We start from the raw sequence: 72,089 nt of genomic DNA on the forward strand, positions 1-72,089 counted from the left end.
AGAAAATAATGACACAATGTGAAACATTTATAGATCACTTGTTTTGCTATTCCACTGGCACCAATCAGCACACATTGAATTAACACTACTTTACTTGGTTTCTTTTTCCTGTTCCAGGAAGTGCAGCTAATGTGTTCCCTTGTCCCATCTGTGTGGTGCCAAAGATACATTGCGTTATGCAGTGAAGTTGTACAATTTTCTACTCACAGATTGTGTGAGGCATGTGGAACATGTTTCAGGGTGCTGATGGTGGGACACTATTGTACTCCTGTGTGTTCAGCTCAAATGCTTGTTCATTTGAGTTATACACTGAGGCTCAGACCTACATACTGGATCTAATGTATTCTGGAGGTAGTGCTTTTTTTAAGGGGGAGAGGAGCTAAAGGTATGTGCTTAAATATTTATGTGTTATATTCACCCCCAAACAACAACTGTTAAAGACTTACTGAATTAACAGCATTGAGTCAAGTACGTTTACTCGCTGTCAGAATTCAAAATGAATTGAAGAGCAGTTATCCTTGCAGTTGAGTTTTTACTTTAAATCGATTCTAATGCTGTTTTTGTGTCTCATCCGGTTTTTCACATTCTGTCTTATACTGTGGCTTGCCAATTTGGCAAAAAAGTACTGTGTATCTCCTTCTATGTGTGAGATGGTGTGGAATTTGGATATCCATGTCTTTTAAATGTGTGTATAAGAAACCTTGCCAACTGAAATATGTTGATACATTTGTTTACAAAAATAAAGTTAGCATTTATTGCCAAAGGGAATTGTTTTGTTTGCCTATGTGATGATTTATATTTTCAGGATATAATCATACATACATTAATTATATTAGATAAAGATGCTGAATTAGCTAAACGTTTTGTTTTTGTGGCAAGTAGTGTAATTTACTGCTTGACAAACCACATCCTCGTCTGTAACCACGTTGAAAACTACACTTATATTGTCCCACGCTCACATTTCCTCACGCACCTTTCCTGTTACCTACCAGTAGACTAACCGACAACCTTGTTGGACCATGAAGCACTGCATGATTTATGGATTCAAAATACCCTTGTCAGCATAGACGCAGACCTCCAGTTCTGCTCTGAACTGAGTTTTCTTAGTCCCCCAGTTTGAGGCAGATTAACGGAAAGAACAATGCTGAACAATGATGGATTTTTCATGGTGCTGCGGAGGGCGGGTTGCTTTGGGTCGCAACATCCCTCTTATCTGGCACCCAGAGACTCAACCACGTGCACTGCTGATAACGCAGGTTAAGCGTAAAAACAGTGGGTTGCGCTCGCCTGATAAAAGACCGTTTACTCCGCGTGCACCCGCTCAAATTCTTCGTGGAAGTTGTCTTTATGGATTGCGCGCGATCTAAAAGGGCCTGTTTGATACACCTACAGTTTCTCAGTCAATTATTAAACTCGTTTTATTTATTGTGTCTTGACTCTTTAGTGTCTCCAGACCTAGACAAAACCAGTTTACAGTCCATATGTTATTCAAGATATATGTTGGCCATATAGGTTATAACTAAATGACGTTGGTGAACAGAAAGAAAACTGTAAACATCAATGAAAAAGTTACTCACAGCGGCTCCTCCTACACAACTGGTCTGAAACGACTTTGTAACTTTTTAAGGCTCCGCCCATGAAGTAATAAAAAATGGTAAACAGCTTGGAAGTTCTTTGCTTATCTCCTATGATGCAGGCGTGTGACAGTGCCGCGCAGTCCATGGTATCTTACCGTGACGCTGTCCTCAACCACAGACAACAGAAGTTACTTGGGGATCCAGCCACTCAATTATGCACCTCAGCAAAATGCAATCCAGGTTTTGCTTAAACAGATGATCGAAAAATGACATATGTCAGTTTAGCAAAAGTGTTGGCTTTCTGTAGTTTCCTCTGCATCTCCAAAGACTCATTTGTGGAGGGCTCCAGGGAACTTGAAACAAAAGGTAGGCTTACGTTTTCACTAGTGGCATTGCCTTTCAAAAGCAGTTCCTACTGTGTCTCATTAACGTATAAGCAATGTTATTACTTTTTAGCGTCCCACACTGTGAGCCTATTTATATTTAGTTGTAGGCCTTCATTACAAAATACACAGATGCTGCTTTAATGAAACTTAAGTTGTTTATTTATGGGTTAATCTGTCATGATCCGCCTTTTCACAGTGAAGATGTTGCTTCGGTCTGAGGAAGAGAATCCTAAATGTTTCCTAAAAGGGACTGTTGAAATCTTTTGCTTTTGGGAAGAGAAGGGTGAGGACAATGGGACCACAGATCAGTATACCTTCAGATTCACATACCCGTGAGTAACATTACAACAGCCTATTTTAATGTCCTGTATTCAAGCTTGGCTACAACTTTCTTCGACTAACAGAGAAACGAGGAGGGAAAATGTCTTGACATCTTATGAGAGAAACTGGCAAAAGCAAATTTGGTGCTGATATGGCATTTTGCCAGCAACCTGCATTTTGAATATGGCACTCATGTCTCCCACAGAGGCCGCAACACCACGGTCTGTCCTGTTAAAGTCCTCTCCATTGGTGACGGGAAAAAAATGTATTCCTGTGAGAATTCTCAAGTCATATGGTATGCCCCTCTGGACATCGAGGTGTTTCGTGGTGAACAGCTGATCTACGAGCGTTCTTCTCTCTTCACCGACCAGATGTGTAAGTAACCAGGGTGTAGAATCATCTAAGGCTTTGGAACAAATACTTAATGCCCGTGTTGTTGAAGCTAGTCACTTAGTGACTGGATCGTTGTGACTAGACTTAATATTCCTTCTGTGTGGCTCAGTCCTGCTAGATCCTCCTTGCAACCTGACGCTGAGAAGGACGGCAAAGCAGGGCCAGCTGAAGGTGACCTGGTTGCCACCAGACTTCATTGATGATGGCCTGCTGTACGAGATTAGCTATGCTGTTACAGGAAGCCAGATGGGAAAAGTAAGTCCCTCAGTTTCAAGGATCAATAGTCTTTTGGAGAAAAAAAAAACAGCAATAGGGTCGTAGACATTAAGAGTTTGTTGTAGAAATGTTTTATAAAATTGTCTTTGGGTGGTCGATAATTTTATCATGTTTTGTGGAGATTACCAATGACCAAATACTTGCCAAGTTATGCAGGCAGCATGAAGCCAGTGTTGCTTCCTTATCAAGACCTATGCTGTCTACAGATAGCAGCACCTGTCACAGAAAGGCACCCTCACGATCTCTGCTTCCTTTTCACAGCGGGAGCAGGTGCGCATCAAAACAGACCTGCTCCTGCAGGGCCTGCAGGCAGGCATCAACTACTCGGTGAAGGCCCGTGTCAGGCCTCAGAGCTCCGGCTTCAAAGGCTGGTGGAGTGCCTGGACAGATCCAGTAACTGTGATCATGCCTAATGGTGAGTGTTACTTGATTTTCTTTGTTAAGTCCGGGCAGTTTTCTGAAAAAGAGCAGTAGTTACACTTACATCAGGAGATTAGTTGTTAAGAGATGCATGTGAAAGCAGGTGATCGCTATCATATCCTTATTGACACATGAATATCATGTCACATATTCACTCTCATCTTATGCCAGCATCACAAGATTTGAAGTTGAACTCCTAGCAACCATCAATCACCTCTTTATTGTTCTTGGGCCATGAATATGTTTAACTTCACCATGTAGTCAAACTATTCTCTTTCTCTGACAGAGACGGACCCCCTCATAGTATCAATGAGCATCATAATCTCCCTTATCCTCCTTCTGCTCTCTTTGACCATCCTCCTGACCCACCGCAGGTCAGTCAAATTGTATTACTTAAATACTGAATTTAGATTAAGCGTTAAATATTAACAAATGTAATGTTCGGCCAGCATATGTCATGGTTTTCATTGGATGCCTTTGTGTACTCCTGTCCTTAGCTTCCTTCTGAAGAAACTGTGGCCTGTCATCCCCAGCCCTGAAAGCAAATTCCCTGATCTCTTCACTGTTCACAAAGGGGATTTCAAGGTATTGTAGGACTCTTATCAAGTTCCAGTGTGCAGCAGTGATACAATTTCAAAATTCTTAGAGGGTGAATGAGCTGTACAGTGACTCATGTCTTTGTATAGGAATGGATGAACCACAACACTGGCGGCATGAGGTGGATCCCAGCCCACTACTACACCGATGAGCCGGTGGCTCCGCTGGAGGTGCTCTCAGAGATCAACATCGGAGCCGCCCTGCCCGGTCTCACCTCACCCCACAGGGACCCCCAGGCCGAGGAGGCTGATGGAGCCAGGCAGCTGGACGAGGGAGACCAGGTGTTAAACAGAGTCTCTGCACAAAGGTGGTCGGAGCTACAGCACGAGGCTTGGATGCTGGAGCATCTTCGGAACCTGCCTCTCCATCCACCTCCCCTCTCCCAGTCATCTCTGCTGGAGTCCCATGATGCCTATGTCTCCCTCAACCACAGCTCACAGAAGCCCAAGGATGAAGAGAGGGCCCGGGAAAGGGAAGGGGATGAGATGGAAGACATCCTGGAGGAGTCCCTGCCTCTACAGACTCTGTTTGCGGGGGCAGGAACCAGGTCGTCAACATCTCACTCCGACCTGGGTTCCCTTCAGCAGAGCTCCGGCCGGCTGTCTTCACAGTCCAGCTTCGAGTACCCCAACCAGACCTGGCCACCGAATGGACCCAATTACACCTACATGGCCGTGGCGGACTCGGGAGTTTCCATGGACTACAGCCCCATGAGCTCTAGCCAGCTTGCTGACACGGAGCGGAGACACAAGCCCAGGGTGATCTACACCAACGAGCTGCCCCTCATCCACAAACACAAACACTGGTCGCTCACACGGCAGCCCAAAGATTCTGACTGCAGACCTCTTGGACACCAAGCATAAGCTTTCTGGAAAGGGGAAGAGGAGTGGATTTTCACTGAAAGAGGAGGACATCATGGGCATATTTCTGTTGATGTGCACCAACCATAAGCTAACAACCTGCAGCTTCTAGTAGTTATGATACTCAAGCTGACACACAGACACACACATCAGAGGACGGCTTTGAGAATAGATTAGAAGGCAAAGGAATCAACAAGTGAATCAGTTTTGCCTTGCATAGTGTGAGGGCTGTACACATGCAGTTATTACTGTGATCATGAAATTAGTCATTATTCTTTAACGCTATGTCAATGTCAATATACGTCAAGGTCTTTTATAACTTACTTTAAATGTTGTTTTAGGTATAAAAATATAAACAAGGTTATTTTATTTTCAAATTTTTAGATTACTGCATTTACTTTTGATGCAAACATACGTTTGCAGTATTGTCAGTGTTCTAACACAATTAGACAAATGTCCATTACTGTAGAAGTGAAACAAAAGGAAAGAGGTGATATCAGGCTTTTCTCTGAGGCTTATCTCCAGCTTGCAGAAAGGTTGAGTGGATTCACTCTATAGTTACTGGGGTCCCTTCCCATTTCTGAGGCCTGAGCCAGTCATGGGTTTTTGTACAAACTGTTAATATACTTGGAATGAGAAGACAGTGCAGATTCCTGCTTTTCAGCATCTCACACAATACTTTTTTGCTTGGCAGCAGAGTGATTGTAATTATAATCCCATCATGCAAAAAGCACTCAGACAATAGTTTCAAAACAATTCATAACAATGAAACATAATAGCTATTTGTAATGTTGTTTTCAAAGGCATCAATGACGTCTTGATCTTGGAGACAATCACAAACATTTTGAGGCATTCTCCTATAGCTAATATAACTCACAAGTTTCTCCAGGATTCAAGGTTTATATTGCACACTTGGAGTTAAAAAAAGTTTTTTGATTCTTGTCTGACATTTTTACTCTGTCATGTTATCATATATCAATACATTTTACATGGGAAGACCTCCATGCAGATGTCCTTTCTCAAAAGACAACAAGTCTTCAAAGTAGCTTGTGAATTTATGAAGAACATTACCCTTGTGGCTGTTGTTTATAACATGTAAATATGAATCTGTTGATTTCATGGATGCGACAGAAACCTTTACATAAAATTGGCTTGATTTAAGCCGCCTCTATCTCTTATCTAGTGGCATTATATGCAAGTAAAACCAAAGCAGGACTATGTTCAACAGAATGTTGAACTCTCTTATTAGTCTTTTTAATGTCATTTGTGTTGTTTTTCTTTTTCTGCAATTTTAGCATGTGGATATATTGTACTTTCTGTAAAAAAAATACTTTTCTAACATAACATTAAACACTGTGATTTTTATTTGTTTTTTAAACTGCTTTGCAGAATATGAGATTTGTGTAAATAACGTGTAATTCTATACAAAAACTGTCAGATGTAAACACACTGAGCCCTTTTTTATTTACAATACATAAACTTTATCCTAATAAACTGTGCCTTCTATTCTTTGCGTAACAACAAACAATAGGATTGCTTTTGACAGTAAATAAACTTTCCCCTGACATATTAAACTGAATTCAGAACTCGGGCATTGCTTGACAGTTTTCCCACTAACTTAAGATATTTTCACCACCTCTTCACAGTCTTCCATTCAAGTGGAGGAGATGGGGAAACAGCTTTAGACCTGGCATGAGAGACTATGCAGATTGCAACAGATTCTCAACCCCCTCCCTTTGTTGATCCGAGTCTCCAGGCTCTTTTGATTTGCTGGTGTGAGAAAACTCCATAGCACCATTGGCACGAATACCTAAATGCCACTGCTGTCCATTGGCAGCCCCGCCACTCACTCCTGCCCCAGAGAGATACACCTGCCACTCATGCTGTGACTCATCCCTAGCAGCCATGGAGCGCAATTCCTGCACCAAGGTGCAGCGTGTCGGGAAGTAACGGTCTAGCACAGACAATATAGGCTCAGTGGTCACGGCTTCCCAGTCAGAGTGGTAGGAGACGATGACGCGGCATGGGACTGCAGGACCACTGTCCCCTGTTTTCTCAGAGATGCGTGTAAGGAAGGAGGATGTGTCGATTAGCAGAGCTGCGAGGTGTGCTGCGGCACTCATCTCCTCCCTCTGGGGCCCCCCAGCGCCTGCTTTTCCTACGCCCATCCCATGCAGGTAGCTGTCCAGCCCGTCCACCAGCACCAGAGACGGGGCAGCAGCTGCACTTGAGCCCAGCTCATGTAGGGAGGCCACGTCCAGCAGCAGCTCCTCTAAAGATCTCGGATACACAAACCTGATTTTCTGTTTCAAGCATTAGGGAAAAAGAATGTTATAGGGTCTTACATGAACACTCTATCAACTTCTTAACAATGATATTGACACACCTCAACCTATTTAACAAAAAAGTGCACAGGTGACACAGAAAAGGCACATTAGGCTGTTAGGTCTGGGTTTAAAAAGAGGGTCATCGTCTCTTCTTGATATTTCTAAAGAGCTTGGCCCCGGGCCCATCTTTGGAAGCTTGTGTCATGTTCAGATTAGACTGGATAAACATCTTTCACTGACTGTATTCTACTTTAAGAAACATGTTTACACACTCTATCTAGCTGTGCACACAAAGATAAGTCGATTCCCTTATCCTCAAACCACAACACCAAGGCAAAAATAACCTTGACTATAAATACCTAATACTCATACAGACTATGCTCCATCACTGTTGAGTATTTCAATAATTTTCAAGATATTTGTAAGGTGGGAACTTAAGGCTACTATAAATGTTCACCAAGAATAGCATATAATTAATTATATTTATTTGAGAGACCTCGTTATATGCAGGCATTAGGTCTAACATTTTTCGTAAGTTAGAAATAGGATCAGTTTATTACCTTTAAACTGTCAGGTTTCAAGCTAGTCATAGAATCCTGGACAGGCACCGGGAACTTCTGAATAACAGTATGAGTGTAAAAGATAACTTTATGGCCAAGTTCTGAAGCAGCTGTGACTGCTGTCAGGAATAACAAGGCGCTGCAGACGCCTCGCTCTCCAATGACAACCACTGGACTACCGTCACACTCTGTAGCGCTGTGACTCAACACGCTCGTTTCTGATGAGGCTGAAGTTGGGCGACCGTGCCGTCTAAATACTGCCTCAAAAATGCCAGCCATAACGGCTATTACGGTAACAATTGTTAAGAGACACTCTCACGAAGCTTGCCATAGCAGTGCAGACGTATATATATAGTCTTACATTTCCACAAAATGACAGCAGTCCAGCAACTTTCCGAATACGTTTTGGTTTCCCGCGTAGTGTCTCAACACGCCCTACGGGCGTATTTAGATATCTGATTGGTCAATATAGCTGTCTGTTAAAAGCAACCCACAAGGAAGGAATACGCTCCTTTCTCTGGGTCCTCGATGGAAATATTTGTGCAGTCGAAATGTATTATTCTGACCAGAGCAATCAGAATAAGACACCTCTGTAACTGCAAAACGGGCATTATTACTCTTACATTTTACTATGCAGAACTGTTAAATAAAATATGGAGAGTAATAGCGAAATAATATACACCCCGAGTAAAGAAAACAATGCCTGAGCGCTCATGATGCGCAGAGCAGTTGCACTAAAATGCGAATAGAGCTACAACTCCGTCTATGGTCGCTATCCAAACAACAACAATCCAAGCTATTTCCTGTGGAAGTGTACTGTCAACTTCCGTTAAAATTATTCGTAAACCACCACAACACCAGACAGCTGATGGCCAAGATGGCGACTGGGTATGCTGGAGAGGCCACCTTGGACACGAAAGAAACTGGGGGCCAGATGAAGGCAATTCTACGGCGTTGTAGAGGTCGGCCCAGACTTACTGACTCCGACCGAGCGCAAAGGCGACTGGAGTCGAGAAAGAAGTACGACGTGCGGCGAGTTTACCTTGGAGAGTCACACAAGGTTTGGAGTGAGCTGCGCCGGCAAACTAGCTTGAGCGATGCTGGACTAGCAGAGTATTTAATTATGTTGAATTCTGCCTATGGGGAGCAGTATCAGCAGCGATATGGCGGGTACGTAAACGGTGCAACTCAGGCTTAAACGTCCTTTTGCTCTTCCTTCGTCCTGCTGCAGATTATCTGTTGGCAGCGCCAGGTCTAACGTACAACAGTGTCAATCTCAAAACTTGTACATTGCACTTTTTCCACATTGGCCAACATTGCTTGGTTTAAGGGGATGACATTTGTATATTTAAATGATGTCATCTCCACAAAACATTCTTGTTGAAAACTGTAGTAATTTACACTGTTGCTGTTAACAGGAAGAAGACAATCCCAGAACTGTGTGGCAATCAGAGAAAGGGTGAGTGGTGGAATCTGTGGTCACATGAAGTTGCACATGCACGTTCAGTGTTTTACCCGATTGAAATATCGGTTTTACCGTCACTGTTATTGGGTTGTGTTCAGTGGTTTATGTGATGGTGCCAGACATCTCATAGCATCTTTTCAGTTTAGTGCTGGAATCTACATTAAAAACACCTTCTCTTTTAGGCAAGAAAATGCCGGTTACCAGCTTGCAGACGTTAGTCAGCTGGTACCAGGAGCATTCACAGAGCTGTCCTCATGAGCCCCAGCTCAAAGCTCTTGAGCCAGCCCTTGGCCTGTCCACCTCCGTGCTCTGGCAGTGTGATGCAGCACACTCGTTTGTGCAGCAGCTCTCCTGGCCAGCTGAGGGTGGCAGCGAGTCTGAGGCAGAGGAGGAGGCAGAGGAAGAGATCGAGAGGGAGCACAGGGTAGAGATTATTTCGGGGGCCAGCACTCGTGCAAGACGGAAAACACGCAAAGGTACATACAAATACATAAAGCCTCCTGCCTCAGAGTACTGGTAAATGGACAATGATGTCATTATGTGTTCACATGGAGTGGCAGATATGAGGGCCAATAATAAATGGGGCCTTGGTGGGGGCGCGGGGGACCTTGGTATCTCTGCACCTGATATCTAGGGATGGTTAAAGGGTCTTTGGACAGATTTTCCTTAATAATGAACTCTTTGGTGATTTTACTCGCCTTCCTCCAATACTTGGCAGTAGTCAAATATTATCTGGGCATGTTTGGTACAATTTTAATGTCATGTTTAAGTTGAATATTCAGTGAGTACTCTACCTGTGCCACCCTCCCCCTTCCTTTTGTTTCACAGAAGAGCTGAGTGACTCCAGTGTGACCAGTACTGATGTCTCCCAGGCTTCTCATGTCACTGTGAGTCACGATGACCAGATCACCGCCCTCACCAGCCAACTCCCAGCGGCCTCCAGCGACGCACACCATTGCACATCAGGGACGGAGCACACAGCAGAAAGCCAGCCGGTCTGGGAGATGGAGGTGGTGATGCAGGGCCAAGCGGCCCAGGGCCTAGACAAGCCCAAACACAAGGCCTCTTGTGTGGACGTGGGACGAGAGCAGAACCTGACGGAAGACGGTGTGGGGCAGCTGGGCATGGTTTCAGAAGGCTTAGGGGCAGACGCGGTACCCTCGGGGTATGAGTGTGTTGTCGTGGCACAAGCCCTGATGGACAGGCAGACAGTCCAAGGTGGAGACGGGTCTTGCGATGCTGGGGACAACCTGTTGCAGGCGAACCCTGCAGGCGCCATTCCTCTGCAGGGCCAGGCGGGGGAGCTGTTTGAGCCGCAGACACTGCAGACTGTCGTTAGCAGCTGTGAGCTACCTGAGCAGAGGGGCACTCTGGAAGCATCACAGGTAGGTCTTGAGTAAGCATGGAGTCCTAATTGATAGTTTTCAGTGATGTCACTACAATTGTTGGCTGGCGGGCAAAAGGAACAGCGAAACAGCGAGAAACAGTGGAAAACTTCGAGCAGTTCCTACTCAACTACGATTGCCATCAACCACAGACCATACCACTATAGCCAGACAGAAATATTTAAAAGGGAAAACAAATTAGGAACTTGTCATACATTTACTGCAGCTGTCCTGACATTTTTATTTTGTTAACCTCCCCGAAGTCCCCCGAAGAGGTCATTTACCTCATGAAACTGACAGTTTAGCTGTCTGGTACAGCCAATTTGCACGAGGTATGAGATCAGTTTCAATACGGTATAGGGCAGTTGTTAGCTAATCACTTATGCCTGACACGTTTGCTAAATAATACAAATGGGAATAAATGAAGGCAAGATCACATGATGGCTGCTGTTGTCAAGTGAGGTAGATTTTAATGAAGGGCACCCAGACTATTCAGAGCATCCATGTGTGTCATGCATTAGCCGCTTCATGATCCCGGTGGTAATGATGGTGCACCCGCCTCTCTTTCTCTTCTTGCCTTCAGCTCATTATCATCACTGGCCCCAGTTATGAAGCGCTGGCATCAGAGGGCATCCAGCTCAACATGGGCTCCAGTGATGGCGAAGAGGTCACATGCACTGTCATAGAGGGCATGGCCTACAACCAGATGTGTCAGGCGGAAGCTGGCCTTAGAGGGTCCATTACCGACTCGACTGATGCTGTCGCAGGTCAGGACACTGGCATTTTAGACTTTCTTTGTATTGCTTCCATGATTAAAAAGTTGCACTATAAATTGTGTGTTTAACCAGTGTTAAACCATCTGTGTGTGTGCTTTAACCTACAGCTAAGCTGCTAAGGCCACAAAACATATTTTTAAATAATTGTATATTCAGAAATTTACAGTTAAATGATTGAAAGTAATTTTGTCAGTGTTCAGTTTGAAGTCTGCTCATTTTGATTACTATAGAAATATTTGTCAGACAATAAGAAAATATTTGTTGTTTTTGCTATTTCACCAAATTGTCATCATATCCCATAGATAAATGCTTTTTTAAATTTGCATAGATTTCAATAGTATTGTTTTAAGGCACATGCATTTTAAGGTACAAAACTGTAATGTTCTTTGGAATGGACTGTGTTAATAGATACACAAAAATTACACTTCACTTAATTTTTGAACTTTCTGTGAGTTGTGACCGTAATGTGTCTGTGTCGCACACAATTATGGCGGTGCTTAAAAGACAGTGACGTCACATGATATCCATGAATTCTGAAGAGCTCAAAAGGCGCTTAAGGGAGCGCTTTTTTTCTAAAAAAGAAGTCTAGTGTGAACACCGCCTAAGGTTTTTAGTGTAAGTGGATAACTCTGTTCTCCCCGCAGCTCTGGCAGAGAAACAGCTGCTCCAGCCCAGCGAGGAGGTGCACAGCCTCAGGAGTCCCAGCACCAAGGAGCTGCAACGTGGCCTGACGAGGTAGGAGGAGGTGGCTGTCCAGGAGCGAAGTAAATGAAGAGGATGAGGAGAGGGTTTATCAATGCAGAGGATGAAGAGGGGGTTTATCAATGCAGAGGATGAAGAGGGGGTTTATCAATGTAGAGGATGAAGAGGGGGTTTATCAATGTAGAGGATGAAGAGGGGGTTTATCAATGCAGAGGATGAAGAGGGGGTTTATCAATGCAGAGGATGAAGAGGGGTTTTATCAATAGAGAGGTTGAGGAGAGGGTTTATTAGTGGAGATTGGCTCAGAGGCGTTGTCACACGAGTGTCTAGTGTAAGGGGGGTCTATTTCTAAGTTATTACAACTAGAACTATAATTCACTACCATTACGACTGCACTTAGGCAAAAAGAACGTCATGTTAGGACTGAGCTCTTTACCTTCCTGTTGTGACTGTGGCAGGTCAAAGAGGAGGCGGCGAGGTCCGGTCATAGAGGCGGACGGGATGCTGAAGATGTTCCACTGTCCTTATGAGGGCTGCAGTCAGGTGTATGTGGCCATCAGTAGCTTTCAGGTGAGCTACGCGCTTAAAGCGTACAGTATGTGGGTGTGTTTGCTAAAGGTGTGTAATCTATGCCCATACGTAAAGGAAATTGTTTTGTTTGCGTAACACTTAAACGAGTGGGAAAGTTGAATGACACTGATAGTTGCACTGGCTGGCTCATAGCATTGGTGAGGTGCTCTATGGCTCTATGGACAAACACTACACATAGAGATGTCCCTAAGGCAGGCAAACGGTTTTAGGGTGCACAATTCCCACACAATACAGATCTTCACTTGCACTTGAATTCTGTTGAATGTAAGTGGCCTTTGTAAGACAGCATAGCCAATGTTTTCTCACTTTTAGAAAGCCCCTTGATAAATCATTGTGTGTGTACTCAGTTTGCAAAAATGGTAAATGCAGTTCATAAAGTCTTCAAAATTCTGCTTGGCTATGATCTGGTAGAACCACGTAAACCTGGTCCACAGGAAAGGACGGACGAAGGTGTGCCCCCACCCAGGCTGTGGAAAGAAGTTCTATCTCTCCAATCACCTGCATCGCCACATGATCATCCACTCAGGTACAAACACATGTGCACATTCATACCCAGTCAGATGTCACATTCATTTATTGAACAAAGCCAGCCATCACTGTTATGATGGTACCACTATTCTGCTAGTTTGTTTTCCAGTTGCTTGCTTTAAAAAAAAAAGTTTATTTCAGATACCACTGTTCAACAGTTTACTTTTTTTTTGTAATACCATTTTACAAAAAAACAACAGCGGTAGAGTGAACATACAGTATTTTAATTGATGGTGAACACACATTATTTCTATGGACCTCTGCATTACATTCTTATTTACATGAACACAGCACTGGTATGCTTCTTAATCAGGAGCCTTTAAAACCCTTGCGAGCCCCACTCCCACTTCACCTCATTTGGATTGTGTGTGCTACCTCGCCTCCTTCAGGTGTTCGAGACTTCATCTGTGAGACGTGTGGGAAGTCTTTTAAGAGGAAGAACCACCTGGAGGTGCATCGACGCACACACACAGGAGAGACCCCTCTTCAGTGAGTCTAGTCTTCCAATCTGTGTATACACCCCACACACACACACACACACACACACACACACACGATATATGCTGATGTTTGTCTTTAAGACAAAAAGTGATGATCTGTCATACACTAATGCCACTCTAACCACCGTGAACCAAACATGTCATTGGCTTCTTACTTGTTTCTCAGGCGATGTCTTTGTCTTTTTTCCTCCTCTCTCTTACCTCACTCTTTCCCCCTCTCTTACTCCCCCTTATCTCTCCCTCCCTGTCTCTGTCATTTTACCCTGGCCCCCTCCTTTGTCCGTAGGTGTGAGATCTGTGGGTACCAGTGTCGGCAGCGTGCTTCCCTCAACTGGCACATGAAGAAGCACACCCCGGAGGCCCACTACAACTTCACGTGTGAGCACTGCGGCAAACGCTTCGAGAAGCTGGACAGCGTCAAGTTCCACAAGCTCAAGAGCCACCCGGAGAAACAGGCCGTCTGAGAAAAATAAACACTAAAGGGGCATTACAGATGCCCGCAAGGACTAGCAAAAAGGTGGATGGAAAGAATGATAGAAGGGAAGAAGGAAAGAAAAAATTAGGGGAAGAACCGGTCAGGCAGGGTCCAAAGTGCAATATGGAAATGAAGAGGTGACTGAGATGAACCAGGGGAATGGAACGTGTGAAGGGACAATATAAACCTTCCAGAGAGTTCCCAGTCTCGGTGCCCACAGGCATCCTGATTGAGAACATCCTGTGTGGTCCCCTACCTCTGATGGTGGTTCCGTAGACTGGGCTGGACATGGCCTCAACTGGCTAAAGCAGGGCTCAGGTCTGTGGTTTTCCTAGGCTGTGCATCTGGGGCACGTGGCCTAATCCAGAGGGCTTCCCTCAGCAGAGAGAGAACACTTGCACTTCCTGTTCGACAACATCCACATAAAAGGAACATGAGACCACTGTGACCGTTACACCTGAGTTAATATGATGATTTTCAACACAACATCCTGATGGGACATTTTACAAATATAATCTATGACATCTTCAGTCATTTCAAAATCCATACTTAACTCCCTTTTATTAGTAGGGATGTCACGATACCAGAAATGTTGTGGCAGACACTAATGGATAATAGGGCTCTTGTGCAACTGCAGTTCTTCTAGTATAGCACACATCTTCGAATGGCCCACTTAACCTTAACCTTGCTTTTGAAGAGATGCAGTTCAAAGTCAGAAACTTGTAGTGTTGTAACACAAAAACTAAAAATGAATACATGGACATCTCCATCTAAACCTTCCCATTCTGAAACCTCTAGAAGCTGTGTGAGCTGCCTTTACTCACAGGAAATGTAAACCAAACATGTCTTGGTTTGTATGCTGGTGTCTGTGACTGCCTTTCCACCCATCCATTCATTCATTCTCTAGTGTCTACAGTGGTCTAGAGTGGGGCTTGCAATAGCCGTTTCACCTTGTTTATGAAATGAACAAACGACATAATTTATAGTTTTTCTTTTGTTCTCTGCTTGTATCATAGCAATGAAAAATATGTAAGATATGTGAATATAATGTGAATAGAGAATGTACAGGTACCCTCAAAGAGAATTGTTTTGGATAAATAAATAATAAGACACTGAATGGAAAGTTGCACAAGCTTTTTCTTGAGGGTCAAGGTGGGGTGCATAGGTACTTCAGGAAAATGAACATCACCATCCATTATTGCTTACTATAGTTCTTGCGTCAGCTTAGTTCTTGGAGTTCTTGTGTCAACAGTTGTAATGTTTTTTTACAAGTATTGTGAAACAGAACAGCCTGTCCATATGGGGCCATAATGCCATCTTATGGCTCTGTAAAGCTCCTTGATCATTTCTGTTGTCAGTCGAGCGTGTACATGAAAAAGAAATTAACTGAATCATGTACCACTGTGTGCTGAGCTGCCAAACCCACCATACTCAGCGATCTCAAAATGAGAACGTGGGGGAAACACAAATAGGTTAGGTTGTATAACTGGAGAATTTTTAGTGTAGTGGTAAGAATGCCTGTTCCATGTTCAGCAGACCAGTAACTTTCATCTTGATTTTAAATATTGATAGTTTTAAATCTAGTGTAATCTGCCACTTTCGTGGACGATGTGACGTGACTTCTAGTTTACAGTGAAAAAGCACATTTCACAATCACACTTTCACACTTTCTGTTTTTTTTATGCATGTGAACAGTTTGAGCAAGAACATAACTGGCAATTCTACACAGCGCACTTACAATACACAACCTCCCTACTCTAAATTCCTTTGTAAATGTAGTCTGTTATCAAAGGTTCAAATGCCAGTTTCCGCTTATGTCTTCGTCAGAGCCATTGTTTGGATGCCTAATTAAGGTTATTGTGGCGTGTTTACAGATCTACAACAATGCAGACCCAGTGTTTTTTTTCATCTGTGTTTGCCTGTATTTGTTCTTGCTCACTCAGGCCTTTCATGTCCGTGGAAGATGCATGAGCCTTAGGTCTACTGTGCCGTATCCTGAACACAGAGAGCCTCTGCATGTGTTGGGCAAAGGCTGGCCTAGTCATTGGTAAAGCATTGGTCATTGAATAGTGCTGAATGCTTTTGTTTCGTTGTTGGACAACAGGCAGGTAAAATACAGAAACCATAGGTCTCTATGTAAATTATGTTGTGGAAACGAATAGACCAAAAGATATTTTACTAACATGCTGAGAGGATTTGTGTGTGTGACTTTAATATTGCCTTGGTTACAGGTGCAGCCCTCCCCCTGTCTTCTCTTCGCCAGAAAGAGGCCGGTTCCAGTGGGAGGGCAGACATCCCTGCAATAACTCCCACCTGCAAACACCCAAGCTCCCTCCCTTCCTTCTGTTGATAACCAAGCCCCTGCTCCACAGGGAGAGAGGGAGGGACAGAGCCTGTGAGTGAGCAGTTGAATAAAAGCAGCATTCAAAGCACACAGAGCATTGACAAGGAAACCCACAGATACCACGTTAACATCACACCATATTCTAATCAAGATTTCTCAGTGAAGGTAAGACCTGCTCTCTTTAGACTTACAAGACACAAACCTAGTGATGAATAGACACAATTCATAACATGGTATAATATACTTTTTCCTTCAGACGTATTACAAGACATTATTTATATTTTGATTAGTTTTTGAGGGCAGGTAGGTGTTTTGTGTCATTGTTTCAGTCAGTGTGATACGGATTACCATCTGTCATTTTAATTCCACCAAGACAAAGGCGTGAAACTTTCACCTAATGTGTGGTGTGCCAGAACGATGTCCATGTATCAAGAGACTACATCAAAGAGAGAATTTTCAGTATAAATATGAATCATAATCTGGAAAACCATTTACAAGTGAACAGTAAATACAGAAGAGAAAAAGTTTTGGTGGAAGTTTATGTATTGATGTTTTTCCTCATCTTTGTATCCTTACTCCTCCTGGGGCCCATTATGCATACCGTAGTTATCACCGTTTCTCCAGGAAGTACCTGTCACCAGGTGTGTGTCCTCTAGGCCCCCCCCCCACAGACATACAGTGCCTGTCAGAGAAGGACACAGAGTCCATTATATCAGTCTTGGGGCATGTATGACAAACAAAGCCCTCTTTTATCTGGTATGTGGGGTATGAGTACGGGGGAACTTTTTACTTCATTCATCCAGGAACTGGTCAGAAGGGGCTCTAGCTACATTGTCCTTGTTTGCCTGATTTGGCTGCAGGTATCTTGTTGATTTGCTATTCAAATAGAGGTATACTGAGGCCATTGTATCGTCTGTTGACTGCTAGTAAATTCTCTTTTAGTTTGTCAATTCTTAATGTTACCGCCACAGTGTTAATGGGAAATCTTGGAAATACGTCACAGTCTCTTGGTCTCAAAGCTGATTAACATACATCTTCCTTATGAGTTGGGTGGAACTTAAGAATTGCTCAAGTGTGTGATGTGGGTGGAGTGAAGGAGTGCACTGCTAGCAATGTTCCAGTAATGTTTGGTTCTGTCATGTGATGAATGAGTTGCTAGCTAAATATTGTCCTGGTCTTTTGACCACCACTCTTATCTCTACCTCTTTTACAGGGAACACCAAATGTGATGTACCTTTTGTTGTTATGTGGTTTTGTTTTGGACGTATTGGAGCTGGTTGTTAAATTCAAATTGTAATATGTTTCTTTTTGCATCTTGTTGTCTTCTCCACATTTTTAAAGAGTGGAAGTAGTTAATTATTTGTTCCCTAAGGAGCCCCTCAGCTAACTAGCTTCTGTATAATGTGGTGACTTCATCAGTCTGAAAAGTCTCTCAGGGTCCAGAGTACACTCAGACTAAAATGAGGCTGAGATGAAACTTCAGGGAACCAAATTCACCTAACTGGAACAAATGAGTCTGACATCCAAACGAAGCAAGTAAGATAAGCACCATGACAACAGCGGAGTATCAGTCATTAATAACATCTATTTGAGTTTACTTGGTGAATGGAAATGGTACGACTTACATAGATAGCTGATAAATATTCCAGAGCTGTGAATTCTTTATAGTTCCTTAGACAGTCCCATTTCCACACAAATGTTCACTTTTTTTGGGTGGCAGGGGAGAGAGTAGCACAGATAACTTAGTAGGGATTGTACAAAGTATCTGTAAATGTGTGCCTCACCAGACAGGTCAAGTTGAATGAGGACAGTTGAGAAAACAGGAAAAGGACGGGTATACTTCCGTGTGCTGTATGTTTTCTAAACCTGAACCAGTAGGATCCTGTTCTTGAATGAGTGTTTGTTGTGTGTGTGCGTGCGTGCGTGCGTGCGTGCGTGCGTGGTTGAGAGATAAATAGAGAGAAAATGTAAATAAATTGAATCAGGTGGTACACCAAGCTGCATCTTCAATAGATGATGAATCAGGCTTTTGTTTCTCTGGAAGGATGGCAGTCTCTGTGTCTCGGGTGTCTACAGGCCTCATATCACCATGGTTTGAACTGAGGGCCTTCAAAAGTCATATAGACACCGAGTCCCTATGCCCAACCTTAGACACATCACTGTTAATATGGACGCGGATAGAAGGAAATGGCCCTGCGTTTAACCTGAACGATGGTGTCGCCACCCTATACCTTACACAGGTCTAGTGCCCACAAGGACCCAGAGGTCAATTCTGGCCAGAGGTCATTTCCTCAAGCCCACACCCTATCTCTCTCTCCCACTCATTTTCTGCCATATCTTCATCTTCAAATTTAATTAAATAAATGAAAAAAACTTGAATGACTGCTCAAGCTTGCCCAAAGTTAATGAGTGACATAGCAAAAGTGCACCACAGCAACTATGAGTTATGTATAACCAAAAGATGTACTGTTGGTTTTAAATGTGCTTTTTCTAATGTTTTTTTATCTATTCATTTTCTAAGTGTGTAGAGATAAGATTAGAGTACAACTTACGAAACTACTTACAAATTCCTCTTCCTTGTATTCCGTGTTCCAGGATTAAACCGTGACCTCAAGAATGGGCTGCTTTGGATTTCTCAAAGTCATGATGTTTGCCTTTAATGGCATCATCTTTGTAAGTTCACAAACACTTCCTCTCTTCTCTTTTTCAGGCGACACCTGTCACATTCTTTATTTAATGGGTTTCGAGGGCCAGAGTGTCAACAGATAAGAGCAGAGGTTACAAATATTAAACCCATGTCTTTCTAAGGGGTTTCTTGTGGCCACTTCCTGCTTAGTTCTAGGTTAATCTTTGGTGACTCAAAGAGTATGACATGTCCTTTCCCGCTCCCTAAGTAAAGATATGGAATGGAAAGTTCCATTTAATTTAACTTCTTCCCTTTGTCCTTCCCACAACAAAATCATGTCAATGAATATTAAATACAGTCCAACATTTCAAAATAACAAAGTCCTAGTAGACATTTCAGGAGTCAACTGGAGTCATGCTCCGTTCTCACTTTGTCTTCTTGCACCATGCCTCTCTTGCAACCCTCCCCTCAAACTTCAGGTGGCTGGAGCTGCGATCCTGGGGGTGGGCATATGGGTAAAGGTGGACAGCGGATCTGTCCTTTCCTTGCTGGAAAAGATTCCTGGTGCACCGGAACAGCTCGAACAGGTCTTAAACGTGGGCTACCTCCTGATCGCTGTGGGTGCTGTGCTACTGCTCCTGGGCTTCCTGGGATGCTGTGGAGCCGTTAAGGAGAGCAAGTGCATGCTACTGATGGTAAGCCTGTGGATCTTATTAAGTAAAGACAGGTGCAGCTGTTGGGATATATTGTTCTCCAAAAGGCTATCTGTACTCCATCTGTGCTCCAGAGTTGAGAGGTTTAACGGAGAAAAATATTGAAAGGTACTTCCTTTAAAAAAAATCAGCCAAACAGAACTAAAAATGACCAAGGGGAGAGTATATGTCTGTGATATACTCTGAGAGATAAAGCAGGTCTCACTGTGTCCTCCAAATAACATTTGCTGGCACACAGAAGGTGATGTTAACTGTTACTATTAATTGTTAAGGATACAAATCTAGAGTGCTGGAGATGCAAGGAAGGGGGTGTTGTGTTGAATGATTGTTTGTGTTGTAATATGTGATAACTTCCTGGTGTGACGCAAATACAGCCAAGTTAAGTTTAAAAAAAAAACAGATAGCCTTTCTTGCTTCCCCTCTAACCACCTTGTATCTTTCTACAGTTCTTTATTATAGTGTTGCTGGTCTTCATAGCAGAGGTGGCTGGAGCTGTGGTCATTTTGGTCTTCAAACCTTTAGTAAGATAGCACAAAACCAACATTCACACACACACACACACACACACACACACACACACACATTGTCACTGGTACAATATTAGCTGTGCCACAGAGGAGAATAATTACAGCGGTATAATGTGTCTTGTGTACCTCTCAGGCCGAAGACCTGATCAGGAAACTGGGCGTTGACATCGTGGCAGGCATTCAAAAAGACTACGGAGAAAATCCTGATGTAACAGGCCTTTGGAACTCAACCATGGACACAGTAAGTCTAAATTCAGAGTTTAAAAGCTAAGAGCTGAAAAAAGTCAGGGGCTTCTGTAATTGTGAAATTAATGTCACTGACATTAAAATTACATTTGATGGGAATCCTCTTCTGCTTCGCTGATGTAAAAATCAAGGGCTTTATAGCAACACTGAGTAATAATTTGTCACTTTTTGAGGAATGTTTTCATAGGCAACTAATTGAGATGGTATATGTTCATGTGGAAGTTAGATAAACACATGAGTTTTTATTCATGATATGCACTATGTAGTGGTGTGTTCCGGGCTGGAAGTGAACACTGAAAATGTAAGAAAAGCTTTTACAGCACATAATTGCCAACTATATCGCCAAAAGACACCATTGAGCATATTGTCAGCTAGAGCCAACTGGACTGTTGGTGGTGGATGCAAGGTTTTTGCATGCCTTTTAGGTAGTTAGCATGTTAGTTTTCGGCCAAAACTACTTCAAGTCTACCATGTGGTATTATTATCGTTGTGAATAAGTTTGGATGTTTCAATCAGGTAATTTTTAATTTGTATTATTGGTAATATATATAATATAATATACAGCAACATACTTTCCACATTCCAGCAGGCATGAATCTAAAGTATGGTCTGAAAAATCCAGTCTCTGAGTGGCCACAGTTGATTTAATTGGGGAAAAGCACTTGCTCATCAATCAGAACTAGTCTGTAAGTCATGTCCTATATACTGTATCTATCTATTGGGGAAGGGACATATGATACAAACTAAATGTACCTTTTGTGTTCAACAAATAAACAATATAATGAGGCCCAGAAGTATTATGGCTCTTCACCCCAGATAGCTTGGAGATTCTGGTTCAACAACTGCCAAAAAACAGGCAACAGCCTTAATTTTAGTTAACTCACTGATAATCATTTCATATTATTGTTTTGCAAGGGAGAATCGGTTTGGAAAGTTTTGACAGTTTTTTTTGTTTCGAATTCTAATATAATTTATAATCACTCTCATAATGAAGACTTCAAAATTAGTCCTTACTGCAGCCTGTGTGAGAATAGGATTGGTTGGCTAGCTCCACCCACTTGATAAAAGTTACATTCATATCTGTTCTCATATGGTTACTAGAAAGTTGTTATTAGCAGGCAAATGCTGCCTTTCCGGGGGAGATCAGATCATAAGCATCTGAGATCGTGTAATTGTGAAAAGTTTGCAATCATTATCAGTAATAATAATGAATAATTGTCTTTACTGTATTTCCTGCCCATTAGCTGAAATGCTGTGGATTCAACAACTATACAGACTTCACAGAGTCTCCATTTAACAAAGTCAATGGGACCTACCCTTCACCGTGCTGCATCTCAACTCCCTGTTCTGAAATGAGCGCAATGACAACGGTAATTTACACTGTGCACAAGGTTTTATGGTCACATGAGGTTAAGGACATTCAGCCTGGCCGCACTACATTGCCATCATTAATTTGTGTAACTTGTGTCATTCATTCATAAATGTCTTTACAGAAAGTTCCTGGTTGCTTTGACAAGCTGGTTTCATTGATTGATGAAAATGCAGTCGTCATCATAGGTGTGGCTCTCGGGATCGCTGTTTTAGAGGTACACTTTCTGTCTCACCTACATATATTCTAACCTAACAGTACTGATGCACTAAATCTTGAACATGATGTATTAACTGTACAATCTAGACAAAGTTACTGTGGGTTTATCTGTGCACTGATATGTTCTGATCTGTGTGGTTTGGGTGTAAAGAATCCATCATAACCAGAGGATTTCTCTTGTTTCATGCCAGATCTCTGCAATGGTTGTCTCTATGTCCTTGTATTGCCACATTGACTCCAAATAACACTTGGATTGATCAAGGAAGTTCACTGAAGAGGAGGCATTCTCAACATTTTGCAGTTCGCACAAACCGGACAAGCCAAAACAAAGAACTCAAAAACTGGTCTTCATAGAGGACCATGGCTGGGACTTCCAATGGTTTACGAGGCAGGGATTTATATTTCGTAATATACATCTAAAAATGTCATGTGTTCTTGTAGTGTAAATAAGTTATTTTGCAAATGTTATGGGAAAATTTAAATAATTTCACTGAAATTTTGGAGTGTAGGGTACTTAGATGACTTTGGATGTAGACTATGTTTTAATTTTGAGGAAAGGTGAATATAATCCTTTTTTCTTACCGATTTTTACGATCGGATACACACAATTTTGACTGCTTGGTTTTGTTTTTCAATCTCCTCACACAATAAGCACAACCACACACCCAATGAGCAAAACACCTCAGATCCATTGCAAAATGAAACACTCTTGTAAAATCTATACACTCATTTAACAAAACTATATTTTGTTACCATATGAAACAAACACATTTCATATACTGAATTCTGTTTGTACCACTTACACACTTCTGTTATAAACCTAAAACACTTTTAGCAATACTACTTCTCAGTGATTAGAGTAGTGTAAGTGAAGTACACAATACAGTTAAAACATTACCCAAGACCTATGCTGATCAAAATATTATTTACGTAATTCTCTCCATATACCCAAATCAGTCAACATGTCAACATGGAGAATCACAACAAAACATGTCCCAGTTTTCATGCCACTTCAGTAGTGTGCATAACACTGTAAGCTCAGCAAATGTCAGACAAAGGTGAAATGATGTTTCCAGTACAGGTTACAATTCCATTTAAAGTAAAAAAAAAGATCAGAAAAAAAATTGAAAATACAGTACAAATAAAGTTGCATTTTACCCTGATGTCTTTTTAGGATTTGTCAGTGTCGCCAGTGTTGACTGAGAGACCTGATGGACATTACTGTATTGAAAATGGCATGGTCACCGATAATGTTCGCTTTAATTTCTCTGAGCCTGATAGCATTACGTATTTGCCAAAAGCATGTTTATGATCTCTCTATCTTGTTCTTGCGTGAATATGGGCCTGTCCTCCTTTCAAGTTTATTTGATACATTTGGTCTTCTTCTTCTTTGAGCACATTTTCCTCCTGCTTCAGGTCTTCCTCGTCCTCTACTTCCACCTTGACCTCAGCCTCATGGCATGGCCTCGGCCTCTTCCTCCTTCGCCTCCTCTGTGGATTCCCCCTCTCACCCTCACTCTTCTTCTTCTGACTCCTTCCATTTTGGTTGAAGACAGATTACAGTTACTCATCTGCTGCATTTCTATAGTGCTTAAACCTGTTTGTTGTGTCTACAATTAAGCAATCATGTGTTTGGGCACTTGATGGCTGTGTTTATTTGACCGGCTCATAGGTGTGGTAACTTGACAGAGTGTTTTGGAATTGCAAGGAAGTGACCTCTTGATATACATCTGTGTCTAAAGCATAAAAGTGTGTTTAGTGCTTTGCAAATCACTTGTGTGTATGGTTTTCGCAAAAAGTGTGATGTTTAAATGTGCTTATAGTTGTGCAGATCTGAGACGTTGTTTTGCTCCTTGAGTGAAGGTTTTGATAATTGTGTAATACTTTTGATTTTAGTGTGTATCCGATCGTAAAAAAAACTGTAAATGTCCAAATTTCCGTTTTTCATGAAATGTAGGTACAAATGGACTGTGTTTTCAATGAAATACGCACTTTAAATTAGTAGGTGGCAGGTCTTAATCACCTGGCCTGCTTATGTCAGCCAAAGAATGTATATTTTGGAGAGAGAAAACAATTGTTTGCCAAGTGGTAAAGTGTAGCCTACTTTACTTGTTTCCTGTTATTTTCCCATCAAAATAAAGTACTGATTTAACACCACACTCATTTAAAGAAAATTACTTTCTTTTTTTGACTTGTTTTCTTATTTTGTAAATATTGAAAATATATGTTTAACGGATAAAGACAAATTGTAGACAACTTTAAGCATCAACCATGAACATTGTCCATGAACATTGGGCTTTGGAACTTTTGCAGCTGTTGCCATGGTAAACACTGAGGTCTGGAATGTGTTCATCTCACCTTTGTAGTTTTATAAAGGTTATTAGCACCAAGCTAATTAAAACAAGCGGGGTCTCACAATGAGCACCCAACACTTGTGATTCTCATCCAATTCGCCTATTCCTATAGTAAGTAAATTACGCAAACATTTGCATCCATTTTGGAAACACACGAAATACATTTAGCTAAGGCTAAATCAATGTATAGGTTGCAGCTCAGAGATGTAATTTACCTAATAATCCTAGCAATTGTTAAATACTATATGCAGCTAGCTAGCTAGTTTCCGAAGCTGACTGACGTTAGCGGGAGGTTGATCGTGTGCTAGTTACTACCAAGATAACATTTAGTACTAGTTAATGTTAAGACAATCATATTGACATTCATATAAAGTTGTTTACAATCGTAATTACTTTTACTGAGGCAGCATTAATACATTGCACGCTGATCGACTTTCTTATGTTTGGGAAATAAAGCGATTTGTGAAAAATGTAGCTTTGGTATAAACCAGCTATGTTAAATTATCGGCAGATAGTTAAAGTTACACTGGCCAGCCACAGCCATTGTCATAACGGGGAAGATTCACCTTACTGTTGGCGAATAACTGTAAATTAATCTCAAGCTTAATATGCTTGTAGGGACAAATTAGAATTCTTGTGTAAACTAAATCAAAAACATTTTTGTTTGTTTTTGAGAATCTTATAACTTTATGTCCTCTCATAGATTCGAATACCAGCACAGTTTACATTCTTGCAAAGATGTCTGGACGTCGAACATACTTATATATTAAGTATTCAATGGTATTTACCTGTACAGTGATATTTGTAAGTATTGAAAAATCTGTCTTTTCTATTAATCGAAAATCTGCTGCACCCTGTTGCACAGGCCCCCCTATATATAGCTAAATTAAGAAGTAATGGATTTACTTGATGGATTGAGAATAGCTGAAATTCACTGCCTTTGAACATTTGTTTACCATTCATTGCCTGCTGTTATTGGTTTAACAAAGTGGTGCTGTTTCCATATTTGTTTGATAATGTTATTGTTTACAGTGCAATATTATTGTTAACATTGTTAATGGTATTGCTTACACATTGGTAAGTGATTTTATTACAGGTTACAATTACAAATACACATGGTTCATGTGAGCAAAGTTGAGGATAGTATAGACCTATTTTTTTTTACAGAACTGACTCATAATTTAACCAGATCCTGGCAAAGTAATTCAAAAGTTTTTTTGACCTGCTTTAAAAATGACGTATAACGTAACGTAATATGTAGAAATTTCATTACAAGCACAACACCATTCTTGTTGTGGTTAGTGTTGTGGTCTTAGGACTGTGGCTGATCCTAGCCAGGCTAGTCATTTTTATGTTTACACTGGATTCTTTAGGCAGTTCTCACAGGGCCAGACATGACTGCTGTGGCCATCTTCGTTTTACTTTAAACTTTAAATGCGTTTACTTGAAACATGTTGAAATCAGACACACACCAGGCTACAGACCTTTTCTCTAAGATCCACCCCTAACATCAGCATGCGCCATTCCTCCCGTCTCCTAGCTGAGTGGCCTTATGCTGATTGGCCTGGGTGCATGGATGAGATATGGAGCGGCAACCCTAGTAGACTTGATGGGCCATTACTCTATGCAGCTCATCAACCTCAGCTATATCTGCATTGCCATGGGCTCCATCCTCAGCCTCACCAGTATGATGGGCTGTTTTGGGGCCGGCAAGGAGAATCGCTGCTTCCTGACACTGGTGAGTGGGCTGGGGAATGATTGAATGTTACACGCAGGATGAAGACACAACAGTCTAACTGTGAAAGGATGTCGAGGTAAAAGCCAGAACTTGGACATGGTAGAGGTACTTTTTGTTTTGTTCATGTGGTGTTTCATAATTTTTATTAGAGAGGTTACAACGACTCAATGTCATTTTACAGAAAAATGTCTAGACTAAATTGTTGCTTTCAAATGTTAAGCTAGGACATCCTTTCTCTCTCCACAGTTCTTTATGAGTATGATGATCTGGGTTGTTGCACAGGTCATCGGCCTACTTGTTGTCACAGCGTACAGTAATTCAGTAAGTGCACTGTGAGCCCTCCAGACGATGTATACAAAGACTTTGAATATCTGGCACTGGCCCACTCTTCTTGTTGATCGATGCCCTACTCCCCTGTTATGAACATAACGTTTTAAGTGATAGTGCCATTCTTGTGCCTTAGGTGGGATTCATGTTGTTTGGGGAGTTTAAGGAGTCCTTGGTCAAGTTTTACTTGGGGGAGTCTGCTCCTGACCCCATCTCCACTGCATGGAATGTTGTCATGACCAAGGTAAAAGGGCACATATTTCCTCTTAAGCACAAACATTTTAAGTGCAGGACACACATACATTATTGTGATTACATTTTGAAAGTGGTTCCATCAACTCTTTGAGTAAGTGATTTTCTCTGTTTCTGACTGATTGGCTCTACCTGTATTTTTCTATGTTTGGCCTTAGTTCAAATGCTGTGGCTTTGAGAACACTACCAATGACTTTGTGGGATCCACATTTACTCAGACCACTGGGCTTGCTTATCCGAAGACCTGCTGCGCTGACAAATCCTCTCCGTCCTGTGACGGCACCACCATTGTCGCCAACCTTATTTACCCACAGGTACTAGAGCAAAATGACCAGTCTTCTTCTCCAGCAAACATTCCTTCACAGAACTAATAAAAAGAGCTACAAATATGAGACTGATAGAAGAATATTGGACTGTTCTGCACTTAACATATTCTTTGCCTTGCAGCCTTTGCCCCCCGCACCCCCCTCCGTGGTATGCAAATGCAAAGTAACGTAATATAGGAATACTGACATCTCGGTGCTGGAATACAAATTTAAAAATTTAAATAAATGGCACTATTGGTGAGCCCCAGTCTACGTCATCTATTTTTCCTTGTGCACTGTTTACTTCCTGTTAAATTCTGCCGCTATTTCGAGCGTTAGTTTAGTCGATATTGCCTGCATGTATATTCAAATAACCGGATTGGTCGTGATCGAGTCGCCCCTCCAAATGGAACTTAACTAGATGTCAGTTGTCTCAAGTTTTGTTGTCACTTTGACCCAACCGCAAACACAACAAACTTTGCAGATTTACCATCTTGCAAGCGAGGCTCAGCTCTATTTGAAGTGAGGTGAAGCAGGTGAAGCCCTAAACTATGGTTACAAACACATTGTATAGTCTGAACTAAAGGACGATTACACAAGGATACATACGGTTCGTTGTTTTTTGAAGCACAACCCAAGTAAAAACTTGCCATGACAATCTGAAAGACAACCAAAACTGTGGGCAGCTGGCAACAAGCTAAGTCTGCTACGCATGAACTCAAGCTTTTTTAATCACTGTGACAAAATCATTTTGAAAATCTAATGTGCAAGATTTTAACAGAACATTGGTGGGGCAGAGCAATGCTCCCACACGCCACTCGATAGCTTTAGTTCATGCACGACAGACTTTGCTCATTGTTTTGCTTGTTGCCCATCAATGAAATTAGGGCCTGTGTCTATACTGATGTTGTCATCAGCGTGTTTTCTTTCCTTTCACAGGGCTGTTTTGACAAAGTCATCGCTGTGATCAGGAAAGAGAGTTTGATATTGGGAGCAGCAGTAGGATGCATGGGTGTTGTTGAGGTAAATTACATTTTAATTTTTTTAATACTTAGACGTTGACATGTTCCTGTTTCACGCCCAATGATTGGACTAGATTACAAACAAAACAAAAATATACATTTATATTGATAGTTACAGTATATTGATATACATGCGGGGGGGGGGGGGATCGGAAGGTTGCTATTTCAATCTAAACTCTTCACCAAGTGTCCTTGAGCAAGACACTGAACCCCTAGCTCCCAATGTGCAGGTTGGCATCTTAGATAGTAGCCTCTGCCATTGGTGTGTGTTTGAATGGGTAGATGTTTGAGGCATTAATCTGTTAAGTGCTCTGAGTGCTTTATGAATAGAAAAGCGCTATATAAATGCGGATTTCTACAGATTTTGAATGCCACTTTAGTTCAGTGAGTTTGGTGATTTTCTTTAGAGTGTTGGACACTCTGAGCTGACAGTGTATGCTTTCCCCTTCACAGATTGGATCCCTGATCCTGTCCATGATTCTCTTCATGAAGCTTGGCAGCATCCATTACGAAGTGAGACAGAGAATCAGGCCAGAAACCTCTGAGAACATTAGATAGACAGACAAGGCTTCATGACTAAAGCCAGTGTTACGGCAACAAAGCATTACATTTCTTGCAGAGATTTTTCAATTCGATTGGTTATGTATAAAGATGAATTCAACCACATTAAAACTTGATTTTTGGAATTTTATTACAATTTTGTGGTATATTGGAATGGTGACATGTTTTTGCACTGAGAGGAAGCACAAGAATGGAAAATTCAGTTTAAACAGCTGAGGCTGTTATAAGGGAGACCAGGGACAGTTGTATCAAATGCTATCACTGCATTTTGATGAAAATTAGAAAAAAGTTAGGCACACATGCTTGAGCTAGACATACGGAATAAGCAAGGACAGATTGCTTGAAAGCCTCCTGGGTGCACACAGCAAGAAGCTACTCACAGTCCAACCACCTTGTGCTTATGTAACATATTTAATACCTATAGATTGCCTATATAAATCACACCACATCAACACATGATGAATTAAACAATATTAATATATGTTTATTCATTGCCACATTAATTTGTATTTACTATTTGTAAAATGAAAATGAGTATGCCTGTGTCCAAAAATTTGACATTTGAATTATAGCATCAACAACGTATCCAATCTGATATATATATATTTTTTAAATACTATTTCCTCAGAAGGATTATTCAGGTATTACCATGATACAACTACTAAGACTATAAAATGTTGACTTTTATAGAAAAAGGGTATTCCATATCTGAACATCCCCAATCAGAAACCCTTATAATCTAAATCTGAAAATTTTGCTGGGGGACAGGGGCCCCAGAATGTGTCACTGTCACTGGCACACACATGCAAGACAATATATACATATAACATACATGTAAAGCAATATATACATGTAAAACAATATATACATATAACATACATGTAAAGCAATATATACATGTAAAACAATATATACATATAATATACATGTAAAGCAATATATACATGTAAAACAATATATACATATAACATACATGTAAAGCAATATATACATGTAAAACAATATATACATATAACATACATGTAAAGCAATATATACATGTAAAACAATATATACATATAATATACATGTAAAGCAATATATACATGTAAAACAATATATACATATAATATACATGTAAAGCATGTATTACATGTAATGACCAGAACAAGGATGTTTCTAGCTATTGAAAAGGTCATCTCTCGAGCATTAACCCTGGAGCAGCAAAGCTTACTCGGTACAGGTTTGTAGGGAACAAGTTGTCCAGAGAATGGGTAAGAGTTAAGTGAAATAAGATATTTTACATTTCAAAGAAAGTGTTATCTTGAATCATAATGTTTCTGGCAAAAATAGAATAATAGGCAAAGGCAAGGCAAGGCAAATGTATTTATATAGCACAATTCGTACATTATGCAATTCAATGTGCTTTTAATAGGTTTGTTGTACATCTTATTGTGAGTGAACATTTCAGGAACTTTTGTTTGTGGATATGGAGTGTGAAGTAGGCTTCCTCAGAGTTACGTTCTGTGGTTTTGCAACCTATCTAGTGAATATGAGGCATGAGTGTGACTTTATAACAGATAAATTCTTGTGTTAAATTTAAGCATTTTGTAAAATGTAGCCTATGTGTATACAAAAGATGGTACCGCTCCACAAATAAAAAGTAATAAACTAGGTTATTGCGACGCCTAGAGGCCAACTCCCCATAACAATTTCGTCATTTTTGGTGAAACTGTTTTCACCATATCAGCCACTTGAGACTTCAATCTTGCCAAGTTGAATGTATGTTGATCGGTGAAGTCTAAGAATATGATATCGTCGACCAAAAATCGGCAAAGAAAAACAAAACTAATAATAATAATACATGACATTTACATTGCGCTTTTCACAGTTCTCAAAGACGCGTAAACTATTTTATTATGTCATAATTAGTGAAGTTAATATAGAGACGTAAGTTGGATGTTGCATATTAAAATGAAAGCATTTTTAGCACAAAAAAAAAACAAGTCGTTACACCTGTGCCCGGTCTCTCCTACATGGATGCATTCTGCCCTCTACTGACAGTATCCCCAATTTGCACAGTTTATATCCATCTCTTCGTCTGTCTGGGTGTTAACTAATCTCTTAAATTGGCTTGCTGTATTCTTTATCTTTGCTGTGTCTTCTAAACTGACTTTATGGTTATGATTGCTTGTTTATCTTAAGTGCCTTTGCCTCTTTGGTCATATCCTAATTTGTGTAGTCTCTGTTAGACATCATGTGATTATCAGACGGTTTATTGGCATCTTATCTTGATTACTATCGTTTCGTTTGACATAACTATTAATGTGGCTATGAATCAGTGGATAAAAGTAAATATGTGAATATTAGATTAAGATTCAAAAGAATGTATTAAGTAGCCTGAATTTGTTAAAGGTTCACTACCAGGCTTTCAGAAGAAAGACAATCTGACCACATCTTGAGCAAACAGTTTCAGTGCAAGTAGCCTATAGACTCCTCAGAAGGGGAAGAAATTCTTTACACAGAATTATTTCATTTTGAATGTAAGATATGTGGTTATTCACTACTTTTTGGTTACAGAAAATACATTTCAATTGAATGAATTTATTAACAAACTAAGTACATGTTGCAAGTTATCTGATGTCTGCGTGGCATTTAAGCCTATGCGCGGCGTTGCTAAGGAGGAGTCGAGCAGTTCTCGCCACTGTCGAGCACACCCACCCTGTGGACAAGCACCTTATCCGTGTGAAAAGCACTATTCGTTTGCACTTTGTCAAGTTGCCATTATTCAGACGGTTTCGTGGGTATCACAAGTCTACATGGGCCCATATTACAGTTCGTGGGAATTACCAGTTTGTAGCATATGTTGTAAGACTTAAGGTCCTTGGTGAAGAGACATTTTACTCAGAAATATATACGGAATTCCCTGCATTTTCTGCAGGTGCTTACGCACGAGGCCCGTGAAGGGAAAATGTCCAGTGGGAAACATGCACCTGTGGCCGAAAGGTAAGTAACGTTAGTTCACCAATATGCTAAGAGTAAAACAAATCATTTTGAATATGAATTTTTCTATTTATACTGCTGTAAACGTAAATTATATTTATATTTCTGTGGACGCTGTCATTTCCTTGTCTCTGTAAAGTTGGACGGAAGCAGACAGCAACGTATTTCCCTGTAGACTTGTCTGTCAGCAACTTCGCTTAACATCACTTATTGAGTAATCTTCTTTGTTGTGTGCTGAGTAATCTTCTGTGTTGTGTGCTTGCTTTGTTTTGTGGAGCTTTAGAAAACGGAAAAAATGAGATGAATATCCTTTTGCAGATAGTAGTTGTAAATATGGGGTTCTCCTGTAGCCTTATGTCAATGTCGTGAAGAGTCAAACAAATGTTACGTTCTCAGTAAACATGAGACATCTTGAGCTGTGTGCTCAAGCGGGTGATGTTTCCGCGTTACTAAGCTGCCTGATTAAATGCCTCATTGGCCGTAAGCATACAATCCATACAAGATTATTTGTACATTCTCTTCATGACAAGATAAAATGACTGGGCCTAAATTAAATTCTTAACCTCAGTTCCTTTCAGTAGATAAGGACTGCCCTAGAGACTGAATGAAACTGAGACTTTCATCATATGTGTCTACATGTATGACTTGGCTATTCTATTTAGAAAGGTAGTTGCTGTTGTATTTCCTGCACTACAGTCCTTCGAGTATGATGTATGTGTGGGTATGTGTGTACTTCTGTGTGTGTCAGCTCCTCATCGATGACCCTGCAGGGATGTCTGGAGGAGTGTATGGAAGCCCTGGACCTTTTTCTCAACAACCACTTCAGCGAGAGTTTGGAAAAGCTAAGACCACGGTACGGCAACAATATTATGACCCTTACTATAGTCACTGGTTTGAAATGATGCTGCTGTTAGATTAGTATAGTTAGTACAGTTAGTATAGACTGTATTGTTGTGGCTTTGTTAAAAGGCATGTTATTGTTGTAAAACTTCAGTGTATCAAGGAGCGTCATCAAGTGCTACTGTTTTGAAAGGCTCTGGTAGTCTTATAGGCAGACTCCCTCCCTCCACCAGGATGTAAGGTGTTTGCCGAAGCCTACACCCAGAGCTCCACAGTCAGTGTGAAACGCCCTGCGTATAAACACACCACCAAGGTGTGTGTGTGTGGGGGAGGGGGGGGGGGGGGGGGGAGGGGGGGGGTGCGGCGATGTAGATGACGAGGTGTGTTAAAGGATGAGAGGGAAGAAAATCCTCTTTTATCTTTATAGGCCACTCACAGGGTTCCTGGGCTATTTTGAAGAAACTGTTGAACATGGATTGCCTTTGTCTTTGACATTTACAAAATAAATGTTCTGCTTCAGAAGTCTTCAAGTTGACCTTGTATGTGTTTGTTTAATGCAAATCCATCTCATGTCCAACTCTGCCAGTGCCAAGGACAGCATGTACCATGCTCTGATCTATGCCACAGTGTTGGAGATGCAGGCCATGATGACGTTCCAGCATGAAGACATTGTCAACGCTGGAAACACTATGAAATATGCACAGGAGGTCTGCCAGAGGTGGGCACTCTCACATCCTCAGTCTGCAGCTCTCCCTCAGGGAAGCAGTGGATCAGATACAGGAGTTTAGTCCAGTAAAACTATATTTTGTCAGGGTCTTTGCTTTGCTTAGTTTCTTGGGGAAACTAGTTGTATGTATAAAGGGAAATAAACTGTTACTTGTCCTTTTACTACCGATACTATTGCAGGCAGCATATTAGAAAGCTTCATCTAAGGCATGGTTTCCTTCATTAAGGGTTCTGAGCTGAGCCATCTGTGTGAGACATTTGCCTGTATTTGCATTAGTTTTGGAAAGGAGGCACTTAACATTGGTCAGCACTTCCAATTCTATCGATTTATGCATACTGAGAACAGGAGGCGTATAACATGGTATACAGTGTATTCCAGATAGTGTTTCATGTATCATCAGTTTACTTTGAATCGGGTGAAAAAAACTAAATTAACAAAAACTACCTCCACCACCATACATTTTGAGCTCACAACTAGCAGCTACTTAACTAGATTCTTCTTCCTCCTTTTGTGGCTGGACACAGTGCTTACGTTGCTTTCTTGTGTTTTTTTTCATTAACACATTAGCATCCTGAGACGTTGCTTTCGACGTTTGATGTTTGTTGTTTTTTGATGAAATTATTGTCCAATTTGCATTTGTTGTTTATTGATTTTGTGACAGGTTTCGTCGAAAGTCTGGCTCACTGGCAAGCAAGTTGTCTGGAGACAATTTGTCTGAGGGTAAGAAGACATGTTTGTTGAGGAACTGAGGAAGCACCACTGCGATTGGAACAACTTAACACATTATAACAACACACAGCATAGGGCAGTCATGTTAACAGCTTGCTCATAGCACTCTTTCACTTGACCATTACATTTTGCATATCTCATGACCACGATCACTTTCTCCGATTAGCATAGCAGGTACAAAATGAAATGACCGGACACAGTCCAATTGATTCTAATCATGGTTTGATTGTGTGGGAAACTGTGTGTACTTTGTTTGTGTGCAAGTGTTTCTAGCTGAATTTTGATGCGTGTCTGTGTATGTAAATGTTGCATATGTGTGTTTCTTGTGTGTGTGCAGTGCAACTCCATGCTGAGGTGTGCTACGCAGAGTGTCTTCTACAGAGAGCTGCTCTCACATTCCTGCAGGTCAGTCAGGTGGAGCTCGTTCAAACACTCTGCTCTCGTGACTCCATATCAGCCCTCCTGTCTGTGGAACTGGTCTTTTTTTTTTGGAGAACCATCAGACTAAAAGAAACTTGCATCACCTTCCATTTGGAAGGAGGGAGAAATTCTAAATTTCACTATTGTCTGTGGCCTCATCTTTTATGAATGTGTCCTTTGTTTGCCCACACAGGACGAGAACATGGTGAACTTTATCAAAGGAGGACTCAAAGTGCGCAACAGCTACCTCATATACAAGTCAGTGTACTTGAAATGAATGGAATGGGGAAGAAGATGAGATGGGAAATTATCTTTCTATCTCTTAATCTATCTCTCGCTGTTGAAAAAACAATCTGGCAGTTTCCTTATAGTTTTTGCCATTGGGCTATTGTGAAATAACAGAGCAGGATTTCACTCATTTAGCCATTTGTCATGTGGTGATTCTACCTTATCTAGACATGCTTTGTGCCAATACAGTTGTTGGGTTATTGTGTGAATGATGACGCTGTTTCTTATCCAGAGAGCTCCACACTTTTATCCAATCACGTGGGCCTCGCACGGGGCCCAACCACTCCCAGCTTGAAGGAGGGCTGTCCTTCGGTATTGGAGCCTTTAACTTGGTATGCCTAAGCATTATGAGAGCATTATGAGAGCTTTTTTCATCTGGTGAATGGCAGCTGTATGTGTGTTTCTTTTCTTATTTGCCTGATCTTTGTTTTCTGCCTACATCAGACCCTGTCTTTATTTCCTCCACGGATCCTCAAGATTTTAGAGTTTGCAGGCTTCTCTAGTGACAAGGTATCTCACTCCCTCATAAACACTGTTACCAGTGATACTATCTCCACTTGTGCATTGTCAGTGGTAAAACACAAAGCTGGCTAACTAATTCTGTAATACTGTTTCACTGCCTGATATTCAAGCACACAAGACTCACCTTGTCCCCAACAACTCCTGCATGTGACAAGAGGGACATCTAGCTCCTTTATGTCGTGAACATTTCAGCTGTTCGCATGAACCCCTCTTCTCTGTGCACTGTAGGAGTATGGCTTATCACAGCTACACCAGGGGGCGCTCTCTCACAACCTGCGCTCCATGCTGTCCGCTCTGCTGCTGCTCTGCCACTACACCTTCCTCTCCTTCATACTCGGTAACCTCTCACTCCTCCTGCTCCTCACTCCCGGCCACGCATTTCACTATGTAAGATGTTTTTTAATCTAGTTTTTAAGCGTTGTAGTTTAGAGTTGAGCGCTTAGGACACATGACTCTGTTTTTTTGGGTTTGCTCACCGAAACTGAATCCAGATCATGCTGTCAGTCTCAGCCCAGAAAGCCCTGGATGGTCCCCTGGTGTCCATCCAGCCTGCAGACAGAGCACTGATGTTACAGTCCATATGCTTTAATCTGTGCATGATGTGTGCCCTCAGGGACGGGGGAGGCGGACGTGGCCGAGGCGGAGAACCTGCTGAAGCCATTTCGCCTGCGTTATCCACGAGTGAGTCATAGTCCTCAGCTGTCTTTCTGAATACTGCGCCTTCCGGGGGAGGGTGGCCAAGCACTGCATAGTGGCCATCAGCCATGTCTGATAATCATCTTTTTGAAAAGGCAGTTATAACTAATTGGAGAAGTGGTGCCAGCAAGAAGGCCAGCCGTTTGGTGATTTGGTGTAATGCTGTGTTGATGAAACACTGTTTTGTTTATGTGGCATCAACGTCAAGGCCTGCTGTGCTGAGCAGAACACTGCATCAAACATCAGCCAAGAAATGCCTCCTATTTAATTTCTTTTCTCTCTCCCTCTCGCTCTTTTTCTCTCTCTCTCTTGACAGGGTGCCATTTTCCTCTTCTTTGCAGGCAGAGCGGAGGAGATCAAGGGGAACATTGATGAGGTGCGCAGACAGGGAGCGGAGACAGCCTGCTGATTAAATATCACCACAAAGCTTGATAGCCTCTTAGAAACCCATCAGCACCTGGTTTTGTCCAGTGAAAAGGTCTTGGTCTGGTTTAGACAAGAGAGACCAGCTCATCTAAGTATTTGGTTGTCACAATTAAATTGTATTTGCCGCAAAATAAAAGGGAACTTGCTCGCTGTGCTGCCTAGGCAATTAAACATCATGAGTCATGACGTGTGTGCTTGGAAAAGGTGAATGGGAAAGGCATGTTGTGTCTCGTTTTGGCCAGGCGGTGGCGCTGTTTGAGGATGGCTGCAAGGCCCAGCAGGCTTGGAAGCAGTTTCACCACATGTGCTATTGGGAGCTGATGTGGTGCTTCACCTACAAACGCTTCTGGAAGATGGCTTATTTCTACGCAGACCTCCTGAGTCAGGAGAGCCGATGGTCCAAGGTAAACACACAGAAATGTGCGCAGTTAAACATGTGAACAACTTACACCCAAAAATACATACTCACTTTTGCGCAATGGTCTTGTACATAAAATCAGATAATATAACTGGCTCCATATACTGTTTGATTGGGTCTGGAAATGGCTTTGCTATTTTGTCCCTCCGATCAAAAAGCCTGAATTAGCAAGCAGTTGTTCCTAATAACATCATACTGCCCTGGAGGCTGCCAAAATATAAAGAGAAATTTGCCAAATATCTCAAAAAAGTCCCATTCATGTCCATCTCGCCCTCTCTCAGGCCATGTATGTGTACATGAAGGCAGCCTGCCTCAGTATGCTGCCTCACGAAGAGTCCAGACCCTTCGGGGACAATGAGGTGGAGCTCTTCAGGTGATAACCAAGCAGCAATTTCCATTCCAAAGGCCCTATTATGTCTCTCTCACTATATCTAAGTTGTTCTGTTGTGTTCACTCTCCCTCCCGCGCCTCTCTCCCAATTTGGACTTGTCTCTTGTAGACAGGTGCCTTCCTTGAAGCAGAAAATAGCAGGCAAGTCTCCACCCACGGAAAAGTTTGCCATTCGGAAAGCTCGACGCTACAAAGCCAGCTGTCCAATACGGTTGCAAGTGCCAGTGCTCGTAAGAATCAATCTCTGTTTTTCTCTCTTTTGTACACAATCAATACACATGTGAGCATTGGAAGAAAACTGAAAACAACTCAACCAAGCAAACTGATTCTCTGCTGCTCAGGAGATGATGTACATGTGGAATGGCTTCGCCATGATCAGCAAGCGGCCTGAGCTCACTGAAGGCATGATGGAGACTCTCCTGGAGGCAGAGCGCTCTCTACAGGAGTCACCTGGTACTGCACACGTCTGATTCTGCCAAGAGGCCATTTACACCATGTTTATAAAGTAATAATGTATTTCTGACCAGTATAACCAGTACAAAGGTAGGAGTCTCAAATGCAGTCACTACTAAAGCCTTTGCTTATTGCAAAAGGGGGTAAGTGGTGCAGCATTCTTTAGGGGAGGTACCATGTGAATGTAAACAGTGCATGGATGCCTGTGAATGGATGACAGAAGTGGCTCCAACTGTTTTGTTTCTTTTTCTTTGCAGTAAATGAATATACATTAGACGACATGTGTGTCATTCAGCTGCTGAAGGGACTGTGCTTTAAGAACCAGGGCAAAATCCAAGCAGCAGAGGAATGTCTCAACACCGTGTGCATCAAGTGAGTCCTCTAACCGCTTTTCTGTAGAAGTAAATTAGTAAATCAAGATGAAACAGTAGTTGAAGTCACAACCATAGAAGTACTATGATGTTTATCTATGTATTGGCTGAAAACTCCATGTAGTATGTATGCATGATTGGCACAATGTAAGTGTTAAGGTATCGGTAGTTAAGTGTCAGACACACATATATGAACTGTACCTTTGTGTGATCTGATGACTCCATAGTGAGAAGAAGTTGAAGTTTGACCACTACCTGGTTCCCAACGCTCTGCTGGAGCTAGGCCTTCTCTATATTGACCTTGGGCGGAGAGAAGAGGCAATCAAGCGACTGCAAAAGGCCAAGTAGGTCCTCAAAGTTCCTGTTTCAAAGCAGCATTTTACATAAATGCTAAGGTATCTTACAAATACAGTCATGGTTGTTCATCCTCCTGGCTTCTTTAGTAAACAGACTACCATTTCATCAGAGCTCACCTAGTAGCAGCTCATCACAGCTTTGTGAAAAGTGTTCTCTTGAGGTTTAACATACCGTCACCTGGCTTGAAGAAGAGTTTGCTTGCATAAAGTATTAGAAAATGTTCTTTTCACTGTTCGCTCAGAGTTACATCACCACTACAGTTCTAGACGCATTAGTATCTAATTAAAATGCATAAATGCTAAATGCCCTCCTTCATGACTGATAGCTCTATTATCCATCACTTTCCTTTCCACAGACACAACTACAAAGAGTACTCCATGGAGTCTCGCACCCACTTCCGCATCCACGCTGCACTCTCTAAAATGAAAGCTGACACAAGTGACCAAGGAGAGACAACGGCACTGTAACATATGATACTCCAGCTTTGGGTCAAATCAGTGAGGTGTTTTAGTGATAAGCATGGCTATTTTTTTTTAACCCTTCCCTGAACAAGGAGGATGTACTGTTTTGGGGACTGTTGCACCCCTCCCAAGGGAGCTGTGATATTCTGTTTTATGTTTAAATATTCCCAAATGGGCAGAGAACTGAACGCGTGTGTGAAATTTTAAGATGACATTTTGTCAAGACACTTGAACCCACTATCAGTAAAGTGTCTTGATGTCTAATATTGCATTATGTTAAGTGCAGTTCACTACAATACAAGTCATGGTTAATTTTACCATAGTATTTTATCACAGCATGGATCAATGTGCAAATCAATTGTAACTTCCTGTGGTATTTATCCAGAAGTGGACAAGTGTCAGCTATTATGAAAGAAACATTCAGGAAAGCTGTGAAAACGGCCCCATAGCATTTGCACTAGCTGAAACATTTGAAGTGTTCCTGTCCTACATGTGCACATTCCAATGCGTGTTCCACTCTCCTCTTTTAATAAAAACCATTAGGCTAATTGCATATTAAATTATATTTTAAATCCTTATGTAATAAAGGCATACATTTTATATTGTGTACCATAATTTATTGGGGGGAAAAAATACAGTTACACCATGCTTTCCATTCAGCTGAACTGGTAAAAACAATGGTTAATGTCCAAACATACAAGACTCTTATGTACAACTATCTGCATGCCTTAGGCTCAGCATTAGGAGTCTGCTGGCCCAGACGCAGTGGCACCCTCAGCCACAGTAGTAACCTGGCCACCCTCCTCTTCCTTCTTTCTCCGTTTCAGGAGCTTCTTCTTTTTCTTCTCTTCCTTCTCGATCTCTTTGATCATATCCTGGAACTTGGGGCTACGCGGGTCCATGGCATAGCCGAAACGCTCCCTGGCTTCAGCCAGCAGCCGATCCCGCTTAGCCTTTTCGTCCTTCTGCTTTACCCTCGCCTCCCGTTTCTCACGCCGCCAGGTAGCCACCATTTGTGGCATCTTGGCCATGTTTGCAGCGATCAGTTTCTCTCTGAGGGACAGACAAGAAAAGGTCAGGTAAAGTCTCTGATTAAAATGTTGTGTCTCAGACTAAATCACATTTTCTTTTTTTGAAGAAGATCAGTGGGAAAATATCCTTGAGTTGGTCCACAACTCTTCTGTCTGTGCCCGACACGGGCTGATTCAATGTAAACTTATACACAGGACATACTACACCAAGTCTTAATTCTATCCCAATGTAGCTGACACTTGCAATAGATGCAACCAGTCCCCCGCCGATCTCATACACATGTTTTGGTCATGTCCAAAGCTTACAGACTTCTGGTCCAAAATATTTCATACCTTTCAAACTGCTTACCATTTTGTGGCTGACCCTCATCCCCTCCCTGCCCTCTTTGGTATCCCACACACCAACATGTTGACCGCTGAGGCACGACATTCTATGGCCTTTTGTACTTTGTTGGCTAGGCACTTAATTTTGTTGAACTGGAAGCACAACTTGCCCCCATCCTACACTCGATGGGTTAAGGAGGTTCTGCACAACTTAAAATTGGAGAGACTAAGGTTTTCCCTCAAGGGCTCTCTGAGGAAATTTGATCAAATCTGGAACCCCTTGTTGTTTATTATAGACTCATTAGACATAACACCTGAGGAGTCTGATGTCTGAGTTCTGCTCTTCACTGACACTTACATTCCCAAATAGTTAGTTTTTCTTTAGTTTACTCAATCTGTGTTTTATTATATATATATATTTTTTTTTCTCTTTCCTTCTCTTTTCTATTTTTTTTCTTTTCATTTCACCTAGAGACAGGTAGGGGTGGGACCTCTACAGGGGTATGAGGTGTGGGTGGGTGTGTGGGGGGTACTGTCAATTGTAAGATTGGGAAAAATGTGAGCATTTTTTAGTATCTCTTTCATGTCCTCAATTTGTATCGCTGATGCTCAATAAACAGACATATATATATATATAAAAAAATGTGCCTCTGCCTACTTAAATCATAATATCTGGTAGACCTCATCTATTAGGGTCACATTGCCATAGACTGCTTGGCCTGACAATCAATGCAGCCGGAGAGTTGTCTGTAATCAATGTAATATATTCTGAAATTGTCACGCAAATGACTCAGTGTTGATATGCAGAGGGTAATCTTTTCAGAGCTTAATGCAACAACGTCTTGGTACAGTTACACCCGTGCTTCGAATTAACGATTTCAAGTAAGCCCGTCTGCTTTGCCAAAGGCCAAACGATTTTAAATCTTCCATTTTGGTATGTTTTGAAATACGTGTATGCAATTAATTAAGCACAATTTAGAAGTATATGCAGGTTTCCTATTGCTGTTTCCTCTGGTAACATTCGCAAGATATCTATTTAGCTGACCATGGGCTCTACTATACTGGACTGGGCATTGCTGATATTTAACAATGACATATTCGTTGACCACGCAAAACCAGTGCAATGTGTCACATCCACGCGGTACCGTTGTTTACGAGGCTGTTCACTTTGTTGCTGCAACTACATTTGAGAACCAGGCTAACCAGCTAGCCAGCTAGCACAATTGCCACAGAAGTTACGGTACCTTGCCCGACGTTTATCTGCCAGTTCCTTGTCCTTGATTGTGATATTCTGCAACATTTGTTCAAGCGACGGCTGCCATTCCTTTTCCTCTGTTATAATTTCGTCAAGTTGTGAGTGGGTTGGCCAAAGCTTCGCAGGGTCGATACCAGAGGCTGCGCCGTACCGTCCAAAGAGCTTGCGGTCATATTTAGCTGTCTTTTGCCACACGGGCGTTCTTTCGCTTTGTTTATCGGGAATATACGGTTCCTTTACATTTACTTTTGAAATCTTTGCATGGTAGCTTACAATCTGCTGTAGGACACCACAAGAAGAAATTCTAGGTGCAAATGTATTTAAAGAAAAAGATATTGCATCTATAAGCAATGCCGTCCTTTTGCCGAGTACGGAGGCAGCCATCTTTACTGTCAGGACCCCACTCTGAGTGATGTCATGGGGAGTTACATATGTAGCTGGCAACTCTCATGCCTAGCTACAATTATTAAGAGTAGCCAAATATTGCCACTTGACAATGAATAACCGAAAATTAAAAAAAATGTGGTTTTATATTGCTTTAAATACTTTAAGTACTTCTCTGTTTGTGTATTTTGTTGCTGAATTTTAACTTGGATTCATGATTTAAAGGCCAATAGGCACATTTACAACTGAAAGGCCTGCTGTGGGCCGGCAAAATGATAAAGGAGTAGGTAGGTGTTATGGTTGCATTACTGTGCCATAGACTGAACATATGGAAACCTGACATTAGGCTTGTGTGTATACGCGTGAATTGAAACATGGTCTGACCTTTTTATCATTTTTGCTATCACGATCATTATCCTAATTAAAGTGATTTTCATCACTCCTCACAATTCTTTACAGAACAGACTGACACTTTTGTCACTGTGGCCAGATTGGCTGGTAGAATTGACCACAGATCTTTGGTGGATTTAGACTGTCTCTTTATGTCATCCCAAATCACACCAGTTTTATGAACTGGTGGCCTTTAGTTTTCAAACTGCAATGTGGTCTGTTACGCTGTTACTTTCTGTCTTGAATAGCATATACATAACTCACTTGAATACTCCATTGTTTTTAGAAAGAATGTTTGAAAATAAAATGTGATACTTCCTAGTGGTAAACTAAGGCTATTAAGGATGGAAAGCAACTGTCAAGACAAATGTTTTGTGAAACAACTGAAGTGCCTTAAACCTCTGCACAGTGCTGTGTGTGAGAAAAGGGTTAATAGGTGGATGATCATCTTATCTCTACAAAAAAAAGTGAGAAACTTCCAAGCATTTGAAATATTAATTTGATTATCGTTGTTTGGCTGTGTCATTGTCTTACTGGATAGTTGCATGGGTTTAATAAAACTCCAGTGGCTAAGGTGATGGGACCTCAGTCCTCCATGCCAAGGTGGCACTGGTTGTTGGTAGATGAGGCCCAACACAAGTACCAACTCTTTAACACCTCCTTTCAGCCATTGTGTTGCTTTTTATGTGGCTTGAGGGTGGGAAAGGAGTGGGGCAATTAATTTAAAAACATACATACAATTTGGGAGGGAAAAAAGACCTCTTTGTTTTAATTTCTCTTTTCCTTCCTCTTTCATCAGAACAACCCCCCCCCCCCCCCCCCCACCTCCTTCTAACCAACTCCTCTTTTATTTTTTATTTTCTCTTCCAGAAGGAGAGATGGAAACAAATGGAGTGGAGGTTTGGGTTGGGGGGGATGGGGGGGTTGTGCTCTTGAGTGCAGTACTTAGTGAGACAGATGCCACAGCTTTTGTGTGGCACAGAGCGTGCAAAGCCCTCCGTCGTCATTAAAGATGTATGGTTCCCATGGCAGGGGGAGGAGAGGGGCAAGGGCGGGGGTGGGCATGACATGGGCTTCATTTGGGCATGTTTGGTGCCAAGCAGAGAGCTTTAGGGATCAACTCAACGTCACTCGCTGGCAAATAGGCCTCGTTAGCGCTCCAAATCCGAAGGATGAGGAATGCACAGGTTTATCCATGCTGAGTGGGTGGGACAAACGTAGCAGATAATTCATTAAATAAAAAAGACAAGAAATTGACGTGAGGAGTGGTTGAATGCACTTATGTGAATATATCTGAATGATATATAAAAAAACAATCCGTTGTGTTCGTGTCTAGGGTTAGCTAGGGTTACCTCCCCCGTTCACATGTTTCTGTGATAACCTGGTCAAAAGAGTAGTGTATATATGTGAACCAAGCTAGCCCTCCAGTGTTGACATAAATGACTGGTTTGACAACCCTCTGGTTCCATTTGTATCAGCTGTGACAGAGTTTTGGGATCGAGGTCACCATGGCCGTGTCCCCTCCTCAACGCTGATTCTCAGGAGTTCAGATGTGTGGGAAATCTTTTGGCACACAATGGACCCTCGCAGGGGGGTGGAGGAGCTGATGGGTAGTTGGGCTGTGCCGGTGCGCTGTGCATGGCGCCCTATGGAGAGGAGGAGAGCTGGGATTATCTGGGTTATGCACTGTGGGCTAACCCCATTGAGCGTACCCAGTGAGCCTATCCATATGGCCGTGTGATCAAATATTTAAATGCCTCCACATTTTCTATTAGTTCATGCAAAATTAACCGAGATGTTTGCAAAATGTATGTCCACCCTTCACATTTCTCAAATTTCTCAGTTCCGTCTGCTGTCTGTCTATGTGCATTGCCACATTGGCATGTCCATAAACATAATGTTGTCATCAATGTCTGAATTATTTACTTATTTGCTATTTCAACTCGGTGTGTCAGCCCTCTCTCTTTTCATTTAGATTAATAGATGGACAAAAAAGTATGATGCACACACGCACACGGACACACATACACACACACACACACACAAACACACACACACACACACACACACACACACACACACACACACACACACACAGCGAGAGAACGAGAGAGAGAGAGAGAGAGAGGCGCTAAAACATTTGGCAGCATTTAAAAAGCACAGTCAGCATTTGCAAAGAGCCAAACCACGTTACTGTAAACAAAAGAATATAGTTTTCCCAAGTCATAGATAAACAATGGAATGCATTCCTCTGGATTTGGCACCATACAAGGATTTGGCGGCAAAGCCCCTTCTATTTGCGGAGAGAAAGAAGAACAAGGACAAAGTCAAATGAAATAGCACCGTACATTGGTGCTAGGAATAGCTGTTTTCCTGTATGGCTTGACTAAAAACTATAAATAGTAGAATTCCTTGTAATATGTGTGTTGGCCCAGCTATTTATGTTATTGATTTTTCTGCTGTTAAAATGATTTTACATCCTGTCCTTGCGCCTGAACAAGACTCAGTACATGCAGAGGGCTCCAATTACCCATTCATGAGGATTATTTAATTATGGAGAGGGAGAAAGCTAATTAATGTCAGGCATAAACACACGAGTATTGAGCTGGAAGCTGGGAGTTGGCGACCAAATGTTCATATGTCTGTACTAGACAACCCTCGCACAGGGAAAAGCCTCAGAGGTGGACTTGGTCAGGCCAGTGGGGATGGCCAGACGGCACCTGGAAGTGGCTCCGTGCAGAGACCCTGCCGAGGATCCCAGGTGAAGATTCCTCCTTGTTTGCTGTGCTCCCCTGCAGGAGTACAAATACATCGCCAACCCAGCCCATCACATCAAACCGAATCCAACTAATGTTCAGATTGGAAGGGGCCCAATTCTGGAACACAGACGTAAGCATGGTTTGGAAAGGGAGGAGGAGGAGGGGGGAGGTGTTCAGCGGGGACCACAGAGAGCTTTACCATAATGGATGTACCACATGGAGCTCCAGTTAGTGCCGGGGTGCAGAGGCTCTGTAGGACACTGAGGCAATCAGCTTGCCTCAGTTCCAGCGAAGCTGTGGCTGAGAAGGAAACCGAAATAGAGAGAGGGAGAGGGAGAGAGAGATTTAAAACGATTTGGGCATTAAAACATTCATTAGGACTGATCTGATTTGAGGGGTATGTATGAGTGACCCGTGGGAGAGACCTTTATTTCCGCTCGCTTGGTGGGAAAAATTGGCTTAATGTGGCCCAGGGGCCTTCAAGCCACCAGGCTTGGCCTCTAATGGCCCTTGCAGTTACTTACTTTAAAACTGCGGCCATGTTTTGAGATGTTGTTCAAGCTGCTCTAACAGGACTTAGTGCAGTGGTGCTGAGCCAAGATGCATCAGACACAGCATGCACTTCCGTGAAAGCAAAGGGGCTGAGGTCATAGGAGACTAGAATAAGAGGGCTTTTAGTTAGCTGAGGTGGGTTTAATTCATGGAGAATTTGCCTAACCCCAGATGTTAGGAAGCGTACTAGCTTGTTTAAAGCATCTTAAAGCACTCAAGCATATTTAAATGGTCTTTATTAGGTTATGTGGGTCTACAAGGAAAACGAGATGTGTGGAGAGCTTCTGTTTACACCAAGGAATAAACTAAATGATCACATTGTGCTTTCATTTTTAAAAGGCTAGATATCTTTGTTGGTATCTAAGTTTCATTGTAACTTCCTTTCTCCCTCGAATCAAGTATGTATACTCTCCCACTATTGCTTCAACATGAGATTTATTCTCCATACTCAAACTAAAAACAGCCATCCATTTCAGTCCCAACAAAACAAGCTCTCACCTAACACGCTAGAAATCCATTGCCAGTGCTTAACACGATGATGGATACTTCCATGAGGGGCGAGGGAGCCCCAGGGCTCTCATGGCCACTAATTTAAGGACAGATTTATCAAATGCTGAGGCCGCACCAGTGCTCTCTGGTGTGATTGGGTGCTGGGGTCTCCATAAAGATGAATGGCCTAATTAGGAGCCTCCGCATCCGGGCAGTCTTCTGCTGAGCAGGGCCTCTCTCCGAGCCTGTGGAACTCATCCATCAGGCGAGACATGGAGTCCAAAAACGCATGCGCCATATTTCTCTGAAACATATCGTTTCACAAGTCCTGTCTTTGAGTCTGAGTGTAAAAAAAAAAAGGAAAAGAAGAAAAGCAGTATAATTTCTCTTCTCGTAAAATGTCCCTCTAATGAAGCCATGGGCTGGCTGCTTTACCCGCCATGTTAATAAATGATTGGATATTGCGGCAGCCACCCACGCTACCGCTCGCTAGCTCTGCTCTTAATCAGCGTGTGTTATTTATGCAACTGGGAATCTGGCTCGTCGCAGCGTCCAATGAGAGGTGCTGCTGCTGCCCCCCCACAACCAACCCTGGTGCCAAAGGCCTAAATAGAGTTAATGGTCAATAAATGAAATGAAACGTCGCGGCTGTCTGGGTGTCTGCTGCTTACTGGAGCTCTGAAAATATACATCCATTGCATACACCACACAGGGTAGCAGCCCTGAGGTCCGCAGTGAGAATATTAAAGCCAATCAAACAGGCTTATTGTTAGTTCACATAGCTGGTATTGCATCAAAAGTCAGGGTATAAAGATATATATATTTATCCTGACAGAGCATCAAAATGGCAGATTTCTAAAAAATGTCCTATTCTGATTTGTTTAAGTAAGAGAAGGGCTGCAGGCAGGCAGACAGACACACACGTAGACATACACACACACACATACACACACACACACACACACACACATACAAACACACACTCATGCAAACACATGGCGTACAACACTACTACCTAGAGCTAAATGATCCATAGGTGCTGAGTCATCCTACACACACACACACACACACACACACACACACACACACACACACACACACACACACACAAACATAAACACACATAAAAACAAACCAACAACAGTGCCCGCCACACCATGCCACACCCTGTCGGGGTATTGTGTAGATAGACGGGGAGCTGAAGAGGGGGTGCAGGTGGCACAAAGCTGGCGCAGAAGGCCTGCCATCTCTCCCTCAGCCGCGCCAGCACCATCTGTCATCCATGCGAACATCTGCAAACCCAAGGTGCCCTTGTCACCCAGTGTTACGCCAGCACGTTTGGTGTTTCCATTAGAGGCCTTTCCCAATATTTAATTAATTCATTTAATTTTTTTCAATATTCAAAACAGACAATGGACAGCTAATAGCAGCCCTATTAAGCTGGTTTACAGACATTTCATCAATACAAATGCACACATCAATGAGGGGTAAAAGTGAGAGAGACTGACAAACAGACAGAATGAGATTGATCCCTAAGAAGAGAGGAGAGACAGAGAAGAGAGAGAGAGAGAGAGAGAGAGAGAGAGAGAGAGAGAGAGAGAGAGAGAGAGAGAGAGGTCTCCTGGATTGCTGCTCAGCACATTCTTCTTTTGCACCCAAACTGTGAGCATGTAAGATCAAGTATGTAGCCAGACATCCGGACATTTGTTGAAAATTCACATAAAACATTATGTTTCATTTTAATACTTTCCAAATGCAATCCCCCACATATACTTTGCAGGAAAGCACGTTTTTATTCATTCCCATGAAAATATTCCTGTATTTTAGATGATTTATTAAATCAGAATGAACGAGTACCTGAAATAATTTGTTTTCAATAGTAGGCTATACTCATATTTTCAGTTCACATTCAAATTAGGTGATTACAACGATTCTAAGTGCTACTAAAAATCATCATGTGGAAACACTCACAGAGACATGCGTTAGCGTATTAAAGTTGTTGGTTATGAAAAAGATCTCGCCCACACACAAATGAGTGCACCATACTTCCTCCTTATTGGATAGGCCGACATATTGCAGAACAATTCAAGTGCGGCCAAGTTTATCCACCGGTTGCCATATAGTAATAGCCTACTGTAAAAGAAACACAAGAAAGCTTTTTCAGTTCACAGGACAAAGTCAGCAAAAGAGCCTCCCCCACCCAACTCTCTCTCTGTCTCTCTGTAACTCTGACTCTCGCATACACACACACACACATATAGCTACACACCGGGCACATATACACGAACTAACATTTGTTACCTTTCTTGTTTGTTTTTTGTTCGGTCTTTTAAAATTCACCTTTGGCCTTATGAGCATAATTAGCCACGAGTCGATACCAAGAGACTGTGATGAACAGGCCTACTGAACGACGCGACGTGATTAACTGGAGGAAACAGAGATTGTTGTTGTATGTATTTGTTGCATTACATATTTGACAGTACTTTAAATTGTTCCAAACTAAAAAAAATGCCTCTGCTGAATATGTTCTGTTTAACTGAAGCATTAGGTGGTTCTGCTCTAGGCGGTGCATGGGTGCACAAAAAGTATATGGAACATACATTTAGAGCTTGTCTCGTTTCCTGTGTTTGGATTACAGTCCCATGACGGCACAAAAAAGCTACACTGTGGCATTTTTTCCATAGATAGTTTAGAGAAGCCTTCTTTTGCCATAAGATCCAAACGCTTAAAGTTCATCTTAGGACAGTCAAAAGCAAACGGCGCACTCAACTTCCACTGATCTATCCTCGCAACCATCGGCTGTATATGAATACACAATCTATATATCCTGTCACAGTTTAGATTTAATTTGAATATATTCTGTACTCTGTCGTCTGAGTTGAAATTTACCTCCACACTAATTAGTTTGGAATCATGCATGTGTGCAAACTGGCGGTCAAGTATACATTCTGATTCGTTGTTGGATAGGTTTAATGTCTCATTGTCAATTTGTTTAATTTCTTGAAGCATTTTCTTCTCTTTTATCGCCCTTCAGCCAGGTGCCATTTGAAGCATGTGTTTGGACCGGGAAGAAGATGTGATTGGTGGGGAGAGAACAGGAGAGACTTTGGACCGCGCAGGATTGGGGGTGCAGTATACGCGCGCAAGAGGAGGGGGAGCCTCGGTGAAACTCAAAGCAGATGGTAGTGCTGGCACCTGTTTTCCCCTAAAATCTGTTTGGAGCTGTTCTCCACATGTATAAAACAGCCAATCCCTTGTTGTGCCAAAGTGAAGAGAAAGAGAGAAAAACACATTTAAAAAAATCTCAGGTTAACCCTTCGTCACCTCGCCTACCCCTCTTCCGTCCCTTACAATAATGGGTGTCCCGAAAGTGGACAAGAATATACAAAACAAGTCTTTCAGGCTCGCGCTTGCACCTGCATATCCTTTCTGAGTAATGCAAACAGTGCAGAGCATTCATGGGATGTACTTTCGCGTTGATAGTCTGTCGAGTCGGCCTCTTAATGTCTTTCTCCGAGTATTTGAGCGTCGGATGCGAGTCGTAGAAAATGAGACCACTTCACATTGTCGAGAGATTCCTATGTTAATCTGTTTACTAATCATCACAGTCATGTGTTTTATAGTTTTATCTGTCTCTTTATATACATTTGACATAAACTTAAAAGCAGTTTTCCCTGAGCATTTAATATTTACTTTGCGGGTAAAAAAAAACAAGGAACAACAGATTAACAGTTTCCCACGTATAGGCTACCCTTTTGCGAGGGTCCTTCTGGACTTGCGAAGGCCTACTGGTGATTAATTCAATTTTTGGGCTCTTAATCTTTAGAACTTTGATTGTTCTTTGTATACATTTCCTAGGCTATACAGGTAGGCTATACTTTAAATTATAGTCCACGTCGATTTTTCTTTCAACATCGGTAAATTCATATTAATTATTGGTTAAACTCACGAAGATGTCAATGAAGCAGGAACAGGCCTATGATGACCAAGAGGATATCGAGTGGACAGTTCAATTCAGCAATGTAGCCAACAGAGGACGTCAGAGCACTCCTTTTTGTGTGGCCCCGTGAGTGTGAGGCGCGTCGTGAGGTGTCGTAAGGTTGAAGCGACGTACTCTGCTGGATCAAACTATCTCAAATAAAAAGACAAAGTGCGCACCTGTTAAAAAGTTGTGCTGCTTTAGCATCACACCCAGCAAGTTGTTCCAAACTGAAGTCGCGGTGCTTCACCGTTTACCTCGCAATCTGTAAGCGAACCACAAATTGCTTCCACATTTTTCCAGACATAGTAACCCAATGTTTGGGGGCTATTTGGATCCGGGACAATCGCAAATAAACCCGCATTTTACGCGTTTTCTGTAATGGTGCTGGGTGAAAAATACATGGAAAATTAAACTTTTAAAGTTCCTCCTTTCTGGTTATTTAAAGATCCACGTGCACTCCGCTTCTCTGGAGCCTGCATTGCCCCTCTTGACTTGGCAAAATGTAGGCCAATTACACATCCAGCTACAATGTGGCATCATCTTTCTACAGTATTTAGTTTACCCCTGAAGATGTATGAATTGTTCACATCATTTTGTGTAAATACCGGCTGTTCATTTTCCAATAAGCCTTGGCATTTTTTCAGCATGGTTTTAGGCCTATATTCACTATTCACTGTTCGTATCTATAATAGGGGGTTGGAAAGTAACATTTGATCATATTAGTCTTGTGTTATTTATCTTCAGAGTCTCTTTCTTGCTAATATTTTAATTGCACAGAAGTAATAGATATTATCTACCAGTATGACTTCATGTGGTGGGTGTATGAAAAACGTGCTTTGGAGGGACTGAAACATAATTGTAAAGCCACAATTCAAACACTATTTTGGTAGTCATAATCTTTATTAGAGGTTTATTTGATGAAGTATGCACAATAAACGTTATGTGTTTCATTTTGTGGTGGTTGGGTGGAGTTATATAGGCCTTTATACACCAGCCGCTCATATGTAACATTAGTGTATATAATGTCCTGAAGTTCAGTGAACCCAAAGAATCACAAAACAAAGGGTCAATTTACAAAGAGCGTGTTCACAAAGTAGAATACTACTGAGTTGATGGTTTCCAAGACCCAAAGGGGGATGTCTTTTTAAGAAAAAGAAGAGTTAGCCCAAATCAGTAGCCCACTCGAAGAGGTTAAAAAATCTGGGATCTGCTACCTTTAGTTTCATTCAAGTTTGTATGTCGAATTTGTATCACATTTTACTTTGCCAATTTTGCAGTTGGTCAAATATGCCTGTCTAACAGTGTGTGCCTTCCTGTAAAAGGTTAAAAAAAACTCCACATCAACTCATCTCAATCAGAACATGAAATAATTCTGTTGCACCACAAAATGACAGCTTTCAAACAAACAGAGAACGGATGTATTTTCATTAAATCTAGGTTCATTTTAATGTGGTGTTAAAATGAAGCAAAATGTATGCTGCAATTCCAGTGATTTACTGAATTTTCTTGTGTTTTTTGCCGTAAGCTTTTTGGGCTAATTATTTTCAGCAAGGCCTTCAGCAGAACACAGTAATATCTTGTAATACACTCCATTGCTCCAGTTAATGTATTACACCAAATTGCCTTTCATCTTTACAGAAGTGAAACGTTTACCTCTGATTTAAAACACCAGTTTTAGCTGAAATGATCCAAAACCTCCAAAAATTCTATTAATTTGATCTCCCTCTGGAACGAAATAATGTTTTCTGATTGGCTAATGGGGTATACATTAAGTTCGGTGAACCGGACACCTTGGACGTTCAGTATTTTTTTTTTTCATAAATGCCTTACCTCTAGAGTTAAACTTCATGCAATCTAACAAACAAAGGCATTTACTGCTGTGCAATTGGGGATATAGGTTTTTCAGAAGAGGCATTGATGACTGATTGAGAGAGTGAGAAAGAGACAGAATGAAATTGTATTGTACAATCAGCAGTCAGATAGGCTATACCCAATGCTCTTCACTATTTACAAGATGCTGGCATGGCATTTGGTTTAGCACATATGGACAGACGCACACACACACACACACACACACACACACACACACACACACACACACACACACACACACACACACACACACACACACACACACACACACACACACACACACACACACACACCAACCCCAACAATGATTTTCTTTATGAGGTACCCACCGATGCCATGGTAACCCCCTTGTCCTGGGCAAGACGAGAGCGGTGGTGCCAAAAAAATGCCATGGTTACTTTTTTCTTAAACCATGTTGCCCAGAAACCTTTGAAACTTAATAAGTGAAACCAGTGGGTAGACAAAATACGACGGGAGAGAGAGAAAAGAGAGAGACAGTGATAGAGAGAGAAGCAGAGAGAAAGAAAGAAATAATGAAAATAGAGAGAGAGGAAAAGACAGAGAGGGGAAGAAAGATGGATAGGGAGGGGGGGCAAAGAGCAAATAAAGTAAGTCAGGAATTTTAGTGTATCCTGTTTCGATGCATACATTTAGCTTTGTTTTAATGCGAGGGGGGTAAGAGAAACAGCAGAGGTCTGGGAGTCAGGGAATAGGAACAGTGTTGCGTAAAAAAAAAAAGGTTTAACTCCTGAGGATCTCTCCAAACCTCCTCTGCCACACACTGAGCAGCCTGTCAGCGAAGAACGCCACTGTCCAATTAGTCAGTTTAGCTCTGTGGTCCTAAAATCCTGCCATAAAGATCACATAGCTGGAAGTTGTCTGGCCACAGAGAGGAACATTCTAGAACAGATTCCCCCTCTTTGTGCTCTCACAGTGAATTAATGGGTCTGAATTCCTCTGAATCAAAGGGTTTGCGTGTGTGTGTGTGTGTGTAAAAGTGTGCCCTGTGTGCTTTGTCATACGGTGGCTGTGTAAAAGTAGGCTATACCTCTATGGGGTAACAGTGGGAGTCAAAGAGGAGCACTTGTGTCGGTTCCTGTGGACCTTTTTTCAGTTAGTGAGCTTTAAAAGGAAAATGATGCATCTGTGTGAGCGAGTGTACGCGTGTTTTTGTGTGTATTTGTTGTTGTGCATGCATGTGCTGTTCGGAGGGATAGCAGGCCGTCCTCTTGCTAGAGTTCCATACTACCCTGGGGTCATGTCGGCACTGAGCCTGCTCCCTTGGCATGTGAGACCCACAGAGGCCGTGAAGGCTGGGAGAGATTAAAGACGAAGCTGGAACAGGGGATGGGTTGGAGAGAGGAGGGGGGGGGGGTACATTGGGGTGGGGGGTGGCATGGTCACACAAAAGGGTTCCCGTCTAGCGCTTTTTAATTCCCTTAAACTGGGGAGCGGTGCCAAGTGCATCTCCTGCAGCAGCCATCGCGCCATAACTAGGCCTATAATTACCCCTGATCTGACACCTTGGGTCCCGGCCGCTGCGCTTTGTCCCCACAGAGCTGCGCTCCTCCCGGCCTTTCACAGCCTCATCCGCCTCATTCTTGTACATGCGTGTAGAGCGCACGCATGACTGCACCTTTCAGTGCGGTTACAAGCTTTCACACACATGCACACACGCATATGTGTGCACACACGAACACACACACACACACACAAACCAATAGACAAACAACAAGTTCACACACACATACAAATTTACAAACACTTCAGAGACATAGATGTGAAGAACATCTGAAGAGATGAGTAGTTCTAAGTTATAAGCAATGTACACATTACACAGAGTTGCACCTTGAAAATGCAGAGCTAGAATTTCAATGTCTGACAATTTTGTAAAGCCATTGTCGAGCATTAGATTTCATTCAATAATGAAGTACCTTTGTAACCTTATTTTACTTAAGGTTAATCTTAGCCAGAACACTGAAAAACTGATAAACTAGAAATGAACTATCATCACCAGAAGCAGTACATATTATAAACAGGCATACGTCTCTTTAACCATGAGCAGTATCATTTCTGAACAAAGTTTAAAATAGAATTACACTAAAAGACTGGTTGAGCTCTGCCTCACGATGAGCACATTATATGTGGGAAAGTCCACTGTGATACAGAATTCTCTTTTGAGGGAGACGTAATATGTGATCAGGTTTTCAGCCTCATACCAAACCTCTGTGTTAACAACTTTTTCAAGATGTTCAGATGGTGGAAATCCTCGTTGTAACTTTTTGCGCCCAGAAACTTGACCTAGCATTTGGGTGCTCTTAAAAATGATATTCTCTTTGGCTTGAAGGCGGAAAAGACCAAATTGAGTCCAGAACATTCCTGTTCTCCCTATTTTCTCTCTCAATTGGTTTATTGGCTGTCAGTCACTGTCATGATAATAGTCGCTTCCTGCCAAAGACCAGGACTCAGTGTGAAACAAATCTCTCTCTCCTGCTCTCTGTCTTTTTGTCTCTGACCAATTTGTTACTTGTGGCTAGAGGTCAGTCTCTCCTAAATCCTAATTCACGCACTTTTCAGGCAGTAAAAGTGCAGAAATAACACAAAAATACACACAAACGGCGGCACACCCAGGGCTCAGCGTTGCTTGGCCGCCTCTGGAGTTGGTTTGTCTGTAAGCTTGCATATGGCAGGGTACTTGGACCCACACTGCATGGGCACAGCTGCTTGGACTGAGCTTCTTGGCATTTTTTTGGGTCTGTGTCCTCTCCTCTCCTCGCCCTCTTCCTCGGTCCCTCTCTCCCTCTCTCTCTCTCTCTCTCTCTGCGTTAGGCGTACACATTCACACACACGCATACTGAGCACATCCCTGTAAAAAACACTGCTCCTGATTGGCGCTTGCGCCCTTTGCTTTTTCCTCTTTTGTCTCTCTCCTTCTAGATTTATTTTATCATTCACTTATTTATTTATTTACGTCTTCCCTGCAAGGATTTTTTTCCTTTTTTTCCTGGCGTCGGAGTGCGGGAATGGCATCGGACAGAGAGTGTGACCCAGGGCTCAGGTGGCAGCTGTGCTATGACTTCTCTGCCAGGTCGTGGTGGATGGTAGGGATACTCCCTCTTTTCCCTTCTTTCCTTCTCTTTCTCCCTCTCTCTCTCTCTCTCTCTCTTTCTCTCTCTCTCTCTCTCTCTCTCTCTCTTCACTCTCCATTACACTAATTGAAGTCAGGAAACTGCAATTAAACAGTAATGGCCGTAGGAACAGTGGTACTTTATAAGGCTGTGTTGTGAATTGAGTGTCTCTGTTTTGTTACATTTGCTAAATTTCTGAGATGCGAGTTGTTAAAAAACAGGCTGTTTCTGAGTTTAAAGAGGTTTATGCCTTTATGATTTGTGACATGTGCAGCTCAAAAAGACTGTGTTTTTTTTAGTGAAAAGGTATTTTTGTTTAAAGTGTTGATATGCTCAGTAGCATAGTGTTTAGTTGCAATTTCATGAATTGTTCTACAGTGAAATATACTTGTATAAATGCATTACGTTTTGACATGGAATGTTCAAAGAGCTCCTAGGTCTCTTAGAGGACACTAGTTTCCATAGTATGTCATGCAGACAGTTTGGGAATGAATGAGAGGGAAGTGAAGTTCAAATGTGAAATACTATAAGTGATGAAAGCCATTTCTCTGCTTGTTTTGTCACATTGCATAATTCCAACTTAAAACATACTGGTGATTTGTAGTTCTTTTTTGAAAGCCTTTTTTGAAAGCCTAAAATGTACTGATGGTGACAAAAAAGGAACATTTTCACCTGGCCTCTTAATTCACCATCTCTGATGATTATTACTTCAAAACAACACATATGAAAAGGGCGCACAGTTCTCTTTTTTAGGCTGAGGAAATGGCAACAGAGCACGTAAATTATTTCATTTTTTTTTTTTACCCAGTGCATAGCATCTGGTATATTGTATTACATGGTATCACTCTTTACATTACTTTTTTTGTAAAGTGATGTTTGTTTGATTGAACCATTCAAGGACCATTCAAGGCCACATTTAAAGGGTAAACGTGAACACAAATAAATGTCACAATATAGGATTATTTGGGATGAACATTTCAACAGTGTTACTTTGTTGCTATGGTGTATTGGTGATTTTATAATGGTATGATTACTCTTGTAAATTAGCTTTAGTGAACCCAAATTTTCCGTAGGGGTTTGTGTGCAGACTTTGTTCTTATCATCCATACACTGAGCTGATAAACAGTCGTCTGTCTCTACATCTCATGTGTACACATGGCTGTTGTCATCCTGGTTCTGCTGTTTCTTTGTGTGTGCAGCCTTGAAACATACAAGCTTCAAGCTTTTGCTTTGAACACACACATGGACACACACACTCACGTTCTCTCTCTCTCTCTCTCTCTCTCTTACTCACACACACACACACACACACACACACACACACACACACACACACACACACACACACACACACACACACACACACACACACACACACACACACACACACACACACACAAACATGAAATAAAACCCTGTAGTCACAGTGGGTCCCTGGACCTCCCTGGAGGCTCGACACACTTTGGAGCCTACAGGCACTTCTGCAGAGACGAGAGTGTGCTGTGCTTACCACTATTTAGGGCAGTGGAGGTGCAGCCACAAGGGCAGCCGGGGTTGGGAGAGGGGGGCAGAAGGTTTGGAGAGGGGGGCAGAAGGCACGGACGGACCTCCATCCTAAACCCACGGGGCGCGGGAGGTTCAGCAGATACACTCTCTGGCCACGTGCCAGGCTGCTCTCCCTCGCAACTACAGATAAGGGGGCCATCTGCATAAATGTGTCACAAGTGGAGTAGGCTTTAATGGGCTTTGCAGGTATCTGTGAGGTAACAGTTGAGGCATGGCTGCTCATAACTGGGATGTGGCCTGAAGTGGCCACACCATACGGGGCAGGGGATGCTATTAAAATGAGCACAAACTCACACAGGTAGGGGCTGTGGGGCTTCAGGCATAGCTTAGGTCAAAATGTGCCTTAAAACCTTTAGTTCACAAAAAAACCCTTGTATTGTATTAATGTTACAATCTTTCCTTTGCTGACAATGGAGTTTGACTCCAGGGATTTACGATGCAGGAGTGTGCAAACTTCACACCCAAGTCTGTGGTTTGGTTGTTTCCAGCCCCGGTCTGGTGTTCTAGTATCAACATAGATTACAAATGCTTGTACCTCGCCATTCAGATGTTTGCTGATGATCTGAGGCTTTCTCTACAGATTAGTCACATGTGTACAGTTAATGTGACCACAACCAATTTTCTGCTGTAACTACACCAATGGGCCGTTTAGCCAGGCTTTTCAAAGCAGGCCATTTAGGAGTGCTTTCAAGTGGCTACAGTGGGCTGAAAAAGTGGTAGAAACAGCTGTTTCAGTCATACTGCCACATGTTGGGCTATTCTCTCCACCTACTCCACTGGCAACACTGTACCTGTATTAGGAACAACATTCTAGTCCTCTAATGCAAGCTGTGCTTTCAGAACATTTGGTTCATGCCTTACCTGTCCTTGACCACAGCCATTAAGCTGAGGCATATGTGCGAGAGTGCTGCGCTGCCTGAGGTATGGTGCTGTGACATTTCCTCTCCTTTTTTGTCAGATCCCTTGCCTTCCCACCCCTCATTGGACTCCCCTCTTTGTTATTTTTACATTGTTGCACTATGTTGTTATTTGGCCTTTGCTGGGAGGCAAAATGTTACACTGTCTTAAGAAATGCTTGTCTGTTTCAATTATTTGTATATACTCATGAAATCATGGTGCTTTACTGATGTCACACCTGGCTCCTGACAGATAACATGGCAGTTACCTGAGGTAACTTCCTTCAAGGACAGCCAGCCCAAACTTTCATCTGTGACGGCGTCCTGTATTGTCTTTTTGGCTTGTTAGTGGCTGTGCAATGCCTGAAAGCCTATTCTGACACTGGGAAGTTGTATTGTGGAGAACATGGAGGAATGGTGCAGTTGGATACTTCTAGAAAATGGTTCGCAGTTGGACTGACAGTTGGATAGCACATTTGGTGTGATGGGAGATATTTGGGCATTTTGAAGAAGAAAAAAAAACAACGACACAAATATCCTCTCTTCTCTTTTTTCTCTGTATGTAAGGGTCTCTAGTGGGTGACCTATGCCAGTCCTTCTAATCACATGGTTTTTCCATACCCTGGGGTCTCTCAGGTCTCCCTGTGACGTGTGTCTCTGTACACACGCACACACACGCACGCACACACACACACACACACAAACACAAACACAAGTCTGTCCTTTCTCTGTTCAGGAGCCCCGCTCTCTGCCACCCGTGCTGGCGCTGCTTCCCGCACAGATGCCCCAGTCTCTCTCTCTGTCTTTCTGTCCTAGTCTTTCCACATGTCTCTCTCTCTCTCTCTCTCTCTCTTGCCCTCACTTATTCCTCTCTCCCTTGCTCTCTTTCTATCCCTGTACAGATGCCCGCAGAACTCCCTCTCTCTTTCCATTTTGGTTTCTATCTCTATCCCTCTCTCTTTCCATCTATTCTTCCCTTTGCGTAAATGCCCACAACTCGCTCTCTTTCTTTTCCTCTCTTCCACTTCTCCCTCTGCACAGATGCCCAGCTTGGCCTGCAACAGCTGTCTCGCCATGTGCTGCTACCAAGTGTTGCCGTGGAGTTGGGGAAGGGTGTGTGTGTGTGTGGATGGGAGAGGGGGCTCATGAATATTCATGTCGTCTTGGATCCTCTCTACCAAACAGAGCCTGGCACCACTGAGGAAGCCCCTCCCCTTGTTAGTGAGTGAGAGGGTTTGGGGAGGGGGGGTATCTGGGTGGCACTGCTTAGTGAGTGAGAGGGTTTGGGGAGGGGGGGTATCTGGGTGGCACTGCTTAGTGAGTGAGAGGGTATGGGAGGGGGTATCTGGTGGGTGCTGCTTAGTGAGTGAGAGGGTATGGGAGGGGGTATCTGGTGGGTGCTGCTTAGTGAGTGAGAGGGTATGGGAGAGGGTATCTGGTGGGTGCTGCTTAGTGAGTGAGAGGGTATGGGAGAGGGTATCTGGTGGGTGCTGCTTAGTGAGTGAGAGGGTATGGGAGAGGGTATCTGGTGGGTGCTGCTTAGTGAGTGAGAGGGTATGGGAGGGGGTATCTGGTGGGTGCTGCTTAGTGAGTGAGAGGGTCTGACTCCATGGCACGTTTACACGGACAAGCCTCTCGTCTCTCAGGTGCGAAAAAGTAAGAATGCAAAAACACACAGGCAGAAGAGGAAGGGATAAAAGAGGCAGAAAGAGAAAGATGGACGGATAGAGAGAGAGAGAGAGAGTGAGAGAGAGAGATGGAAAGACAAAAGGAAGAGATAAATAGATGCCAAGGGAGAGGAGAGGACAAGAGGGAAATAGCTTGCTTGTGAGCAAACAGATAGCAGAGGGAGAATGATGATCCTATAAAGAGTCAGCGTTATTCCAAAGATTAAGATATTTGGAGGAACATGAAAGGGAGCTGAGGAACATCATCCTCATCATCTTCATCATCCTCAGACCCGGAACCACACAGGCTCTGAAACAGTTTCTCTGTCTCGAGTCGTCCGATGAGACAACTAAAACACTTTTTTAAAGTCCTCTCAAAATAATATGAGCTATGAAGCACTGATCAAATAGACCATTATCAATCACTTCATTTCACAATGGTACAGCTTCATGTGCACTCTGGGGAATGGGGCGATGTGAATTGACTAACATGGAGGGATATGAAACACAAGGGCGGAGAAGACTGAGAACAACTTTGAACTGTTGGGGGTTTTAAGACGAGTGCAAGTGTGAAGCAATAGAGCAAGAAAAAAAGAGCTATGACAAGTGAAAAACTAGGGAATATTGGGGGATACCAAGACAGAGAGAGAGAGAGAGAGAGAGAGAGAGAGAGAGAGAGAGAGAGAGAGAGAAAGAGAGACAGAGAGAGAGGGAAAGAGGGAAAGAGAAAGAGCCCTGAAGAAAGAGGAGAAACAGGGTAGAGTATAGAAAGAGAGGTACGGGGAGATAACAGATGAGCGTGGATGGCACTGGGGGTGGTTGAAGGGGGAGAGCCGAGGGGGGCTTCTGCAGATCTGAGAGGGACAGCCTCTAGTGTGTCCTGCTCATGCTTTAATGGAGAGCCAGAAAAACAGATTATACCAGCCCTCCTTTCTCTAGGGGGAGGGCAACCCCACTCTGCACCTAACCCCCCCAAACACACGTACACACACACTCCATCCGCACCCCCCTCCCCCCCTGCCCTCCCTTTTGTGCTACTGCTTGGACTTGAACCAGAAGACATCACCATGATCAAGTGTGTAGGGCCTTCAGCATGCAGCCACACCAACAACGTCAAGCAACGCAAGTGTGAGTTTGTACCTATTTAATGATCTGACTGCTGGACATAATACTTTTGGAGGCATTGTGAGTGAGTAACCTCGCGTAAATTCTGCGATCCATTTTTAACAAGCCCTGAAGAAGGGTGCAGTGGAGGCTTGGACTGGAGCGCGCGCCGTGACGTGACGTTCCAGCGTTGCTCGTTAAGAGCTTTGCATCATTACCACTATTAAACAAGACTCCCTTTCAAAGCAGGCAGCGACGCCATCTCAGCTCAGTACATCATTAAATCGGCCTGGTAAACAGATATATATGGTCTTCACAGACCCACACACACACTCACTCACATTTATGTAACATTTTACTAATCTCCCAATGAAATAACCCAAAAGCAGACACAAACACACACACTCTCCTACCCCTAATCAGACAAATACACACACACACAAACACACACACATACACTTAATCAGACCTATAAACCCTACTTGGTGTGGTAAGATAAGCTCAGTGCTCATAGCCTTTCTCTCCCGAGAGCAGCTCTCCTCCAGCGCTGCCGTGTAGGAGCCTGATAAGGTGGGAGAAGCAGGGGCCACTCCATTCCTGCTGGAGCCACCCCACCAGCCACCAATCACCTCGCTGCGCTGGGGTTGCTAATCTCACCAATGACCACAGATGCTGTGTACCTGGCCAGGCTGGCGTGATTCTCTGGAGCTTATGTCTTTGTCACAGAATTATGATCATATATCTTTTTTTTTTCTCCTCCCTCAACACTGCTGCCCCATGCATGCTCAGCCCGTGCCTGGCTCTTGGATGGGAGTGTGCTACCTGGAGCAGCGCTGCTGTTTTATACCCTCGCTCCCATTAAAGCCTCCTCTGCTTGTGAAAGAGAGCTTGTTTTGAAGCAGCGCGAAGCTTTACCTAAACTTTAAAAGGAGACACTTCACAAGGGTGATTGATCTTCGAGAGTTTAATCAAGTTGTATTTGATTTCACCATTAAAAATATGTTCAAAGCCAACTCAAGTCCTTTGCCAGATTAGCTGTATAATCCTATGGGAGGTTGAAACATACACCTTTAAAATGAAGGGGTTCTTTGAAGCACTGCTCTGCACTGTGGATATCCAGTCTGCTGCAAGCAGAAGGCCTATGGGAAATTATTGTATTTTTTGTCCTTATTATCTCAAATGGTTTATCTTAGCTCAAAATCAACCATGACTGAGGGGTTCTTTCAAACAATAGAATGTGGTTATTCTCAAGAGCCTATGTTACAAATTAACAAGTTATATGCAAGTTCTGTGCAACAGCTGTAGTAAATGTTCACAACTGGAGCGAGTTTGCTTGTTTCATGGCTCATCACATCAAGATCTCTGTCTACACTATGTGATCCTGATGTGTACTCACTGGCCTGTTTTCTTTTCTCAAACTCCAAAGTCCAGGCCAAAGGATAAAGGACGTGTAGCCTGGAGTTGCTGCGATGACAGCCGTTGGCCCAGTCAGCCTGCCAAGGTCAGCATTCCGTGCCTTCTCGTTGCTATAGTTGAACCTTAGCTTTGAGGCTTTTCTTTTTATTACGGTAAGAATGGGGCTTCTCGTAGACAGAATACAATTTGAGGGAAAGCCAAAGGTCCTGTAGTGGCCTATGTTTTCTCTTTTCTAGGCGTAAAATCATAGACGCTTGTTAACGACGTATATCTCAGTATATTTATGCCTGGTTCAACGGAACCACATTCTCAGACTCTCAGTCTGATCACTGTAGCCAGCTTGTTGCTGAGAGTCGCTTTGTTTGATTGTCGCCTCAAAACAGGTGCGCAGGAGCCATGGGCGCTGAATTTACCCTCAAAACCAAGGATTAGATCAAAAACATGAAAAACACGAAATCGACAGAGACCGCACAAACGTGTTTAATTGCTTTCAAGTTAATTTGCAAGAAACACGTTGGTAGTTTAAGCAAAGGATTTGATTTAGGCTCGGTTAAAAACTAACTTCAGCCAGTTCAGTCTCCAATATGTCAATGTAATAAAAATATGAAAATATACCTCCATATTCTGAATAAAACTAATTGTCCCATGTGCTAGAGCATCTTTGACTCTTTCAATACAAAACGAAGTAAATAAAAAAGCAAATTTACATTGTAGCTTAATCTTAAACTAACCAAGACATCAAAATAAGACAAATAATCAATCATTTAGACATTTGAGATACAAAATGAAAATAAAATAAATAATTTAAACGTTCTATCATTAAATACGTGACCTATATGCCTTTGTAACTTGCAGTGATTTCAACTTAGCGTGAACTGAAAGTAAGGCTGGCATATTTATGGTAATATCAAAGCATCCTTCTTTTCCAGTCCATGTGATGTAATGTATACTAGCACAATTTTACTCCTATTTTACGCATAACATATGAAGTCCTTTTGTGTTCTGAAGTGTTTGAGTGAAGTTTCCCCAGTTTACAGAGGGTGATGTAACTAGCTAAATGTGCTGTGTCTGATTTCAATAAAATGTGCAATAAATGACTATGCTTTGCAGGGTATGATGCACGAGTAGCTCCAGCTCTTTGTTCTTGCTATTCACATTTGTAGAGGTAGTTTAAGAGTTCACGGTGGTAGGCTGCTTCCGTAGCCTTATATTTGGAGTGCTGTAGAACTGGTTCTTCGAGGATGTTTTCAGGTTTAATTATGTTTCCCACTCACCTGGGGAGGTCTTCAAGCCTGTTAGGGTCTCTTGCATTTTTAGCAATAATTCCGTTACTCAAAACTAAGATTCACACAATGCAGATGCAAAATGAAAAATGAACCCTTAATGCAAAGTAAGGCCAAACTAAAGGAAGTTTGGAGCAAACATGATCGATCGACGAATCGAAATCGATTAGAAAAGTTTTATCTGCGTGGTCATCAATCGCAAACTGATTCACATTTTCAAATGGCCATGTTACAAAGTATTTTGAACAATGGTACAACGAACAAAACGTCGGAATTAGCCAAAGATGGTATCCATTATTTAGGCCCACTGTATAGACATTATAGCAGAGAGAATCAATGTCTTTGTGATAACTAGTTTCACTTTTAAGACCTATTTTTATGTTGAACTGTAACTGAAAACGTTTTTTTTTTTTTACATTGTCCAATTGAATCTTTTGTTTCTTTTCATGGACCTCCACTGCAAATGAAATGTATCATTTAACAAAAAATGTTTGAAGGCACACTATCACTCGTATGCATTTAAATAGTTTGTATTGTGATGAATATTTTATGATAATGGTCAAAGCCGCGTTGTCTGTAAACGCAGTTTACAGGTGAATATGTTGGATAACAGACCACTACACTGCCAACCAAGTCAAAATATATTATTGTTTAATGTACTGATCTCAGAATTTATAATTTCGTTTTCTTCTTATTTCTTTTTTTAAAACTATGATTTAACATTACACTTTAAGAGCAAGTGTATCCTATTCTTTACAGTAGGATACTTCACGACTTAAACCCGGCTCAAGATGTGTTGAAAAAACAGTTTGCACTATGCAGTGGGCGGATGAGTAAAGTTCTTTATGAATTAACAACAGGAAATATTGAAATACCTTAAAATCAAATAAAAATCGAAATAAAAAATTCAAATGTTGCCTATTATAAACAAATTGTTGCACGGAATTACACAGATGACTGAGTGGCGCAGCTGTTATTTTGTAATCAAGCGAAATGATGGAGGAACAAAGGACTGCTTTATGTTCTCCCTTATATTCATACCCACGACATATTAAGGTGCTGTCATTAGCTTAGGTCTTTAAAATGCTTCGTCATTAAGGTCTGAATAACTCTTCTTGGCTACAGGTAACTCACCTGCCGGGACAGACGAGAGTCAGCCATTCGCTGCATGTAGTCTTTTCACAGACTGAAAAAGCTGAATTGTGTGTTTGGGTTTACAAAAAATATATTTTTTTTTGAACCCGGATATCATAGAACTCCGAAACATGATGGAATCAGTTACTGATTTTCGACTGGCTGTATCTCAGTAACAGGGAGTCTTATTCTTGTTCCAAACTTGAACTACTGAATATGTTCTTAAATTGTAAAATAGAACATATTCATTTTGACTAGTCATCATTTACACAAATAAATGGTTATAAAATATAATATTAATTAAGCATTAATTCATATTCATATACAGCACAGGCTGAATTGTATCACCAAGCACATGTATCACACAAAAGCAGTATAAACAGGGAACATTTTAATTTTGAATACCTGGTTAGAGCTATGCATAGGGATTATTAACTCCACCAGGATAACAAATATATTCTTCAGTTTTAGACAGAGGAATTCAGCATGTTATACTCACTCGTGCGCTACAGAATTAGCCCATATGCCACAATAGATAATGATTGAACGTGGATGACAAAAAGTGCTTGATCTACTGTGTAATGTTTCATCCTAAAGGCATGTTTATAACTGGTTTGATAAACAGTATTTGTCTACTTCTACGTGTATCTGAACATGAATTGGACAAGGGCGCTGTGTGCTAATGTGACATGATGTAGCCTAAAGTATGGGAGCTTATAGATACTTCAAAAACAAATGTATAGTTAGTTTGTAGGCCATTGTGATGGGACAAGCAAGGAGTGCAGTTATCAGCCACCACCACAGACACACGTCCACGCTCACTACAGAAGAAAGTTACACTTGCCTACATTTCAAGTTGGATAGGCTGCATAATGTATGCAAAAAACACTGGAATAACGAGGCAGCCTATTCATACAAGGGTAATTCACTGATACGAACAATTTTGTATTGATAATCCCGAATATACCAAATTCACCATCCCTGAACTGAAAAATTGTGCTTGCACTTGCTTGGCATAATAAAGAATAAGAAAGAGAATAGGTGACTGCTGTAAGGCAAATTAACGCAGCTAATTAAATCAGTGGCTCCACCTTTAACTTACTCTTATACATGTTGTAGCCTATGTGATTTTTTATGAACATTGAATGATTCGAATGAGAGTAAAGAGCAGGAGGCAACAACACATGGTTCAATGTTTCCCCTTTTAGACAGAAATAGTTGAGTGTTAGGCTACGGCATGGTCAGTCTTAATGTGGTCGGCATAACTCTTTCTTTGTACCATAACAGTACACACCCCTCCGATATCTTCTCATTCATCAATCTTAAATACATCCCCTCCCTCTCCAAACTCCCCACATAGTACAGCTATATGCTGTTACCGGTGAGGAGTAATCCCCTGCCGTCCACGGTTTACTCTGAGCCCGTATTTAATTCCCTTAAACCCCCAGCTGCCGTCCTGGTTCTCAGTGAACACGACAGACTGTGAACCTGTTCTCGGTTATTAATAATTCACCAGACTCGCTGCATCTCCGGCCGCCATCCCCGGCAGCGACGCATCGCCCTTTGGGCCATCACAACACGTTCGGGTTTTCGCTTTTTGGCAAAGCACCTCAGAAAACAACCATTACTCCGCTGATTACATTTAGAGTCTGCATCGCCGGTAGACATTGTTTGTGTATGAATGTCCTCCGCTTCATATACCAGCAAGTGCTTTTTGCAAACGCACCCCTTCTCCGATTTTGTCTATATCCATAACCTGAAAGTACACCAGTACTCCATTCAGCCATTTCTCTCCCGTTAAATCCGACTGTAGAGCCAGATCAGTGATACAACCAAAGCAAGCGACCATCATTTGCGTCCCTGGAGCAGAGGATGGAGACTGCGCACGCACACGCTTGAAGTTCCCTGGAATCCCTCAGTTGCAACAGCTGATTTCAAAGCGCGTGAGCAGCAACTTCTCACTGTTTCTCTGTTGCGCGTGGCTAGACTTCAACTCTTGTGACTGGTGCCGCTGACGAAACGCTGACACCGAGCGCGGACTTACCTCGCCTGGGATTCGGTGGACGGAGGGATCGCTCACTGTCACACTTACTGCAACAGCACGGACACAAAAGCTCTGAAATCAGTCTTTTGTCGAACCCCTTCGGATTATTAACCACCAAATACGAATGAAGCCTTCTAGCAAACAATCAACCAGGATAAATCAACAGCGTCTCTCATTCCGGGGAATAATATAGACCACAATTAAAAAATATCGTTAGCTCGGCTACGGGTCGTCCCGCATTGGTCCTTCTGCTTCCGGTATCACCGAAGAAACCAAGCCGTTTGTGTTCCCTCGGCCACAGTTTTTTTTTTGCTGCAGAACTTTTTCGTAAAAAAAGGAAAATGGGTCTTTGAGGCGGTTGGCAAAATTCCCCGCTCTACAATGGTACGTGCTATGTAAATCAAGAATTTGTTCTATTGTGTTTCGCAAAGCCCTTCATTCTAATTTTCTTTTGCACAGCAAGTAGTTGCAAATTTGTTTAGGCAGCTTTAAATACCTATAATGAATACTTAAAATGTCACCACGGGTGTGATAAAGAGTGGGTGTGTAAATGTCTATGTAATTAACTAACGTTAGGCTACATTACCGTTATATACTTGTTTCCAGACGCTGATGACAAGCCTCCACTTTGAAAGCAAACCACATTACGCTGGTGACTAACCTTCCAAACTTTGATAATTAAGAACACATTTGACGTTGCACATTAGGAAAAATGTAAATATTCCCACTGGATATAAACTGAAAGCACTCACTTTGTGGATGCCCCTTGTCTCTGAGCACCATGGTTTTCGCTACGCATAAGTCAAACAAGAGTGGGGTAATTTGCAAATATTTCATAAGTCTCTTGAATGTAAGTAAACTTTCGAATATAGAGACTATATTTTACACCAAAACCTCTTTCGCAACATAGGTTATAGACATCAGTAGCCTATAAGGTAGATATAAGCTTGACTGAAGTTACCCAGGCCCTCATCAGTCATCTTATATCAATGTATAGATCTGTCGCACGTGCACCTCTTGTGCCATCTAAACTCATTTGTGCCACCACGAGCTTGTCACTCACCTCCCACCTGTTCATTATCAGAGGAAACAAGCATCATAAAATATGATTAAAATGACACCGATTATTCTTGCGAGTGTCGAACCTTTAAACCTTTAACGTGAGCACGGGTCTAACTATATAGTAAATCTGTTTTATTAAGTTTGTAGTTTCTGACAGTAACAAGTCAGCTCGTGGGATATCAGTGGCGCAAGTCATTGCGCAAGACATATTGTTTATTATGACCTATAGTCTTGAGAAGTCTATCTCCCTGGCCTGGTGTATTTAATATTTTGTTATTAAATAGCCACATCTGAACAGCAACTAATAAAAGCATATCCTTCTTCTAAAGTATAATCAGCTCGTTTATTGATTATTTTAATCAATAAAATTATTTTTTACAAGAATCTTGATTATAATACTAAGGAGATACTGACCCATGAGTAATTGCGATTAATTCATTTTATTAGGTCTTGTCTTTGAAATCATAGCATTCCTAATGTGGCACAGTGGATTCCTTTAAGTAGGGTGGAATGTGCTAGTTTCAAAGATTTCATCTGAGCAAGTAAGGAAAAGTAACCTTGAGGGGCCAAATGCTTCCCAGATGTGGGAGTATATCAGCACATAGATGCAGATAATGATTTGTTTACTTGCACAATTAAATGGCTTCTGTCCAAAGAGGCCAATAGTAAGAGAGAGATGAAAAAAAAAAACACATTCTGCACAGATCTCTGGTGTATCCCTCTTGATGAGGGACCTTGAGACGTGTATTTGTTTTTGGGGTGAAAGGATGCGAGATGAAATATAATTTTCCCATAAAAGCAAGACAAGAGGAAACCTCAGTCTCTTCACCATGTAGAGCTGCTGCATTGGATGGGCCTCACAGCCTGCATGTGTAAACAATGATTTAGTTTATCAGTTGGTTCTTGAAAGATTCAAGTAATTAACATGTCTCAGGATGGCATCTGTACGTTAATACTTGAAGATCTCTTTTTTGTCCACATTTTTGCACATTTCTTGATCTACTCACTGAAGATGTGCAGTATGCAATTAGCATTTAAATAGACACTTAACCAAATTTAAGTTTAAATTCAAAGTTTACATTTAAATTTGTGTTTTTGCATCGTTTGCTTTTTCATACCTATAAGTCGATAATATTCAGCACAGAGCTACCAGATGAACTCAGATGACTGCCCTGAGTGAAGTTAGGTCTGTCTGGGCCTTATTTGACTTAGTGAAGTTAGGTCTGTCTGGGCCTTATTTGACTTAGTGAAGCTAGGTCTGTCTGGGCCTTATTTGACTTAGTGAAGTTAGGTCTGTCTGGGCCTTATTTGACTTAGTGAAGTTAGGTCTGTCTGGGCCTTATTTGACTTAGTAAAGTTAGGTCTGTCTGGGCCTTATTTGACTTAGTGAAGCTAGGTCTGTCTGGGCCTTATTTGACTTAGTAAAGTTAGGTCTGTCTGGGCCTTATTTGACTTAGTGAAGTTAGGTCTGTCTGGGCCTTATTTGACTGTACTTAATAAGGAGCAGCACAACCTACAGACCAGGCTGCCTGCCAGAGCACCATTGAGTCATTTGAATCCATTTAATTTTGGATGTTGATGTGCTGTCCTCTCTCCCTCCCCCTTCTCTCTATTCCTTGTCATTTATAAGAATGTTCTAGCCAGACCAACACTTCAGCCTATATCACCTCTGAAAGCCCCAATCACTCTGCCTCTGGCCGAAGAATTAATTCACTTACAAGAATATGTCTGTAAAGCCTCACATATATGCAAACTGTAAGTTTGCAAACTGTAAGGATGTTCTGAGTGACAGAGTTTTGACATTGTTTTTCATAAAGTAGAAAGCCAAGTGAATTGCCAAGAGCCAAGGGCTCTGCTGCGTATGTTAGGGGAAGATTATAGGAGAAAATTGTACTTTTAAATTGTAGCCAAAGAGCTATATGCAATCTGCAATCCTAATCATAGCCCTTCTGTCTTTCACAGTCATTATAGGCCTCCCTCCCCCTATACAAGCACACTCTCTCCTCTTTCTCTTGAGAAGCAGGTATAAAATATCTCATTTTCCCAGTAATACTCCCCAAAGTGGCTTTGGCAGTCGCTCACAAAGCACACATTTCTGCCTTTTTTATTTGTATTTATTTTTTTCATTATTTTTGCATCGCATTTTTTACAAACATTGTCACACCCCCCACCCTCACACATACACACACACACACACTCAAGCACTCATCTTTGATGTGGCTGCCATATTACCTAGGTTTGTTAGCTTGTTAATGGGTGTGCAGAGACTGTAGCCACTGGTGGATTTTCAGCTACTCCATCCAAGTGTCCTTGCAGCAGAGATGAAACAGCGTCAGGCCTAATGAAGCTGATGAGCACCATGTCAGGACTAAAATGTTTGTTTGTGTGTGTGTAAGGGAGAGAGAGAGAGAGGGAGAGAGAAAGAGAGGGAGAGAGACAGAGAGAAAGAGGGAGGGAGAGAGATTGAAGTGGATGGATATCACCATCCTTACTCTTACAATAGTAATGAAGCTGGTGGTTCTTCCTATGACTTGTTGTTTGGTCAGAAAGACTGATTGAGGAAGGTGGAGGAAGCATGGTGTATTTTTTGAGTGTGTTTATGCGTATACTTGTGTGAGTATATGTGCACTGATTTATCTTGTGCCATGAACTGGAGCCAACTGGAGCATCTCCCATCCCACATGTATAGTTTGATGTGGATAGACTTTGCATTTGTGAGCAAGAGAGGGGAGGGGAAAGCTTCAAGAATTTGAGATTCAAGAAAAGCAATCTTTGTAAAAGACCCATCTTTGTCATACAGTAGATTTAGTGTTGTTCAGACATGTGAAGAACAGAAATCTCAGAATTGAAATGTGAATGACCTTAATAGATATTTCACAGTAACACATTTACCACAGATGGCTACAATATTGGAAGCATTATTTATGTATATATATTTCATTTAGGTTAGATGAACCAGAGAGTTGACTTCAGATGTTTATTCTTTTTGTTCACTTCTTAAGTGTTAATTAAGGGAGGCCTGGTGACCATTTTTGCTAAAGGCTGCCCATATGGATTGGGCATATGTTGCATATATATAGAAAAGGGTGGCATATATAATTGATACCATGCTCCATAAAAAACCAACAGAGGGCGGGAAAAAGGGGGCTAGCACTGCTGGGAGCTACATCAAACAATCAGTGCAAAACACACACACTTACACACACACACACACACACACACACACACACACACACAAACACACACACACACACACACACACACACACACACACACACACTTGCACAAACGATGGCCCTCTCTCTGCACTGTGAAGCCGATCCAGGCGGAAGGGAGAGCGGAAGATTCCATCCCGTGATCTCTTTTTTGTTTGCCCCTCGTTCATCTGGCCGTCCGTCTGTCCGACCTGCCATTGGTCCTCTCGCCGTAGCTCCAAATGGGCTCCTACGCTCTGTGCAGGGGGGCACTTGGTCTTTCTCTTTTTTTTGGTGAAGAGTGAACCCAGAGCCTGTGACACTCTGTGTCCGCCTCCTTCTGTTACAAACACAACACACACACACACACACACACGCTCACCTATTCTCTAGTCCTGGTGGGGAGCGGAAAGGGATAGTCTGTTAGGGAGTGTAGCATGCTGTCAGTCTCTTCTCTCTCCTTCTTTATTTGGTTGGGAGGATGCAAAGGCTACATGAGTACCATTTGGTTGCCCAGCCTGTTCAACCCATGGAGAAGTACCCAGGGATTGACCAAAGGGAGCCTGCGCCTCTTTTGAAGTTGTGTGGAGAGTTGAACAAATGCTCAGAGGGAGGAGAGCCAACTCTTGCCTGCCTTTCTGTCCTGCTCTGGGTTGTCGAACACGGTTGATATGTTAATGCATATCATATATCTCTTCCCCCCCCCCCACATCCACCACACACACACACACACTCCCCCAGACATGATTTGGATTCATGTACGTCCAGCACAGCACAGCACAGCACAGAGACAATAGGTTGTGACAACCCGCGCAGCCTCCTAGCAATGCGAGGGTAAGACAGAGGCTGCAGTGCTAACCTCTCATTGCAGGAGATATGAATAGCTTGTGATTTAGCCACAACTTTGTAAGCCAATGTCTGGTACTTATTATAGTGTTGTATGTGTGCATGTGGATCTGTGTGTAAGTGTGTGTGTGGATCTGTGTGTGTTTGGTCTAGCAAAAGCAAGTATTTTTATGATTTTGTGTTTGTGTGCAAGTAGCAGTGAAAAGACAAGAATTGTTCTCTCAGCTCTCCTCCATACAGTAAATATACACACACAGAGACCCATATAGAGGCCCTGTCAGCCATTGGAGCAGCAACATTATAATTTCTCTCAGTTCCAAGGAGGAGTGGGGCTGTTGGCAGAGGAGGAAAAAAGTCCTGAGTGTTTCTGGGGGTCTGCACTCTTGGCTGTTATCGGGGCTGGCCAGACTGGTTGGTCATTCAGTGCTGAAGGCCTGGCTGCAGCCTGCCGCAGCATACAAATGAACTGGGCTGAATGGAGACGACACTTAGAAAAATACCTTGGCTGCACTGACCTGAGAAGGACTAGTTGTGTGACTGGTCCACGCTGAATAAAGTCACAGCAAAACAGGAGACAGATCGAGAGAGAGAGAAAGAGAGATAGAGAGAGGGACAGAAAGAGAGGGAGAGAGAGAGATAGAGAAAGAGAGGGACAGAGAGAGGGAGAGAGAGAGGACTGGAGGTGTGGACAGGGTGCAGCTCCGGGGGTGGTGTTCACACTTCTCGTGTGGTTGATTTTTTTTTTTCCCTGTGAGATCCGATCTGAATTCAAGTCAAGAGTGAGATCTTCATTCTGGGGCCATTCTGCAGTCTCTCTTAAGAGCCGTGTTACAGAATTGAATCTGTGTTACAGATGTATTTGTTTTATTTATTCATTTAGAATACACGG

The 72,089-nt window shown here is 42.2% G+C and overlaps 7 protein-coding genes across 19 annotated transcripts in view; 6 read left to right on the top strand and 1 right to left on the bottom strand.

Moving 5' to 3' along the window:
• Positions 1-1,843: 1,843 nt before the first annotated feature.
• Positions 1,844-5,196, top strand: epor (erythropoietin receptor; the record flags this gene model as incomplete). Its single annotated transcript, XM_080856821.1, has 8 exons — positions 1,844-1,943; positions 2,160-2,295; positions 2,490-2,659; positions 2,787-2,932; positions 3,215-3,368; positions 3,660-3,747; positions 3,871-3,958; positions 4,060-5,196. 8 exons carry the CDS (start codon positions 1,844-1,846, stop codon positions 4,831-4,833), a joined length of 1,656 nt encoding a protein of 551 aa, XP_080712947.1. The 3' UTR covers positions 4,834-5,196.
• A 3,389-nt stretch (positions 5,197-8,585) lies between these two features.
• znf653 (zinc finger protein 653) lies at positions 8,586-14,169 on the top strand (the record flags this gene model as incomplete). The annotated part of the gene is made up of 10 exons (XM_080856022.1): positions 8,586-8,887; positions 9,136-9,176; positions 9,365-9,658; positions 10,011-10,567; positions 11,151-11,334; positions 11,988-12,078; positions 12,504-12,615; positions 13,048-13,162; positions 13,554-13,653; positions 13,951-14,169. 10 exons carry the CDS (start codon positions 8,586-8,588, stop codon positions 14,126-14,128), a joined length of 1,974 nt encoding a protein of 657 aa, XP_080712148.1. The 3' UTR covers positions 14,129-14,169.
• A 4,930-nt stretch (positions 14,170-19,099) lies between these two features.
• On the top strand, positions 19,100-22,428 carry LOC308379413 (tetraspanin-1-like; the record flags this gene model as incomplete). Its single annotated transcript, XM_080856538.1, has 7 exons — positions 19,100-19,156; positions 19,589-19,804; positions 20,269-20,343; positions 20,483-20,590; positions 21,840-21,965; positions 22,089-22,181; positions 22,375-22,428. 7 exons carry the CDS (start codon positions 19,100-19,102, stop codon positions 22,426-22,428), a joined length of 729 nt encoding a protein of 242 aa, XP_080712664.1.
• Positions 22,429-25,275: 2,847 nt separating this feature from the next.
• Positions 25,276-28,739, top strand: LOC308379087 (tetraspanin-16-like; the record flags this gene model as incomplete). Its single annotated transcript, XM_080856143.1, has 7 exons — positions 25,276-25,341; positions 26,078-26,275; positions 26,522-26,596; positions 26,739-26,846; positions 27,013-27,168; positions 28,099-28,182; positions 28,635-28,739. The coding sequence occupies 7 exons, from the start codon at positions 25,276-25,278 to the stop codon at positions 28,737-28,739; spliced, it is 792 nt and encodes a 263-aa protein (XP_080712269.1).
• A 2,953-nt stretch (positions 28,740-31,692) lies between these two features.
• LOC308378778 (tetratricopeptide repeat protein 39A) lies at positions 31,693-38,828 on the top strand (the record flags this gene model as incomplete). The annotated part of the gene is made up of 18 exons (XM_080855775.1): positions 31,693-31,727; positions 32,473-32,577; positions 33,151-33,282; positions 33,953-34,011; positions 34,358-34,425; positions 34,634-34,698; positions 34,961-35,060; positions 35,173-35,238; positions 35,479-35,587; positions 35,864-35,931; positions 36,263-36,322; positions 36,615-36,776; positions 37,072-37,163; positions 37,290-37,410; positions 37,522-37,633; positions 37,891-38,005; positions 38,232-38,348; positions 38,717-38,828. The coding sequence occupies 18 exons, from the start codon at positions 31,693-31,695 to the stop codon at positions 38,826-38,828; spliced, it is 1,698 nt and encodes a 565-aa protein (XP_080711901.1).
• Positions 38,829-39,434: 606 nt separating this feature from the next.
• gadd45gip1 (growth arrest and DNA-damage-inducible, gamma interacting protein 1) lies at positions 39,435-41,816 on the bottom strand (the record flags this gene model as incomplete). The annotated part of the gene is made up of 2 exons (XM_080856351.1): positions 39,435-39,875; positions 41,422-41,816. The coding sequence occupies 2 exons, from the start codon at positions 41,814-41,816 to the stop codon at positions 39,563-39,565; spliced, it is 708 nt and encodes a 235-aa protein (XP_080712477.1). The 3' UTR covers positions 39,435-39,562.
• A 23,955-nt stretch (positions 41,817-65,771) lies between these two features.
• Positions 65,772-72,089, top strand: part of nfixb (nuclear factor I/Xb) — a gene marked incomplete at its 5' end in the record, with an annotated part of 128,944 nt that continues 122,626 nt past the window's right edge. For 2 of the 13 annotated variants that reach the window (XM_080856473.1, XM_080856472.1), the window contains one exon: positions 65,773-66,482. In XM_080856473.1, the coding sequence (XP_080712599.1) occupies positions 66,480-66,482 (3 nt within the window). Of the gene's footprint in view, positions 66,483-72,089 lie in introns of all 13 variants that reach the window. The other 11 variants (XM_080856465.1, XM_080856474.1, XM_080856477.1 and 8 more) reach the window with 9 other exon arrangements.

The sequence above is a fragment of the Sprattus sprattus genome (assembly GCF_963457725.1).
Source record: "Sprattus sprattus genome assembly, chromosome: 18".
Lineage (NCBI taxonomy): Eukaryota > Metazoa > Chordata > Actinopteri > Clupeiformes > Clupeidae > Sprattus > Sprattus sprattus.